This window comes from Archocentrus centrarchus, chromosome 16 (assembly GCF_007364275.1).
Source record: "Archocentrus centrarchus isolate MPI-CPG fArcCen1 chromosome 16, fArcCen1, whole genome shotgun sequence".
NCBI classification, from domain to species: domain Eukaryota; kingdom Metazoa; phylum Chordata; class Actinopteri; order Cichliformes; family Cichlidae; genus Archocentrus; species Archocentrus centrarchus.
This window is the reverse complement of record NC_044361.1, coordinates 30,101,436-30,172,486: the sequence shown is the minus strand read 5'-3', so window position 1 is coordinate 30,172,486 and position 71,051 is coordinate 30,101,436. Positions and strand designations below refer to the sequence as shown.

Genomic DNA, 71,051 nt, shown 5'->3' with positions numbered 1-71,051 from the left:
TTACAGTAAAGCACTGTTGGACTGGTACACAGTGGCTATGGTGTTTATGGTCAGAGGTAGGTTACATCAAGTGTAGCAGAGACTAAACTGAATTTAAACTAATGATGCTTATAATTCCATTTTTACGTATACTGTCTGGTTTGTTAGTGTATTTACTAACAAGCCTGTTTATCCTGCACTAAACTGCAGTATTTTCATACAATTGAATTACACAAAGTTAGTATATCTCAGTTTGTTTTGCAGTCCTTGCCTTTAAATCTAGCCTCTCTTCTTCCTCTCTTGTCCTCTTTCCTCTCTCTCATTCTTATCTCTCCCTGGAAATACAGCAGCTGGACCTTTAGCTAGCAGACACACTGTGTGATAAACTGCACACACTTTGTGTGTTTGCTGATATTTGTTGAGCATTTAGAAACTTTCCATTTACCAGCAACACGTACTCCCTTTGTTTTCGCTCCTCTTCAGTAGCTCTAGCTAAATGCTGAAGTACTACGACCACAACTTACAGACATCAGCACTCAGTCTGGCCAACTGTAACCCCTGATTATAGCACTAAATGACACATAAATTAAATGTTTTTTCCTCTTTGTATTGGATAAGCCCCGGTGATGGAGGATACACCAGTTCCTCCATTTAGGCTCAGATCGGTTTGATGTTTGAAGGCGCGGTGACTGGAAATGAAACCTTTCTTCAAATATCTGAAACCTAAAGTAATTAGTCTGTTTTGAAAATGTAAGGAGTAGAAAGTACAGATATTTGTGTAAAAATGTAGGGAGTAAAAGTAAAAAGTACTCAAGTAAAGTATAGATACATGAAATTAAGTACAGCAACAAAGTATTTTTACTTTGCTACTTCTCACTTCTGGATTCTATTCCCCACACTGAGCCATTATAGCCCATCTGAGCATTCCCCTACTTGTCCACTTGCCCACCTTAACTCCTGACTGTACAAATTTTTCTGTTTAGGTATGGAGGCAAAATCAAGAGTATTTTTTTTTTTTCAACACAAGCATCTGCACTTCTACTTAAGTGAAGAATACCTGTACTTTTGCCACCTCTACTTAGACTTGCATTACTGAATACCCTATTAGAAACCAGATGTTATTTTTTTAATTCCTAAGTGTGACAATAAATGCATTTTCTTTTCAAAAAATGGGCCTGCTTAGCCAGATATCTTCTGACTATCTTGAGTGTATGCACAATGGACACAGCTTAGAGACAGTCGTAGTATCTTTGTATGTTTTAGACTTTTTGTCTTGTTGAAATTTGGTCTTCACTGTGTAATCGGGCTTGCCAGAAAGTGTACTTTATGAGAGTACCTTTGCCAGTGCTGGAGTGAAAACACGCCCTACAAGCTGTTTTTTGCCAGGCCTACAGCACTGTTTCAGATTCTTCATTCCTTATTTATTGGTGACTTGAACAAAATTACACAGCAGATACAGATTTTGGTGACTGTTAAATTACTATGGTGAATACAAAAATCAAAAGAAATGCAAGTTATACTAAATGGTTTTTAACTTATAGATGTTAATTATCAGTGTTTATGTGATGATGTTTGTACAAAGTTTTGTTGAGATTGGCCCACCCATTAAGTAGGGGACAGGGTACATACAGACACTATGATTATAGTAAGATTAACATCAGACTACACTTATAAATACTTATTTAACTAATATATTTAACTAGAAGAATATTCATTCTAACCATTTTGATCTGTTTAAAAGACTGAAAAGTTATCTTTTAAAAAGACTTGCATGATGTCCTATCATTTAAAGATAGCAATTATTTTTCACTGTATTTTCATCCACATTTACAGAAGAAGGAAAATTAATTACATTTGCCACATACATAAAGTATTTTTGAAAACAACAAAATGGGATTAAATAGCTAAATACTTTTTGATTATTTACAATAACCTTTGTAGTGACAGAGCAAAGTGGAGACTGATTACTGCATTTCACAGAGCAAATACAGTGATAAAAATATCCTGCTCTATCTACATAATAAAATTAAGGCAACTATTTGCATAATTTATTTATGTTGATCAAGCAAGACTGTTTTGTGTTTAAAGTACTTACTTAGTTCTTTACATGAAATATAAAATCCAAGTAAAGTGAACTTAATTTTGTCAAGTAGATTAAGCAAAACTAAACTTTGTATAAATCCCTCAACTTTTTCAATATAGTAAATAAAATTAGCAAGTCAAAGCAACTTCATTTCATTATGTAGATCAAACAAAAAACCTTTGTATAAATTACTTAATTTTGTTAAATGTATTTAATGATTTTTCTTAAGTAGAATTAACTTGATTTTTGCAGGTACATGTAAAGCATAACTATTTGGTAAATGGACTGGTTCTTATATACTGCTTTTCTACTCTGTCTGAGCACTCATACAACACATTTACCCATTCACACAAGCATTTCCATGAGTAACTAAGCTAAGTGCTTTTATTGTCTAACATTCACACACATTCATACTCCAATGCTTGCGTCAGAGAGCAACTTGGGGTTCAGCATCCAGGAATTGAACTACTGACCTTCCGATCAGTAGATGACCTGCTCTACCTCCTGAGCTACAGCCACCCCATTTGTATTCATATATTTTTTTAGACATTTACAATTATTTCCGAAAGTGAAATTTATTGAATTTATAACAGACTGAGCACAAATACACATTCTATTCACTATTTTACTATTCCTGACATAAAATGAGAGTTGTTATTTTAAAGTAGCATTTCATATTGAACATTATTCAGTCTTATCTGAATTGCATGCCTGATAATGACAAAAACTTCATAAGCAAAGGAGTGATATTGGGGTAAAAAAGCATTTCACATGTCAGAAATTATCACTTTTTTGTGCCACTTGTTTTATTTTGAATATGCAAATATGTGAACAACACACCAAAAAAAACAGAAATTTTGTCTCCCCTAGAAGTGCCAGACCGATTGACAAAGATGATTTAGTATGAAAGCAAAAAGAGGAAAGGCTTCCAAGCCATCAGGATCTTTTTTCCGTATCAGATTAGAAATACATACTACAGCAAATCAAAACAGCACGTATAAAAAAAATGCTTTTTCCCCAAACTTTCTCCTATCAAAGGAGAATGAATCATTTGAATGTTCTAGAAACATTTGACAAGTAAAACAGACAACAGAGTAAAGAACTGTTGACTCAGTTCTGCTCCCTGGCTTCAACATGTGCTCCATGAATCAAATAGCTAGCTCAAGCTATTATGCAAAATACGAGCTAAATACAAGCACTGAGATTCAAGTGGTCTCCACGGGTAGAACAAAGGAAACATAAAATATAACCCATCAGGCTCAAAAACAACTGTGAGCAGAAACAAGGTCTGTGGCAGTTTCTTGCAAACATTTAATAAATCTATTAAACACTGTACATGGAGCAACGATTGTTAAAAAAAAAAAAAAGAAAAATATAGATGTGTGTGTGTGTGTGTGTGTGTGTGTGTGTGTGTGTGTGTGTGTGTGTGTGTGTGTGTGTGTGTGAGAAGTACATACACAGATTAAGTCCATTTTGCATTGGCAGAGAAAATGTATTTACGAAAGGCATATCAATTGCATTTCAACATCAAACTAAATTCCTCAGGGTTTTCAACTTAAGAAGACATCCATGTAGATGTCATGATAGAAATGATCGAGCCTCTGTCTCACAGAGGATAAGCTCCTCATCCCCTTCAAGTCCATGCAGCAACTTGCATATCCCTGGTTGTAGACGTGTGTCTTTCAGTTTCTCCCTGCTGGCCATGATGTGAGGATATGAAAGAGGACCTGCAAAGTGAGATATGTCAATTTTAACATAGACTTCATTATGTCATGTGACCTTTCAAACTATGACAGTCACACTAATCACCTCCCTGTACATGTTTGTAATGCAAAATAACTCATTTAATAGTTAGTTTAAGCTGCTGCAAAGTTTAATAGAAAATTTGATTATAAATTGACAAAGATAATATCATAGAGAGCATATATGAAAAGCAATACATACTATTCACTGTTAGGTTTATCTTAGAAATCCATTATCATCTTTAAATAGCTGAGGGCTCATATATATATATATATATATATATATATATATATATATATATATATATATAGATAGATAGATAGATAGATAGATAGATAGATAGATAGATAGATAGATAGATAGTTTTTTGAGAATATTTATTTATTTACTGTAAATGTATTAGTATAACTTGTTCTTCAAATAGTCATTTAGATGACTGAGGGATGAAGAAATGTGACTGATGCCTGGGTCTTCTAGGTTCTTATTTGTCTGCAGTGTTTGTCTCCTGACATCAGACGGCTCACTTGTGCGCCTTTCATCCTCGCTGAAGCTGTTCAGCCTTTTCAGATGAGCGTCTTCCTACTCACGTCTGTACCTTTGCAAGAGTTTAACTTCTTAGGACGCGGTGCAGTAACGGGTGAACAGTAACAAAGGCGCCGGTGTGTGGTGTCTGTCTGTAGGCAACTGAAATTGCAGGACGCTCAGGCAGCACCGGGAAACCACATTTAACTGCCAAATAACAAACGATCGCGTATTTATCGTGACAGGTTGCAACCCTGGTCTATACTATAAGGACCTGACCGAGATTAGAGCCTACAGACGTTCTATTTGCAAAACAGAAAGGTCACGTAATGTTAGCTAGCTAACAAATTGACTAATGCTATCCTAGCATTAATTATCAGCTAGAAAAGACAAAAACACGTACCTCCATAATGTTCAATGAGGAATTTGTAGCCTTTGTCCAGTTTTAAACGTGTTGTCAGTGAAAACTTGTCTACATGTCATAGTATATCCTAGTGATGGGTCGTTGCGAACGAGCCGGCTCTTTGAAGTGAACGACGGGAGCCGGCTCCCGACAGTGAGCCGTTTCTTGTTTCCTTTTTTTTTTTTTTTTTTTTTGTGGAAGCCGCAGGTGATTGGTAACATATGATCGTCTACACTGAGCGGGAGGGGGAGGGTCCATGGACACACTGCGCAATGAGTAAACAAACACCAGAGAGGGAGGGGCTCCTGCAAAATGCACTTGGAGACAGGAAAGAGCCAGAGGAAGTTGCACGCGGGAACGGTGAGGAAAATTAGGGACGGAAAGCGTAGCAAAGACTGGAAACATTTTAACCTTATACCTCCAAACATGTCGAACGAGATACAGCGTACTTCAAAAGAGCCGGTGTTTGCGGACTTCCGGTCACAAATACCATACCACTACATGACTGTGAAGTGTAATTTCTGAGCTTTCAGGAACCGTTTGAATTTTTTTCGATAGCACGAATGGTCGCGGAGTTAAGGTGAAAAGCCAGCTGATCTAGTTCCTTTGACCAGCTGACTCTGCGGTGAGACGCTATGTCTTAATCAGCTGTTCGCGCCTTGTAAGGTCAGGAAACCCGCGATTCATGATGGCCTGGCGTTAAAGGATAGACAGACAGAGAGTAGACTGCAAATTTAAAATTTAATATCGCGCAGGCTGCAGAAACAACCTACATAGGTATACTATGAATTGTTCATCCCTCAGTGTAATTAGAAGAACAAAACAGGGCAGGTCATCAGGCAGGAGAAACAGGATCAACTCCTCAAAGGCCCTTGTTTTTTCTGATTTCCAATCTTTTGTTTTATAATTTGTATTTGGAGCACTCTTATATGTTGAATATATCGAGAAATGTTTGATATAGGCCCAATGTATGCTTTTACATTAGTAATTCATTTTACACTTTTTTTTTTAATTAAAATCTAAGGAGCCATTTGGGAGCCGAAAGAGCCGGCTCTTCTTTGAGAGCCGAGACTACAGAGCCGGCTCTCTGAAAAGAGCCGGATTTACCATCACTAGTATATCCTAAAACCGTATTAGACTGCGTAAACTCCATCCACCGGAAGTAAAGATCCCCAGCATCGAGGCCGAACGGAAGTTGTGTGACGTCATGTGAAAAGGGCCTACCAAATGAACAACGCAGATAAAACGCAGTAAAGATAACAAGACTATTTTTTGTTGTGTGGATGAACTTAAAAAGATTGGATCTTAGTACTTAAACAATTTATTTTCTGAAAAAAATTACAATGTCTTGTATCTTGAACAAATGTTTTTGACCTCAATACTATGTATATTTGTGTAAAGATACTAACTTGACTTTTTATTATTGATTTCACAGATTCAGTTATGTTAGATTTACTTCACCGCAGAATCATTTTTATCAGTGTATCAGATATCTGTAAAATATCAAAATTATAAATTAGTTTTAAAGCATTTCATTTTCACCACAGAGATAAAACATTTAGCACATTTCTCTCTTAACTCTGAAAATAAACAGACATCCAACCTGTTAGAAGACCTTTGGGATATACTCACCAAGTACTCCTACACAGATCACTCAAAGCAAAGCTAAGTCTTTGAATATCATTCATAATTACACCATTTCTCTTAAAATTATACTTTCTAGAAATTTCAGTGAAACAGATAAAATAATTGAAAAAGAGCTTTACACACCGAGCAAGTTGTGAAAAAAGCAACTCTTTGTGTAACGTATTCACACACCGAACACGTTGCATTTTTGCGAATAATTCTTTCTCAAAAAATGCACTGTGAAAAAATGAAGTTGACATCAAGCAATAATGAGCTGGTCCTGATGTTTCTAAACAAGAAAAGGAAGAGATAGAGATCCTGGGTTCATCCATTCAGTGCAGCAGATTTTATGCATCTGGTGTGTAAAGGCCCTAATATCATCAGGACCAACACCAAATCTATATAGCAAAAAAATAAAATATTAAATCTTTTTGTATATGAAAGTGTAAAACAACAAGGTAAAAATGAGTCATACTAAATAAATAAATAGTAACTATAAGTACTATACTATAAGTATAATCACTAGCAGTAATTTTTTTTTTTCTTTTCTTAAAGCCTGTCTTGTCTGGCAGTTATCGTAATCAGAATCATGATCTGAATGCACTGTTCTGCCAAACAAATTTGCTTTTGCAAGAAGAGCTCTATAAATTCTCCATAGGTTCCTCTTGTTAATGTTTTTCTTTTTCTTTTTTTTTTTTAATTCATTCATTTCTCTTACTATCCACACAATATGACACTGCCAGGTCTGGCAGGCAGGAAGAAAAGAGTGGAGCAGCCCACCCCGCCAGAGGCCAGCCCCCCCTCGCCCCCAGCGCAAGCCAAGAACATGGTTCCGAGGCCCCAGGCGCCTGAGAACCGCCTGACACCCAGCAGATTGATTCCCAATTCATGAGGATAGTTTTCTTAGCATAAGGCGGTAAGAACTATGCGTGATGTATTTGGAACAGTAATCTATTACATTTATTAACTTGCGTGTCTTATTGGCTGAGTATAGACACTTGATAAAACCTGTTTGGTCAGGATGGCTAATGGATAGATGGATTTTTTTTTTTTTTTTCTCTAATCTTCTGGCAAGGACTTTGCCAATTATTTTAAGGTCTACATTAGTGAGAGAGACTGGGTGATAGCTGAATGGGAGTGTAGGGTCTTTGCCTTGTTTAAGAAGCAGGCTAATGTTAGCAGAGTTCATATTTGGAGATAGTGTGTGATCGTTCTGAATTTGATTCACCATTCTGAAAAAAGTGGGAAATTCTTTATAAAACTCTGCTGGAATACCATCTGGACCATTTGGAAGATGTAGGGCAGGGAACATCAACTGGCTAACATGACTAATTTAAATTAGTCACGTTAGATATATACATTAGAGTCCATATATGCAAATTCAGCAACTGTTGGATACATATTCTTTATCCCCGATTTTCCTCTTTGTGCTTTTATTCAACTGGTTTGTAAAGAGTTTGTGCCATTTAGAGCCACCCTACAGTTAAGCACCAAATGTGTCCTGCTGGATACATGCGTATATTTGTCATGGGAAAAAAAGCGGGGTAATGTGTCCGCCAAACCACACTACTGGCCCATAGATAGGAATTTAGGAGCTAATTGTTCCAGCATTGTACTTACTCCTGTTACATCCTTCTGTGATTTTCCATATTTCTGCTTTTTCACAGAATTCAACAAACCTTAGGGAAATTGCTATAACAATTATGAAACCAAGAAACATTTGTAATGTTTGTTTTTTGTTTTTTTTTTAATATATGTAACAAGTATGAAATTATTGCTGCATAACATACCAAATAAAACAAAACAAAAAACAAACAAAACAAAACGGAATGAGCATTAGGGAAGTATCTTCTCTGAATTTCTAGTGCCCTTTCCGTGCCAGGTTCTAACAGTTTCATTCAGCTATCATAAAGAAGGAAGACCTACCAGGATGCCAGGGCCAAAGAGACCAATTGTTTAACTGTGGAGAATCACCCGATTTATTACTGGTCTACTTAGGTTGTGCAAGAGTAATGCAGTGAATTTGTGAGGCCAGGTTTTCCAAGCTGAGTTCTCTAATTTATCTTTGAATTGAGGCCTCTTTTCCCCAATCACTCATCTTCATAGATGTAAATGTGACACTGAAAGCTTAGAGAAAACAAACTTGAAGTAAGGGACGATCCGTACTCAAAGAGCCACTGTTCTCACGAAGATCAGGATGGGAATGAGAGGCACAGCGCTTCTGCTCCTTTTCCCAGAGCGTCTCCTTCCCCTACAAACCAAGTCTACTGCCAAGAGAAGTTCAAGGTGGTCTGCAGGCCGCCTTTGATATTCACCATCCAGCGTCCCTTGGACAGATCAGTCAGCGTAATCACTTGTGTTTCAAAGTGCTTAGGGGAAACAGTAGCGCTCCATTTTCCTTTCATAGCATGACCTCAGCAGTGGCAGCCATATCCATGTGGCAACACAGACCTCTGTCCAAATAGGCTTCTCTGTTGTCCCTATCTAACTGAAAAGGCAGCAGATAAATGCAAGAGACAAGCAGCTTGGTAAACCACACAAAAACAATCAGTGAAAAGAGAGTGGGGTGGTGGTGCCCACCTCCAGTGAACACTATTTCAATTCAAGTGGGGAAGACTGTTGGCAAGTAAGATTATGCCACAGGACCTGTGCGAACCTTGCCAAGCAACATGTATTTTAAACTGACCCTTCAAGTTTACATCATAGCAAATCCATGATTCCAATACTGAAACTGTGTAGTAAAGGTAAAAACTGTGTTTACATGAATGGTAAAGTTGTTTCTGCTAATCAGATGTACAGTCAGTGATCCACAACAGCTCATCATTGCTCTTTGGAGTGAGAAATTCATGTTTGACTTGGATAAACTAGTGATTGAACTACAGCTGCTATGAGCAAATTCTGAAGCAACAGCCAGAGGGGTTTGGTTCATCAAGATTGCAGGACAGGAAGCATTCTTGCCTTTCACGTAAGAATAGTATTGTTTCTGAGAAACTCTTGACACACAACTTTTTCTTATCAGAAGGTAATTCTTTTATTTTTCCATTAAAAAGCATGAGATAATGTGCATTTTTACCTTTCTTGGTGCATGTTATATGACAGGCAAGACTGGAAGAAAAAGTCAAAATTGTTGTAGCCACCAGGAAGATAGACAAGGTTTGTCTTTAAAGAACTCTTCTTTAATGCTCGCAAGCCTGTCTCTGTTAGATCAGTCATGTGATTTAACCTTAGTTTTGTTCCATTAAAATCCTTTCAAATTGTGGCTATTTAGACCTCTTAGGCCTATTTCCCTGTAATTGTTGCCACATGTTTTTCAAGCGATATCAATCTCATCAGGCAAAATACTAACCAAAAGTGATTAAGAAGCAGTTTTAGGTAACAAAATGACTTCTTGTAAAACCTCATTTTTCCATAAACTACATTCAGTTACTACCTTCACCTGGAGGCCTGGCAGTAGAGTAGCAAAGGTATTTTTTTTTTTCTTTTCTTAACATCAGAAATGATTCAGGGCTGCGTGTCAGTGATGAGATGATTATGTATGAACTGCCAGTTAAACCCTGTAAATGTTCTCTAATTACATGGATAAAAAAAAATCAAAATCGAAAAATTAAAAAAAAAAATTACATTTTTTTTTTTTTAAACATTTATACTGTAACTCAAACTGAAGGTCAGACTGACAGTGTACAGCCTGCACGGAACACACTGAAAACATGTTTTCACCTTATTGTGGCTTATCTCTAGCAAAAATGGTAGTTTACATGCCACAGATTAACACTCATAAACACTATTCATTAGAGGGCTCCGCACGATACTCCCAAAGATCTTTGCCAACAGATTATGCTATGATTTATTTGGTGTGAAACAACTGTGAAAATGTGGCCATGACAAGCTGTTAACAAAATAAGTGGAAGATTTAGGTTTGGTGAAAATAAACTGAGAGAAATTATCATGCATTAGTGAAACATATTCTTTTATAAAAGAGCATAATATTCCATCGCATCATCTCCAGCTGGGTTTTTCCAACATTAGCCTTTCTTTTGTTTAATCTTTAGTAATGGGTTGTTGGTATTATCTGAAAACAAAACTAATTTGTTCACAACAGTCAAAAATGGTCATCTCAATCTTAAAATTTCAAAATAGGTGATTAATATTTGAGAAAAAATTTGGGCATGCTACAACATCAACTAAATAGTCTTGTATTCAATAGCCAGCACTTCAATGGCACACTTTAGTAATAGAAATGTCAGCTTTCTATGCCAAACACTCAACAGTTAAAAGGAGGAGTGCCCCTCAGGCCTTCCTTTTATACTTTTTGTTTAGTTGGGCCCACTAGGGTCTGTGCTCCATCATCTAACTGCTGTTCCAAATTTTGACTCATAGCAGGAACTCAGAAAGTGAGCCAGACTGAAATATTATCCACAAATGTACACATTCACATGAACAGTTATGGAGCGATTCAGTGCACTGCTGCTGAGTTGTGAAACAGCATCTGTCACACTAACACTATTTTACTGATTCCTGTCTTACTGCATAAATTTTTAGATTAAGAAAAATGAGTAACCTGAGTAACTATCGCCACTAAGAATCTTGTAAAGCTGGTATTTCTCAGCAAGTTTTGTGGGGATGCAAAGGGTTTAAAAGCAAATTACAGTACATTACAGCCTCAGTGGGAAACGGGGGAAATAATAGCTTAATTGTGCTGTTTATGATAAAACAGTGTATTTTCTTGTGTGGCACGGTTTTACAAGTACCTGTAAATTTGTTAGTGTTGTAAGCGTGTTAGTTTTTCACAATTTTCCATCAAAAACATCCCTTTGAAAACAGTTTTTTGTTTTTTATTCTTGGCTCTTAAGTCTCACAGATTTTTTTTTTCTTTCTTTTTTTTTTTTTTTTTAACAAATGGTTTTATTTCAACTGCATGTGATCAAAGCAACAGATATTTTGGAAGGAAAATTATTTAATAAATCAAAAAGGTTCAGGCAGTTCTTACTCAGGTCTATTCTCTGTTTCAGAGTCAAATCATCTCTTCTTCTTTTGATATTTTTTACACAATTAATCACTTTGAAAGAATATAATTTTTTTTAGTGAACATCTCATCAATGTGGAATGAACTTTTTTAGCTGAAAACATCAAATCTGTAAGACACATGCTGGGACTGAGATATCTTTCTGTGCAAGGTTCGATCCCAGCCTTATTAAACACAGGTGTTCTAGTGCTAACTCCTGATGCCCCACTCCCCACAACTCTGGAGTTCACAGTTATAAACTGTGGAGATGGATGGGCTGAGTGAGTATCTGCCTTAAAGATGGATGCCGTGACTTGTCTCTGCCATGAACCATGGCAAGAGGATCAAGAAGTGGAGTCAAATAGGAGAAATTTTCACATCATATGTCAATCCAGATACTCACTCCATTATTTCAACATTTCTTCTCTTTTTTTTATGAGTCTATAAAACTTTGTGTGCGCTGTAATAAAACCTCTCCTTGAATCAGAGTCCTTTAAATAAGTTATTTAGAGCTACTTTTATGTATTTTGTGCCTGTATGAGAACAGAACAAAGAAACTAACTGCTAATGCAATAAACCTGGATGGTACAGAAGTAATAAATGGCTGATATAATGTTGATAAAATTACTGGATGGTCTACTTTCTGGCAAGGAAATTAGATATTTTTTTTTGTTCTTGTTTCAGAACCACATGCACACTGTCAGGGGGGTTTATTGGTTTAAAAATGCTTGTAAGTCTTCCAGGCCTGTGGATTTTCCTGCTGCTCATAAATTGTGGTCCATCTATCATAAATGTAAATGGATGGTCAGTGATTTTTCTGGTTGAATGCAAATTCTGAATAATGTTTTTCCAATCAATTCTTTGTGCTGGTTGTCTTTTAACTATAACTTTTCACACAAATCACACAAAGAAGTCGACAAGTTCAGTCAACTTAGCAGTAAAATGCTCAACCGCTGTAGGCAGATGTGAGGACAGACGGAATATAGCCTAAAATCATTCTGATGACAGATGACCGAGTGTATATAACTGTGTTTTAAGTGATTCCTTTTATTAAATAAGTTTCTTTAGGTTAACAAAACTCACTCTCATCATTTCAGCCTTTTGCAATAAACGTGATTTGTGAGAATAAAAGATTCAGACAGGTTTAATTATTTATTATGCTGGATTTCAAGGGTAGCTTCCTTACATTAACTTGCACAGTGGGTTTACATTTTTACATCGGTGCTGTTTGAGGCACAACAAATGATCATACCACTCAGGTGCTGTGAAAGGCTTGCAGAATTAAAAGGCTATATTTAACCAAAAGGCTGAAATGCTTATGAATAAAATTAAAGATGGTAAGAATTTTATAAGGGCCACAATATCTGTTTGTAATTGCAACAGCTGGGATTTAAATTAATGTGTTCTTCTCTGTACTAAAATGTTCTGTAAAAAGATTATGTTGTAAAATGGAAGGCATTTTTTCATCTTTCTCATTTTTTTTTTTTTTTAGCTTGGATTTTAAATGTAAAGAAGAAAGAAAATTCTGATTTAAAAAAAATCATTTATAGCAGATGCAGTCGGTTCCAATTTCATGTGTATGAAAATGAACAGAGAACATTCCTCAGTCTCCCTGTTGTATAAACTGAATACTGAATGGCGCCTCTCCAGACCAAAGTCTCTATGAACTTGCCTACCTTGGAACTGTGCCACCCTTGAGTAATGTACCATAAACACTATGAAGGCAGCATCATCACAACCACGTAAAACTTGCCCTTATACGTGCTAGTATCAAATAGGTCTTGAGAGGGTTGGCATCAGTTTTGCTTTAATAAAAATCACTGCTGCAGGTGAAAAAAGTTCAATATTCTTCTGGTATTTTTTTTTTTTTTCCTTTTGCATATTGGTTTCACTCTGCATTTTAATATCGATATAGGAAATGATTAAACTTTGTGTCGTGTGTGTATTTGGTCTGACTATACTTGCACTTACATGACTACATGACATGGCTATAGACCTACATGAGTAGGTCTATAGCCACCACTAAGCTCAGCTTCTCTGGACAAAAAAATGGATGAAAGCTATATGGCTTACCAGAATTTAATTTCAAGTGTAAAGAAGGCTTTGAATCAACATTTTGACCATCATGTAAAAAGGTAAAAAGAGAAATACAGAAATATATATGATTACACAATTAAATGAACAAAGAAAATATAAATGAAATTTTAAAAAATTATAAAAAATTCTGTAAAGTTGGACCTTAGTATTTCTAAAGGTCTGTTTATGAATTCTGATGCATCCTTTGATCCTTATTAATAATTTTAAATTTTAGACAGGCCAAGTCACCATGGCAGAACCGGCAGGGTATGTTGGCATGTGCCCATAGATATGGCATGTGGCAAGGTCCTAAGACAAATTGCATTGCACCCTCTTCTGGAATAAATGGGGCACAGCAATGTAGTGTTAATATGAGGAATTATGAGGCCTGTAGTTTTCAGCCTGTCTGAAATTTCACTGTGTCAGCTTCTAGATTTGATGTTTTTATTACACATAAAGCAGCATAAAGCTGTTTATAATGTAAAAATTCATATGAATAATTTTAAAACAATTTTTTTATTATAATAACTTTAGCACATTCACGCCCAAAAAGTTACTAATGAAATGTTTACACCTCAGTGATTATTACCGCATTGGTCACAGATTTATGCCAGTGCTCAGGGCGCAAGTGCTTGTCGGCCGCCACCCGTGTGAGGTTATGGGCCTATTATACCCGCTGTTCCTGCCCTCGCAAACGGTACCACAGGCCAAAAGTGATGTCAATTTCCCTGGCACAAGTCATGCTTTGGTGTTGTTTTGGCCAGGCATCCACTTCTCAATTTTTGTAAACTTTGGTGAGGTTGATGACACAACTGTGTTGGATTTTACTGCCAATTTAATGCTATATCAGTACAGATTCTCAGAGATTTACAGATTACACAGAAGGAGATGTTGCAACAATCTGATAAAATGAGGTTCTCTGGAAAAAAAAAAAAAAATGAAAAAAACTTTTGCTTCCAGTTTTGACTTTTTTCTGCTCCTATACCAGCGCTGATGTGGAGGCTTTGCCTGAGTAGCAACACCTATTGTTCGGGAGAATACTGCAACGAGCACTCATGTCCTCAGTGCCAAGACTGAAACTGTAGAGAAATATGGACTGCCCTATCTGCAGAAAGCATCTCCTGCCAGATGGAGGCAGTGTCAAAAGTACGTGGTACAACTGGTCTGTGGGCTAGTGTTGCCTGTGCTGTTGCTGGTCCATCAACCAAATCCAGAGAAGAGTGAAGTTAACATACAAAGAGCTGAAGTGAAACTGAAACAATGAACTGCTGCCAAGTTTCATACTCTATTTTTTGATCTTTGATATTTTTTTTGCACTTCTCCTGTTCCTGGTGACTTGTAGAACAGGAGAAGCATGTCACTCCCTTAACCTGTTCTGGTCGACTTATCAACCCATCAGTACTGAACCTATAAACACAAGTCACAGTTGGGATTTTGGAGGACTGCTCATGAGCATGGGAGCATGTTTCTGTAGGCTCTCTGTATGATAACACCTATGCAAACAGACACAACCATGGTACTGTAAAACAAGCACAAAATGAGCCCATTACAAAAACTGAGAGGTGCAGAACTGGCCAAAGGGACACCAATGCACAGTTTGCGCCACCAGATTTGACTTTTGGCATGCAGTACTGTTCACAAGGGTGAGAATGACGAGTATAATGGGCCCATTATACTTCTTTGAAGTCGGTGGCCTGGGGTGCATGCCTAGTTGGTGCACTGTAATGCAAATTCTCCATGGAAAAGTCTGCACAGTTGCAAAAAAAAAAACAGAAAGGCACACGGATGTCTGCACAGACCCTCCTGCTCACCATCTGATGGCAAAATCTATGTCATCAGGATCTGAGTAGATCCTAGCTGACTCGCAGATGTGGAAATACTTACTTTATGGTACCAGTATTACACCCATTTGTGTATGTGCTTTACTACAGCAAGTGAGGGATTTTCAACCAATTCATATATGCTCCCATGCAGTTCTCCAAAATCCAAACTGTGGATAACACTGTACATCAGTCAAATGCTGACTGACAAGTGGGTTGGAAAAGGGAAAGCAGCCACAGGGGAGCTCACCAGGAATGGGAGAAGCACAAAAAACACCTCAAAGATGTAAAAAAAATACAGTATGAAAAGCACAGACAGCATTGTTTCTAACGCTTGGTTTCACTTCAGCTCTTTGTATGTTATAATTTGTTCTTCTCAGCAACTGGCTGACTGACCAACAACAGCACAAGCAAGAGTAGCCCACAAATCGGTCATACCACATACACTATATTGCCAAAAAATATTTGCGCATCTGCGTTCACACGCATATGAACTTGAGTGACATCCTATTCTTAATCCATAGGGTTTAATAGGATGTTGGCCCACCCTTTGAAGCTATAACAGCTTCAACTCTTCTGGGAAAGCTTTCCACAAGGTTTAGGAGTGTTTATGGGAATTTTTGACCATTCTTCCAGAAGCACATTTGTGAGGTCAGATGCTGATGTTGGACGAGAAGTTCTAGCCGGCAGTCTCCCCTCTAATTCATTCCAAAGGTGTTCTGTCGGGGTTTAGGTCATGACTCTGTGCAGGCCAGTCAAGTTTTTCCACACCAAACTCACTCATCCATGTCTTTATGGACCTGCTTTGTGCACTGGCCAGTGCACAAAGCAGGTCCATGTGCAGTCATGCTGGAACAGGAAGGGGCCATCCACAAACTGTTCCCACAAAGTTGGGAGCATGAAATTGTCCAAAATGTCTTGGTATGCTGAAGCATTAAGACTTCCTTTCACTGGAACAGCGGGGTTGAGACCAACCCCTGAAAAACAACCCCGCACCATAATCCCCCCCTCCACCAAACTTTACACTTGACACAGCGCAGTCAGACAAGTACTGTTCTCCTGGGAACCGCCAAACCCAGGCTCCTCCGTCAGATTGCCAGCTGGAGAAGCGTGATTCATCATTCCAGAGAACACATCTCCACTATTCCAGAGAACAAGAGTGGCGTGAACACTTTCTGCAATACAGTTTATTTTTTGATCGTGCCCCATCTAACAACAGACGTCCTCTGCAGGTAGACAGGCAGTCCGTAGCTGCCCACGGACTGCCGATGCACTACCACCGCAGAACCATAACTTCCCCTACAGCATAATTGAGGTTTTACCGACTACAACCGAAGTACGCACACAGGAGCTTTCTGATTGGTTCGTGTCGCCGTCGCTCTTTTGATGATGTCCTTCCTGTTCACCCTAAGAACACGTGTAGGGTGTACATTTCCGAGCTGAGGGGAATAACAGCATCAAAACATCATCGTTCAGACACCTTCGTGTGGTCTCCGAGTATTTTTTTTTGTCCGTGAAAGGCTTTACCGGCTGGGTGTCAAACATGGTGAAGCCACGATACAAGGGGAAAAGTTCGGTGAACCCCTCGACGTCCAGCAGCAACCCCGGTGAGCTAACTGTCCCATTAGCCAAACCGGTTGTTTACACCTAATGCTATTTGTTGCTAGCCATTGTGAGAAAGGCTTTTGTGTCATTTTAAATAAGTAATTAGCGTTAAGTGCAGATTATTAAAACAAGACCCTCGGGTTGATAAAACAAAAAAAGTTAATTTAAACTGTTGCTACATTACGCAGTGTAGAAAGACACAATCTTAACAGTTCTAATCGTTTAGGGTAAATTCTGGCAAGACCTGCTGCTATTAACTGGTAGTACGATGTGTTTGGAGGAAATTGGTGCTTCGTTAATTAAAAATGTGTAAAAATATACTGTGTTGCTAGTCTGCTAGACATACCTAGATAATGTGTCGCAAAACACTAGCTCTACAATGCGTGAAGATTAAGTTAAATGTTTGTATAAATTGTTAAAGACAAAAAAAAAAAGACTTCACAGCACTGTACACTATAGACTTACAAATTCAGTCTTTTTAATCAACACCTTTAAAACAGTTTGAAGTAATTAAAGCAGATATAATTTTCTGCAAGGTTGTCATTGTGTTAGAAGCATGGGGCTTCCCTGATAAACTGACTAAACAGTAAGTGTATTGTAATAGCCTGTGTGTTTAGTTGATGAGTCTTTAAAATAAACATACATTTATTTCACAGATCGAGCCAAAGGTGCTGGTGGAAACAACATGAGGGACCGAGCAACTATCAAGCGCCTGAATATGTACAGGCAAAAACAAAGATGGTAATTAAAGATCTTTATTATTCTTGGGAGTCTTCAATTTCAACTTTTTAAAAAGAAATTATATTGCTTACTGCTGCAGGGAAATGTAAGTGATGTCTTTCCTCCCCAGTGATAAGCGTGGAAAAGTCGTCAAACCTTTACAGTACCAGTCCACAGTAACTCCAGGAACTGTAGCCAGAGTTGAACCTAACATCAAATGGTTTGGTGAGAAAATGTCCTTACTGTTTTGTATGTTATAGTTTATGATGCAAAAGTAATTAAATTTGTCTGTCTGTGGAGGAAATATCATTTGCTCACATGTTGTTCTTTGAAAAAATGGTGCTGCCCCCTGGGTCAGGATATTGTCAGTTGAATTTCAACACACACATTTGCTTACTACAATAATTCAAATGTTTTTTTGCACCTACATATGCTTATCCTATGCATGTCCTATATTTTTATACTCTATATTTCAGCAAATACCCGTGTCATCAAGCAGTCTTCCCTCCAGAAGTTCCAAGAGGAGATGGAAGCAGTGAAAAAAGATCCATATCGTGTGGTGATGAGACAAAGCAAATTACCCATGTCCCTTTTGCATGATAAAGTCAAAGCCCACGTGAGTATAAAGGCTTTAAAGCTTTTTTGCTTTAAAAGAAAAATTTTTTTTTTTTTTTTTTGGACAGTAAGACATATTTTGCAATTTTACATCTCTGCACCTTCACAGTGGATTTTAAATTTTGTTTAGGAGTTACAGCCATTTTCATACATAGTAATTAACATAATTTTACATATAATAATTGAATGGAAATCCTTTGCAGTCTGGTACTTATAGACCTAACTGTATGATTAAAAATACAAAAGAACCAAAGCTTGAGATCTAAAGATGATAACAAACAAAATAATACAAAAACAACAAACTGCATCATTAAGAAAAAAACAGAAATTTTAAAGTGAAAATGGAGTGTGCCTGCCTGAGATCTCTAGGCATGAAGTTGCATAGCTGAGGGACCCAGACAGCATTGGTCTGACTACCGTTGGTGCCAATAAGGAACCGTAGGTAATTGTTCCATGATCTCAAACAGCAGCTCCCAGATAGTAGCACATTGCAAATATAGACAGGAGACAGACCAAAAAAGCTTTAGTCTTTATTAAACCTCTGAGGTAGTCGATAAAGTTCAGCAAAGATTGGTGTAATAAATAATGTGCACTGCATAAGTTAAAGGTATGATCTTCGTGTTTGTTTGTTTTTAAGCTCTCTTTAAGAGTTTTACAGGCGTCTGTGGATGCCAGGGAGTGTACTTGTTTTTCTGATACTGCTTTCTAGTTCACTTGAAGGATGGAGTGTACATGAAGGCACAGTGCCTTGTGTAGACTCTGTGACGAAATTGATGTAATGTGGATCTCAGCATGAATATGGAAAGACTGCAGAAGAAAGGAATAAAAGTATATTAGCCAGCTGTCTCTGGGGGCAAAGCACTGTTGAGTCAGCTGAGAATCCAAGGAGAGAAAAAATAGCAAAGGAAGTTGCATTATTTCAAACATTAATAAGTAACGCACGGTCAATGCAGGTGAAATAAATACTATGGTTTATGTTGAGGCTAAAGGGTAAGTTCTAAGTACTATAAAGAGAAGTAATTCAGGGTATTTGGGGATGTATTGTTATTTCAGCAAAGCAGGCAAATATCACAGCTCAGAGCTCACATGCTCTTTGTGGATTACAGCTCAGCTATCTATACAATCATCCCAGACATTCTTGCTACCAAACTGCACACCCTAGACCCCCCCTGTCTAGGCTCAGAAGCAACTTCACTTCCTGAGGGTCCTCAGGAAGAACAACTTGAACTCAAACCTGCTGCTGACCTTCTACCGTTCATCCATTGAGAGCCTGCTGACGTACTGTATCACAGTATGGTACAGCAGCTGCACTGAGGCGGACAGGGTGAGGCTTCAGATGGTAGTCAAGACAGCTCACAGAATCGCTGGCTGCCCTCTCTCCTCCCTGATTGACATCTACACCCCCTGCTGCATCAGCAGAGCCAAAAACATCACCAAGGACAGCTCCCACCCTGGCTTTGAACTGTTTGACCTGCTGCCCTCTGGCAGGCGCTACAGGAGCATCAAAGCCAGAACAAATAGACTCAAGAACAGTTTCTTCACCAGAGCAATCACCACCCTGAACTCACACACTCACCCACTGTAACTGTGCAAAACCCACATCTCTGTGCAATATTATATTATTCATACTAAACAATAGCCATCACCTCTATAATGTGCAATACCCAATATTCAGTCACTAGTGCAATACTCACCATCTTCATTAATATATGTATATACTTATTTTATTTTTTACAATGTATATATTTTCTTTTTTATATTTTAGAAAGTGTTACTTTCTACAGCATGACACTGAACAGGAGTGGCCCTCCAATCTCATTGTACATTCTGTATAATGACAAAGGCATTCTATTCTATTCTATTCTAAAACTGGGCACAGGCCTGTATTGGCTGCAAGTAATGTATCATTGGGGCAGTCTTAGTGATGTATAGTAAAAACTGGATTGAACATTTTCAAAAATATTCAAAGATTAGGTTATTTCCAAAATAAAGTAGCTGGTTTAGATTGTTTTCTTTTCTCCTATAATCTTTAATAGAAATAACTCTTTACACATTGGCCTAAATTAACTTTTAACAGTGGGATTAAGAGAGTGATTCTTAAAGGGGGGTAAACGAGTGGCACATTTAAAATTTGAGTGGGAAATAAGCAGTAGATGGAATGCAGTTAATAATGGTTAAAATAAGTAATGCAGATAAGGATCGTAGCTCTTTCCCTCTGTCCCGAGTAAACTCCTTCTCGAGGTTTCATGAGGTGAAACGAAATTGAGGACTCACTTTAATCCTCATTCAATTTTTCTGCCCTGCTGTGAACCTGAATACACTGGCTTATGCTTGGCATGAGAGACTCTCCTTGTTCCAGACTTCAATTTTTTCACTCCATAACCAGCATAATACCAAATAAAATCCTGTTCTTATTCTTGTGCCATGTACAAGAACACAAAGTTGAAGCATTTCTTAGACTGTGAAGCAGCGAACGATGTATTTTTATGAAGTTTCCAGTAGATTTGATGTTCATATTCTTTTTTTTATTAACATCACAATTATGTGACTAATTCATATAAAAGTGCTAGTTACGTTCTCTTTAAAAAGTGCTCTGTAATCTTAATGTCTGATCACTGAGTGACCAGAGGAATAATCGTGCTCCAAAAGGCAAACAAATTAAGCAAGAGCCAGTGGTGCAGTCGGAAAAATGTGTTTTCAAACAACCCGAGTGCTTTGTAAGAGCTCTTGGCAGATAGTTGAGGCAACCTGAAGCTGTAAACAGTGTTGTTTCTGACTAACCTGCCCCCACCCCCACCCCCACCCTTTATGGCAGTGTTGCAATAGAGGTATGGCTTGTGTTTTAAGATCACTGGAACACTTAATCAGCACTGGCACAGTCTTTGCTGTTTCACTGGCTTTGTCGTTGCATATTTGGGTGTTCTGGTTAATGCATTCATTTGTTGTGTGTTTGACTGAAACTCTTGCTGTATATTTGTGACTATCAGAACTGGTTTGTGACACTGGGGGAACCATATGTTTCTGCAATGTTATATTTAAATGGATATTGCTTTTGCAATCCAGCTGTAACGTATAGTCCTGCTTGTTGTTCGTGCTGGAAAGAATGAAGTTCAAGCTCCCCAGTCACAATAAATCCACAGTGATAATTCTTTCTAATGATATAAACAAATAACGTATAAGGAAACTTGTCCTACTGGCAGAGCTGTTCACTGTTAATATAAAAACAGTTAAAGTCACAAAAGTTTCTGTCTTCTATAACTGCAGAACTCAAAGGTGCACATTCTAGACACAGAGGGTTTCGAGATCACTTTTGGACCGAAGGCTCAAAGAAAGAAACCCAGTCTCCTTGTGGAGGATGTCAAGGATCTTGTAGAGCAAGCTGAGGCCTCAGCCCTGAGTTACAATGCAGAAAATGACAGAGACCTGGTTACTGAGGACACGGGGGTCCGGTAAGATTCCTCTAAACATAAACCTTTTTTTTTTTGCTATTTTTTTGTTTTGTTTTCCCATTTAATGGTACCATTAAATGTCTTCTCCTTTATGATTATGCTAAAGGGAGGAAGCTCGTGAGGAGATTTTCAAAAAGGGTCAGTCCAAGAGAATCTGGGGAGAACTTTACAAGGTATCATCTCCATCCTGTGCAGTATGTTACTGCAGTGAAGTGTTGTGGTGTCATTCTGAAGTCCTGATTTATTTTAACAGGTGATTGACTCATCTGATGTCATCATCCAAGTACTGGATGCTCGAGATCCTATGGGCACACGCTCCAAGAGCATAGAGGCATATCTAAAGAAAGAGAAACCCTGGAAACATCTGATCTTTGTTCTAAACAAGTGTGACCTTGTCCCAACCTGGGTCACGGTAAGATATTTACAGCACACCCCTCTGGTTTGACTGGTTGTGGTTATTGTTTCTTATTATTCAGTTTTGGTCTCTGCTCATTGTTGAACCAGAAACGTTGGGTAGCTGTTTTGTCCCAAGAATATCCCACTTTGGCTTTCCATGCCAGCCTCACCAACTCGTTTGGGAAGGGCTCCCTCATCCAGCTGCTCAGGCAGTTTGGCAAGGTAAGCAGATGTTTTGTACTCCAAATACAAAAATTTTGCCAAAAATGTGGAGCTTACATGTGCTTACCGTGTTTGCATGGGTGTTTTCCGGGTACTCCAGTTTCCTCCCGCAATCTAAAGACATGTAGTTAGTGGGGTTAGGTTAAACCAGGGCTCTTCAACTCCAGGCCTCGAGAGCCCCTGTCCTGCAGGTTTTAGATGTGTCTTGGCTTAAACACACCTGAGTCAAATATAGAAGTCATTAGCAGGACTCTGGAAAACTTGACTGCATACTGAGGAGGTAATTCAGCCATTTGATTCAGGCGTGTTGGATCAGGGACACATCTAAAACCTGCAGGAGAGGGGCTCTCGAGGCCTGGAGCTGAAGAGCCCTGCGTTAAACGGTAATTCTCAATTGGTCAGACGTGCGAGTGTGAATGTCTCTCTGGGTTAGCCCTGTGACAGACTGGCGACCTGTCCAGGTGTACCTTCCCTCTCGCTCTGACTTTGACTTTCTTTTTTCCCCTCCCACAGCTCCACACAGACAAGAAACAAATAAGCGTGGGTTTCATTGGCTATCCAAATGTTGGAAAAAGCTCAGTCATCAACACTCTGCGGTCAAAGAAGGTTTGCAACGTTGCACCTCTCGCTGGAGAAACAAAGGTAAAGTCAAAGTGTCATTTCAGCTACAGTGTTTAAGTTCCCAGGGTCATATTTTTAGGTAATAGTCAAAGTCTAAAGGTTTGCCTTTTTAAATTTAGACTGTGGTTTATATTTTTTTATGAAAAGGTGAATCTTTTTTTTTTTTTGATTTGATCAGGAGGTGACATAAGGTGAAAACATGCATGCCACTTGCTGCATACACAATTGTACACCTCACTTTCTGTAATTATATATTGTACTGTAATATTCATTTTCTGACAGCTCCTACCTTAAAGGATTATGTAGGCAGAACATGAATGTTCCTGTATTGTGACAAAAGGGCTTAACTGAGTAATTGTTGATGGCTACAACAACAGAAGCAGCCAATTCTTTTCTGCGTTTTTAAAAATATTGCTGAAAATCTAAGTAGAGACATTTGTGAGTAAAAACAACCACTTTTTATCCTTCATTTCCTCTCTCTTCTGTTTATCCTTTTTGGAAACAAATGGAGGTTTGAAAGCCCAGTGTACAAACACCGATCAAGGGGAAAGTAAGGGAAAAATAGCTTTACCTTTAGAGCCAAAACTGTGAACTTGGACAACAACCGAGCATTTTTCTGCACACCTATCCAGTGACTCTCAGGGGCCTGCGTTTCCCAACTCATTTGATTCTCAGCACATACTCAACAATTGTGAAAGCCAAGCAAACTTATGATCCGTAGCTCTTTCATGGGTCACATATATTTTGTTTTCTCACTCATCATTTCTTCATCTTTTCTTGTATTTTAAGATCAGATCGTACCAACACGATAAAATGAATTTGTCATCTACTGTGAAACTGAATTACTTTGACCAAACACACTGCTTTAATCTCTTTCTCTTTTTTCAGGTGTGGCAGTACATCACTTTGATGAGGCGCATCTTCCTCATTGACTGCCCTGGTGTTGTCTACCCTTCAGAAGACAGTGAATCTGATATTGTTTTGAAAGGAGTAGTAAGTAGTATTTTTTTTCTTCGCGTATCTGGGTTTTGTGATATCTGCCACTGCAGTACAATAAGGAATGTGAATTTATTTGCACTTCCCATAACATCGGAAAACCTGTAGCATCTGAAAAGCTAAGCACAGGTCTCAGAAGTATTGTCCCGTAACTAATCCATCAACTGTTAATGTGGTGTTTTTGACAGTCCAAAGGGTTTGGAGAGTAATGAACTGAGACTTTAAAGTGGTTTGGGCTTCATAATGCTCATACCTAAATGTCTTTATCAGCTCTGTTTCTGATCCTAAGAGTCCTTTTCGGGCATCAGCGGTTCGGCCGTACAATCCCCGTAACTGAAAGGTTGCAGGTTCGAGTCTTAAATTACTCATCTTACTCCGTCCCTTTTTTCTGTAAAGGTTCAAGTGGAAAAGATCAAGAACCCAGAGGAGCACATTGGTGCGGTGCTGGAACGGGCCAAACCAGAATACGTTCAGAAGACCTACCGCATCCCTACCTGGAACTCTACTGAGGACTTTCTCGAGAAACTGGCGTTCCGCACTGGGAAACTTTTAAAGGTTCCTTTTCTTATTTAAGGCTGTCCTTGAAACTGTATTTTCTTTGTAAGGTCAAGTTTATTTATATGACACATTTAAAACAACAAAGTGCTGCAGATGAAAGTATATCGCCCCAAGAACTACAGTCTAATGATGTGACAAAAAAAAAAAAGGTGACTCTTAAAATTAAGGGTTTTCCTTTAATTTGTCACCCATGTAATTTCAAATAATTTATTTGTTTGCAATTTTAGAACCACACCAGAGTATTTTAACTGTCCACTTTCATGTGCAACATTTTCAGCTTGTGTATATAATGTACTGTCTCAAAGTCCTTGTAGAAGCAAGTCTTTTAATGCCTCTGTGCAGTTTGGGGGGCAGTTATTTTGAGTCCTGGTCTAAATGAACTTAAATTTCAATGGTCAGCAGCAGATATAGAATCATCGGTCATAACTGATTAAAAAAACAACTGCTGCCTTTGCCCCATAAGCAAGTTTTGCAAACTTTTTTTCCCTTTGAAGTTATGCTTCTATGAACTTTGATGCTGCACGTTTCTCTCATGGATTTTTATTTAGGAATCTCTGAGTGCCTCGTTTCTCTCTCAAACTACCTCTGGCTGTATTGACATGACATTTTGCCCTGCCATATGCACTGGGCAGAAAGCCAGAACTGAAGCATAAACAGCCCTTTCCTTATGGGTCTCCCCTTTATTCTGAGCCCACCACCAGATGAGCTTGGGTGCACGTATGTGCTATATATGCATTAAAAAATGTTAAGAGGTCATTCTGCACGCAGGACATGATGAACTCCTGTTGACCACATGGAAACCCTCTGCTTAACTGATTGTGCCGCCAAAATTTTCTTTCTACTTGGACTCTTTCTCCTTCCACTAAATGCTGAAAGTTTCAAAGCCTGAAAATAGACTCCAAAGAAGTGCAAGATTACAGCTGCCTCTAAAACACTGGATTTCTGTTTGTGTTAAAACATACTGCCTACTTCAGCTTTAAATAGCAAAGTGCACCTAAACCACTAAGTCTTGAGATGTCTTAGCAGTCTATTCTTGTTATTGTACAGGGGGGTGAGCCAGATCTCGCCACAGTCTCTAAAATGGTGTTGAATGACTGGCAGAGAGGACGCATCCCCTTCTTTGTGAAACCTCCTGGGCCCGAGGGAGATCAAGAGGTAGGAGTTCACTAAATTTCTCACCAGGGCTTCTTTTTTTTAACTGTGTCCTCTGTGTAAACCTGTTTCTGTTGCTGTATTTTCCCTAGGATGAGAAGCCATTGCCAGTTGCAGGACCGTCAGAGGTAGCAGAGCATGTGCAGAAGGAACAGCCAGACAATCCAGACGCCATCTCGGAGGAACATGAGGAACAACAGCAGAGACAGAAGGAGCAGGTCCAGAAGATTCTGGCTAATGTTCGACAAAACTTTGGCAAAATCAGTGTGGTTCCTGAGTTCAGCGAGGAAGACTTAGTTCCCGTAGACATGCCTGATTTGGGCATGTCTGACTTTTCCGGATCTGATAGTGAGGAAGACGAGGACAAAGAGGAAGATGAAGGCAAAGAGGAAGATGGGACCAGTGTTGAACCGGCTGATGGAGAGACTGACATCTCTGAACCCACAGCCTCTCAAACTGAAAAGGCAAATGGCAACAAGAGTTCACGTGAGGTCATACGTGAGCTGGATGCGAAAATCGCCAAGTACAAGCAGTTTCTGGACCGAGCCAAATCCAGTCGCTTCTCTGCAATCCGGTCAGTCTGTTAAAGCCCAAACCTCACTCGCATATTTTCTGTCTTGTGTATTGCCACCATTGTGTTTTGCCCAGTAATGTAATATGAAGTTGTCAGACAGAGAGATGCCATGCATTTTAGGTGGTCCGTGCTAAACAGCCTTTAAGCCACTGATGACTAGCAGTCATGATTTTGACTGTCTCTTCGGTGGCCTTCTGGCATAGCTTTTGTGTTCTTTTAATCCTTGTGTTGAATTTCAGAACACACTGAAGAACAAAGTCAAGTAACCACTGCATGGTTAATCTGAGCCTAATTTAATTACTGTACATTTCAGCTGACCCCAACATGCATAAACTGTTTGCCTTGTTTTGTAATGATTAGCTTTTTTCCATCTCTTTGGACAGGATACCTAAGGCGCTTTCTGACAAAGTGTTCACAGACACCAAGACTAAACAATCAGCAGCGGCTAAGCAACCACAGAAGAAAGGTAGTCAGTCAGCTTGTTTGTTATGACTTTGTATAGTTCTGGATGTAAAAATTTTGGGAAAGTCTTTATCAGATGTGGTTAAGGTCCAATAAAACTTCTACAGTTCCAACATAATAATCAATTACCGATTCCACGATATTTATCAACATGATATGTCCTATTCTGCACAAACTTTATATTTGTATGGGTACATGAAGTTGACATTCAGGCAGTGACATCTGATCTGTTTGAATTCAGCTCCAAACCAGAGGGGTAAGAAGAGGAAAGCTGAGGAGAAAGAGGAGCCAGCCCGGCCGATCCGACTCACATCTAAACAGGTATGCAGTGTTTGTTCTCTCTGATGTCAAACAGGCCAGATTTCTGTGGATACGCACATTAGGTGGATGTTTGTTCTTCTTACTTGATGGAATAGAATTGGAAATGAAAAGCTCTGGTCTTTTTTTAGAAGAAGACTTCACTTTTTTTTTTTTTCTCCTCTCTCTCTCTTTAATCTTTCTCTACAGAGAAGAGCATTGGACCGTACTCAGAAGACGAAGAAAGTTGGCGTACGTTATTATGAAACTCACAATGTGAAAAACAAGAATAAGAACAAAAAAGTCCCAGGATCAGCCACAAAAAGTCAAAATGCCAAGAGATCAAAGCACTAGACTGAAGTTTAATTTAAAAACACACACACACAAAACATGTAATAAATCTGTATTTAAAATGACAATTTTTATGGGAAAAAAGTTTGGCAGAAGGTGGAAAGCTAACTGGGGATTCTGTGGTTTTTATCAAGTTGTCGCTCACCCTTCAGTGCAGAACTGTATTTGAATGACATTTCATTCATCATTTACAAGTGTACTGCGCTCTTGACGTTCAAGAGACATACAGTAGTTGTTTGAAGTATACTTGTTATACCAGAGCAATAAAGCATTTGTAAATTACACTGTGTTTACTGTAATTTGTCAATCAATAAGATGGATTACAAATTAATAGCTGCCATTTCTCAGTAAAGGATGTTAAGTTCTTGTTTTGTTTGCTTTTTCACTTCTTTGGTGCAATTATCCTTTCCAGTTGGGCCTGAAAAGACAAAAAGGTGGTTACAAAAGTCTTTATAGAGGACACAGATATAATAATGATTCTCTGATGTGTAACTGTAAGAAGTCACCTTAAGCTGTTTGTTGGTTCTCTTCAGGTACTCAATCTCCTCGTTGTCCCTCTTTTCCTCCGCCTTTTGTCTTTCAGCTTCTCTCTTCTCAACAGCATCACGTTTATTTTTCTCTTCGTCCAGCTGCTTCTTCAATTCTCGATTCTCATTTTCTAGTTCCAAAATCTGAGTATACAACACACACACACACACACACACACACACACACACACACACACAGGGAAACAGCAAGCAAGCTCACTTTTAAGTTTGTTTTTTTGATGCAGAATCTGTAAAGAGCACTGCAGCCCCACCATTGTACAGTAACTAAAATAGAGAAATGGTGCTCTCTGTTGGACTGCCACCTAAATGACAGTTAAACTACATGAGTGGCAAAGTAATTTTCTCATTATTTATAAAGTGCCCAGTGTTTAAAAAAAAAAAAAAAAATATTTTATACCCCTGTGTTTCACTGATTTTTTGTAAGCCATGAGGAACTCAATGTCCTTACTCTTTTTTCCATGTCAGCCTTGCCCTCCTCAGCCTGCAGTGCTTTCCTGATGCCAAAGGCTGTGCTGCTTTCATACAGCGTCTGGTAGGTAGTGATAGTCATTTGAATCTCATCTCTAACCCGCAACAGCAGGATACCCCTCTCAGCACAGCTGATGGTTGCCTGTCTGATTAATTCATCTCAAAAGAGAAAAAATAACAAGGAAAACAAAACTTATGTGAGTAACTGTATTGATGTGCATTAATTCTAACCTCAGTAATCAGCAGCATCTCAGCCTCTTCCTTACCAAAACACTGGGAATAGAGCTCCCTGCGGATAGGGCAGATACCCGTTTCTCTGGCCTGTCTTTGCTGCAGTTTTTTATCTAGGCGTTCCTCTAAGTGCAACACATCTGTTCTTGTACAAGGTGCGCTGGACACTGGCTGCACCCACACTTGGTTTCCCTCTGTCCATTCTCTGTAATTGCAGAAGTTGAGAAATTTTGAACTTGCTAAACAATATGTTATTGGATAGGAAGATCTCTACCTGGGCGGGAGGATGATGTCGAGGATTTCTTTATTCTCCTGGTTGGCAGCCTCAGTAGAAGCCGAGTATAGTTTAGGAGGTGGTGGGACAGGTGTAGCGTCAAGAGGCTGCTGAGAGCTTAGTTTCAAAGGGCGTCCCTGTAGTGAAAGATATTTTTACACGCTATTTTCCAAACACAATACTATCCTGATTTTTTTATTTTTCAAATTGCTACCTCTTCAGATACGCTTTATAATCCACACCTCATGAAGCCACCTTGCAACTCATTAATACACTTTCAAACAAAATGGTAGCATTATATAGTGACTAGCTGTAGATGTGACTTTTCGGCCCTTAATCAGGAATTTGCGTAACATAACTTTTACATTCATTTGTGTATCCCTGCGCGGGACGAGTACAACCAACAATCTTAAGTTACTTATGCCAAGTGTCCTAAACGCGACTGACTCGATAAACTCACCTTTGGTGATTTTCTGTCTGTGTTTTTAGTGAGCAAAACTGGACTGTCGTATTTCAGCAACGAGTCAGCTGGAGGAATCATGGTGGTTTACAATGGAGGGGGAAAATAAAGCTATACAACTTCTGGAAACTTCTTGGTCTGGCCTTCAGTTACAGAAAGATTCTGCTCATTGTTTGGGTTGTCCTGGCAACAGCGTCCAGGGGTTCTAACCAACGGTTAGGTTCAACATTGGGTTCAGCCAGTACAGGATTTATTTTTTAATTTTCTTTGAGGTAAACACATTTTTATCAGCATTAATATATATATATTATATTTACTAAAAAAAAAAAAAAAAAACTAAAAAATAAACCGCAACTGCTGGTATTTAACTGTTTTGCTACCTGTGCTTGGTGTGTTTACAGGCTGGAATGTGCGTTAAACAAAAATTCAAATAAGGAAACACGCTCCCCAGCTTTTTGCTACGGTAAACAATTTAGACTTTGTTCACTGTACAGGAAATAAAATAACAGGCTTGTCATGTCGGAACAAACGAAACGTGGACAGCGGCCACTAACGGAGCTTAATTCTCGGCGAACCACAGGAAACGGAAGTGCGTGATCTCGGCATAACAGGCGAAGTTTGTTACATACCGAAGCTTTTGTTTTTTTGTACATACAGCGGTGTAGGTGAAAATGGATGTTTTTTAAGTTACACAGCAGTCATATTGGGATAATTATTTTTAAGCATGGCCAAAGAGAAGCGACACAGGCGAAGAGAAACTCCGGAGCGTGAAGCCGAAGTGAAGATAAAGCAGGAGAAACTGAGCCCTGCTAGGCCACAGAGATCACGCCGCTCCAGGTCGAGATCCCCCGGCAACTCCAGTCCACAGAGAGGAGGAACAAGCAGGTGTGTGCGTTAAAATCACGTTACCACCCTAATTTTTGCCGCATGTGTAATACTGTTCAACTTGACAGCCGTGACAGAGTATATGGCTTCAAATACTTCAGCTAGCACAGCCACCAGTTGCATCTTAACGGCGAGAAAGATCACGTGAACGGTCGATTAAGAGTCTTTTGTGTTCTTCATTTAGGTCACCTGCCAGGACGAGGGACCGTTCACCAGGTAGAAGGGAAACGTCTCCCGCCAGGAGAAGCAGCAGATCTCCGAGAAAAAGGAGAAGTCGCAGTCCTCACCACGGCGATGTTAGAATAAAGCGGGTGATTAGTTTCAGAATTGAGAAACGCTGCAGCTTTGACAATTCCGTAGTACTACCAGGACTGTAAAGTGACCTTTGGTAACCTGCTGTTATCTCAGTGGTATAACCTTATACAGTACTGTACTGGAATTTACCACACAGAAACTAGTGTAACCCCAGTACTCAACTACCACATACTACTGACAGTCTAGGAGGGTTTGTTTTCTGTGTACAGAGCCAACTTTGGGTTACAGCTGTCCATATTAATGTTTATCAGAGGCAACTGGCAGTAGAACAGTAAGGGCATCGTAAGCAATATATGTCAGACAAAATAGACCCCACTTTTCCTTACTAAAGGGTAATACAGTATAGCGTCTGTGGCAGTAATAACTATTCAAAATTGTAAATAAGTAAATTTTCCAAATACATTTCACAGGAACGGGATGAGCATAGAGCTAGTGGCGACGAAAGAAGAAGAAGAAATGACCAACCAGAGGACAGACGGAGCAGGTGGGAATCGGATAGGCCACGAGAGAGGGAGCGTGGCGGGGAGAGACAACGGGAGCGAAATGCTCTTGCATCCCAACAAGCTGAGCGGCAGCAGCATGACGAGCGACGCAGGGAAAATCGTCAGCGACGTGAAGAAAACCAAGAACATGACTTCGGGAGTTCTGAAGGAGGGAGCAATGACACAAGCGCTCCTCCCACTGTGAAAGAGAAGCCAAACTTTGAACTTTCGGGGGCACTCACAGAAGACACCAACACATTTCGGGGAGTGGTGATCAAGTACAACGAGCCACCTGAGGCTCGCATTCCAAAGCGTAGATGGCGACTGTACCCTTTCAAGAATGATGAGGCTCTTCCAGTCATGTACATTCACAGACAGAGTGCCTATTTGTTGGGGCGGCAGAGAAGAATTGCTGACATCCCTATTGATCACCCATCCTGCTCCAAGCAACATGCAGTATTCCAGTATAGGTAGGAATAACTATATATATATATATATATATATATATATATATATATATATATATATATATATATATATATATATTTTTTTTTTTTTTTTTTGTTTTGTTTTTGAAACCTGTGGTGGTTTGCGATTAGTTTTGACCAATGAATGATTGTTTAATTACACTTCTCATTTACAAATAAATCACATCTATCATTCTCTCTTTATTTCTGCAGACTGATGGAGTTTACGCGGGCAGATGGCACCACAGGCCGGAGGGTAAAGCCTTACATTATTGACCTTGGCTCTGGCAATGGCACTTATCTGAACAACCAGCGTATCGACCCCCAGCGGTACTATGAACTCAAAGAAAAAGATGTCCTCAAGTTTGGCTTCAGCAGCCGTGAATACGTCCTCCTGCACGAGTTCTCAGACACGAGCGAGGTGGACGCCAAGCAGGAAGAGGAAGACGAGGGCCTTGATGAGTAAATCGTTCCCACATACTTTATTGCCTAAGTTGATTCAGGTTAGATAACGTCATCAACAACAACAGGACAAATAATTGTTTCTGCAGGGAGTGGAGCAATAATTCAAACCAGTAAATGTGGGAACTGATTGAAATAATGGAACAGGATTTGTTGGTGGTGTATATTCTGTAATTACTGAACTGTTGCTTGAACCTGCCACAGCTGTCTCAAAGAAGACTTCTTTTTCTCAGGTTGTATGTCTGTGTGATACATGACAGATGTCGCATCGCTAATCTATAGTTATATATTCTATATTTTTGGGTCACAGCGCTGAGTGCAAAACATAGCTAATCATCTATGTCCATGCTATATGTGTCAGTGTACATTACATTATTGGAATGTGAACTCTAGACTCGTGTTTAAAAAGCATTTCTTATTGTCAGACTAACCATTACAGATGTATAAGATGTAAGGATATTCTCCCCTTCTTTTTTTTTCTTTTGATTTGTAGTGCAGAAAAAAAAAATCAATTCTGTTGTGTTCCCTTGCACTGCTGGAGTTTGTAGTCCCCATTCTTATTTTTACCCATTCATAAAAGTTCATAGATTTAATTCATTCATACATTTTCATTTTTGTACTGTAAATAAATTTTTGATTGAAGAGTTTTATTGTACCAAACTGGTGTGTATTAATTGTTTCTATCACAGAATATCCTGTTTAAAGAAGAACTATTGGCATCATTCTTAAAACAGGACATTGTGATTCTTGAGACAAAACATATCCTACTCAGAAAAGAAATTCATCATGAGCTACATATTTACAAAATCAAATTCAGAGGAACTATGCATACATCTCACCATCCAGCCCACTGATATTCTACCATCAGGGAGGAGATGCAATTAGAGCACAGACCACAAGACCAGCAAACAGCTTCTATCCCAAGATCACCATACTAATCTCTAATGCCACAAAGTGTTTGGTGTGCACTTTACTTTCTTTAATTACTTATTCTATTTCTTTTATTTATTACTTACTTATTTTTGACTGCTGGAGCAACTGTTTTGAGTAGCACACCCGGATCTTGTGTGTGCTTGCGTATGCAATGACAATAAAGCGAGTGGTCACAATATTGACCTGCCCAAAAAAACCTTTAAAAAAACTAGTGTGCAAATATATACAGCCAAATTTTAAGAATAATTAAAAATATGAAACAATGCATAAAGTGAATTCCAAACAATATTATTGCTAAAAATCAGACACTCAGAACTGCACCTTTTTTTGACAAAAAGGGGAGGGTGCAGGGAAAATTACGAAAATTCGTAATCCTCACAAAATCAGGAAATAGCATGGGAAGTTTTACATATTTTGATATTTTTGACAAAGAATATTAATATTCCTACAGTCCGCTGTAACATGTCAACACTGTCTTCCGCTTTAGTGCATCAGGTTCTATGCCTGATGGAGTTGACATGTAAGCTGACAGAGTAGACAAATCCACCTATAATGCCTCTTAATATGCTAATATATGATATTATTTGTGAACATGGCAAAAGATTAAACTGTTATTTCTGAATTTTATTTACACATAAATTTACATATATAACATGAATTACGTTATTTAATCTTTATGCCACTTAATACCCTAAACGTCTGACTTACTGAACCTGTAGACAGGTCGTGGTCTGATTATTATTGTATAATTTCCTCAGCATTTATATTACACAATTACAGGGGTTGGACAATGAAACTGAAACACCTGTCATTTTAGTGTGGGAAGTTTCATGGCTAAATTGGACCAGCCTGGTGGCCAATCTTCATTAACTGCACATTGCACCAGTAAGAGCAGAGTGTGAAGGTTCAATTAGCAGGGTAAGAGCGCAGTTTTGCTCAAAATATTGCAATGCACAGAACATTATGGGTGACATACCAGAGTTCAAAAGAGGACAAACTGTTGGTGCACATCTTGCTGGCGCATCTGTGACCAAGACAGGAAGTCTTTGTGATGTATCAAGAGCCACGGTATCCAGGGTAATGTCAGCATACCACCAAGAAGGACGAACCACATCTAACAGGATTAACTGTGGACGCAAGAGGAAGCTGTCTGAAAGGGATGTTCGGGTGCTAACCCGGATTGTATTTAAAAAACATAAAACCACGGCTGCCCAAATCACGGCAGAATTAAATGTGCACCTCAACTCTCCTGTTTCCACCAAAACTGTCCGTCGGGAGCTCCACAGGGTCAATATACACGGCCGGGCTGCTATAGCCAAACCTTTGGTCACTCGTGCCAATGCCAAACGTAGGTTTCAATGGTGCAAGGAGCGCAAATCTTGGGCTGTGGACAATGTGAAACATGTATTGTTCTCTGATGAGTCCACCTTTACTGTTTTCCCCACATCCGGGAGAGTTACGGTGTGGAGAAGCCCCAAAGAAGCGTACCACCCAGACTGTTGCATGCCCAGAGTGAAGCATGGGGGTGGATCAGTGATGGTTTGGGCTGCCATATCATGGCATTCCCTTGGCCCAATACTTGTGCTAGATGGGCGCGTCACTGCCAAGGACTACCGAACCATTCTGGAGGACCATGTGCATCCAATGGTTCAAACATTGTATCCTGAAGGCGGTGCCGTGTATCAGGATGACAATGCACCAATACACACAGCAAGACTGGTGAAAGATTGGTTTGATGAACATGAAAGTGAAGTTGAACATCTCCCATGGCCTGCACAGTCACCAGATCTAAATATTATTGAGCCACTTTGGGGTGTTTTGGAGGAGCGAGTCAGGAAACGTTTTCCTCCACCAGCATCACGTTGTGACCTGGCCACTATCCTGCAAGAAGAATGGCTTAAAATCCCTCTGACCACGGTGCAGGACTTGTATATGTCATTCCCAAGACGAATTGACGCTGTATTGGCCACAAAAGGAGGCCCTACACCATACTTAGAGCCTCTGACAGTGGACTCATCTCTGTGCTTGTCCTGTTGGACCTCAGTGCAGCTTTTGATACTGTTGACCATAACATTCTATTACAGAGATTATAGCTTGCTAGAGGTATTAAAGGTACTGCACTGCAGTGGTTTGAATCATATTTATCTCATAGACTCCAATTTGTTCATGTAAATGGGGAGTCTTCTTCACACACTAAGGTTAATTATGGAGTTCCACAGGGTTCTGTGCTAGGACCAATTTTATTTACATTATACATGCTTCCCTTAGGCAGTATTATTAGAAAGCACTGCATCAATTTTCATTGTTATGCAGATGATACTCAGCTTTACCTATCAATGAAGCCAGATGACACACATCAATTAGTTAAACTGCAGGAATGCCTTAAAGATATTAAGGCCTGGATGACCTCTAATTTCCTGCTTCTAAATTCAGATAAAACTGAAATTCTTGTTCTCGGCCCCACAAATCTTAGAAACATGGTGTCTAACCAGATACTTACTCTGGATGGCATTACTTTGGCCTCCAGTAACACTGTGAGAAATCTTGGAGTCATTTTTGACCAGGATATGTTCTTCAATGCACATATTAAACAAATATGTAGGACCGCTTTTTTGCATTTGCGCAATATTTCTAAAATTAGAAACATCCTTTCTCAGAGTGATGCTGAAAAGCTCATTCATGCATTTATTACTTCTAGGCTGGACTATTGTAATTCATTATTATCAGGCTGTCCTAAAAGCTCCCTGAAAAGCCTTCAGCTGATCCAAAATGCTGCAGCTAGAGTACTGACAGGTACTAGAAAGAGAGAGCAGATTTCTCCCATATTGGCTTCTCTTCATTGGCTCCCTGTTAAATCTAGAATAGAATTTAAAATTCTTCTCCTCACATACAAGGTCTTGAATAATCAGGCACCATCTTATCTCAAAGACCTCATAGTACCATATCACCCCAATAGAGCACTTCACTCTCAGACTGCTGGCTTACTTGTGGTTCCTAGGATACTTAAGAGTAGAATGGGAGGCAGAGCCTTCAGCTTTCAGGCGCCTCTTCTGTGGAACCAGTTTCCAGCTTGGATTTGGGAGACAGACACCCTCTCTATTTTTAAGATTAGGCTTAAAACTTTCCTTTATGATAAAGCTTATAGTTAGGGCTGGATCAGGTGACCCTGAACCATCCCTTAGTTATGCTGCTATAGGCCTAGTCTGCTGGGGGGTTCACATAATGCACTGTTTCTCATTCACCTTATTTACTTTGTTTATACTCCACTCTGCATTTAATCATTAATTGATATTAATCTCTTGCTCTCTTCCACAGCATGTCTTTCTCTCCCCTCAGCCCAACCGGTCACGGCAGATGACTGCCCCTCCCTGAGCCTGGTTCTGCTGGAGGTTTCTTCCTGTTAAAAGGGAGTTTTTCCTTTCCACTGTCGCCAAGTGCTGCTCATAGGGGGTCGTTTTTGACTGTTGGGTTTTCTCTGTATTATTGTAGGGTCTTTACCCACAATACAAAGCGCCTTGAGGCGACAGTTTGTTGTGATTTGGCGCTATATAAATAAAATTGAATTGAATTGAATTGAATTGAACTAATAAATTATTGTGATCTAAAACCAGGTGTTTCATTTTCATTGTCCAACCCCTAAATTAAAGCCGCAAGCTGCGATGATCGGGCCCTCGCACCTGGCGCGCGTCGACCGGTGGCGTGCTTGAGCCATGCCGCCCTCTGAGATTTTTTTGATCGTGATAGTGTACAGAATGTCTGTAACCAATTTCATTAATTTACAGGGAACTATATCTTTTGCTCTCCATATATACCAAGTGCAGTATTTGGAGGGTGGTCACGGCTCCAGCGTGCAAAATGGGGCATGGGTCTTATTGACTTTTTTGATCGTAATAGTGTACAGAATGTCTGTATCCAATTTCATACATTTCCAAGAAACTAAATATTTTGCTCTCCATATAAACCCAATGCAGTATTTGGGGTGTGGTCACGGCTGTGGCGTGCAAAATAGAGCATGGGTCTTCAATTGAAAATGGTTGACTTCCTGTAGGGTTTCGGGTATGGGTCCAAGAGACTTTTTTGTACATCTTAGGATGTTACATGAGCCTGCATAATTTCAGAGATGTAGATAAAATGTAGCTCCAGGGCTACACAAAAAACATGGTATTTCATGATATTTACAGGTCCCACTAGGTGGCGCTCTAACGTTTAGGGACTTTATGCATATCATTGTGTTCAGGGTGGGAGGCTTATCAAACCAGTTTGACGCAGATTGGGCAATGTGGCTTTGAGTTACTGCCATTTTTGTCTTCATGGCGAAACATCAAACTTTGCCATCCTGCCAGGGTCACGCCCTTTGGCAAAAACTCACAGTTTTGAAAACAATGTAAGACAAAGTCCTTTTACTACCACAGGGGTCAGGGTCACCGGTGACCCCCGTGGTAGTAGATTACCTTTTACTACCACAGGGATCACCAGTGACCCCTGTGGTAGTAAAAGGCTTAAGGCTTTCCAGGGGAAATTTGAGATGGTTCTGCTCAACCAACCTTGGAGCTGTACCTCAAAGTGTCAAACATGACATTTCCTGTACCCACTAGGTGGCGCTGCAACTGTCAGTAAATATTATCATATGTATGGGTTCAGGGGCGGACAGTCATCCTACTGAAAAAGTTTGATCCAGATTGGATAATGTAGGTTTGAATGAGAGGCGATCAAAATTTCCTGGTGTGTAGTTTATACAAAACAAATATGAAGTTGATAACAGTTATTAGAGAAAGTATGAGGGCAGGAAATCGCTAAAATCATCCATTTAATTCAAAATAGCAGACTTGCTGTTGGGTTTAGAGCATTGGACCCATTTGGTTTGTCTGGACATGTTACATATGTGTACCAAATTTCATACATGTACGTGAAACACAGCAGTGGGAATAGAACTAAAGGTGGCGCTGTAGAGCCATTTTGAAAGGGCCATGCCTGAAACCATTAAAATACTTACATTTTCACCAGACCTGACATGTGTGCAAATTTCCATGAGTTTTTGAGCATGTTTAGGCCCTCAAAAAAGCAATTAATTTGCCTAAATGTCCAAAGCAATTACAATAGGGCCTTTGCACTGGCTGTGCTCGTGCCCTAATTAAAGGGCCAGTATGTAGATTTTGACAACATTTAGTGGTGAAACTATTAGATTGAGTGATGGTGGCCTCTATGGAGTGACACACATCTACACAGGTTTAAAGGACGTCTTCTAATACCAGGAAAATGCAACATTTCTTATTTTCATGGAATTATACACAAACATGCTTATGAATGTTATATTCAGCTTCTGCCAGGTTCATTATTCATTAAGTTACCAAAAACTATACACTGGTACCTTTAAGATTATAGATAGTTTATGTTGTTTATGTAATAAAAGACCATCTGATCTACATCATCTTATGCCTTATTTGTCCAAGTAAACTGTTTCTATAATATTAAAATCCAGACATTTAGAGGTTTAGGGTTTTACGAATAGTGTGAGATCAAAACATGTTTCTATTTTGTATCTTATTAAATATCACAGTATCTAAACACTATTCTAACATACTTCAGAACTTTAGCTTCTTGCTGAACTGAAAATAATTAAAGCTGTATACTTTTTAGAGTGTCTGACAGAGTTGCCAAAAATCAAGTTCTAAAGTGAAATACGTTTATTTTATTAAAAAGTATAAAGTGTGCATAAATGAACAAAAACTGTTTTGTCCCATATTTCAAGAATCACAAATCAAAAAGTCAAACCCCCACAAATGTGGGTATCACTACAAAGCCCGGGCTATCCTCTTCACTCTGCAGTAGAATTCAAATTTAGCTTGACCTGAAATGCTCAGACTCATGTCCCTCACAGAGGACAAGAATGAACTGGTGGGTCTTAGATAATGTTAGTGCAGAAGCCACGAGAGAGCAGAGGAAAGGAAGAATACAGTGAATAGCCTCATAACGCCAGCGGGCGGAGCTGGGACGAGACGAGGGCGGGTCAAATGGAGACGAGTATTTGGAATGTTACTAGATATGTGGTAAGATCGGAGGCGGTCATATACCTGATGTGTTTCTAACATAAGCGGTCCTGACTATGGTCATGCATTGAGTTTTAGCTGCGGAATCGGCCCGAGGTAAATAATGTACACGACAGAGCGCAGGCGAATGAGCCTGCGAGAGTCAAAGAGGAAGGATCCGGTCAGGGTGTCCGCTGGAAGTTTGTGGCAGGACTCTTTGGCCTTAGAGCTGAGCGTCAGCAACGGTTCGGTTAAACAGATCGTTTCTCCGCGGAGTCGGACCAGAGCAGTGTCCGTGGCATACATTGTCAGCGAGGACGCACCAGTGCCGCAGACTGAAGAAAACTTATCATTAAAATGCCTGAAGGAAGCCTGCGCTGACGTCCACGCTGTTTTGAAAACTATTTCATTTGAGAGAATATCCCAAGGCACCACAGACATCCTGGATAGTTTCTACAATGCAGGTAAGTGACGGCATAGTTTGGATGACACATTAGTTCAGTATAATACCAAATTACGCAAGTTCACCTGTTAAAATTCCTCCCACAGATGTTGCAGTGGTGGAAATGAGTGACACTTTCTGTCAGCCATCCCTTTTTTACCATCTTGGAGTGCGAGAAAGTTTCAGCATGACTAATAACATCATTCTCTATTGTTACAAGCAAGATAGCGATCTACAGGCTCACAAGGTAACGCATGTCCGTGTCTGTCGTTATAAATTGAGCTCAGAGTTAAACCAGCGCTGTAGCCACTGACGGATAGATACAAAGTGGGCAACACCTTGAGGCTCAAGTTCCCAAGGGGGGGGCTCCCAACGTGTGACGTATAGTTCACGGCATGTACCACTCAAGTAGAGCGTGTAATCTTGTATTATTAGAACTTCTGTTGGGGTGGGTTTTTTTTTTTTTTTCCCGAAGGGCTAAAATATAGTTGATTCAGCATATAATTTAAAGATGGTCCATATCTCACACTAAAACACAGTTAGGTTTTACTGCAGAGTTTTACTGCTACTTAAAGAAAAAAAAGATATATTAATCTTTTTTTACTTAGTGTGAGTGGAGCCGGATAGTAAGCAGTAACAACTGTGAAGCCCAGCTATGGCTGCCACTAATGAATACTTTAATTACTGAATAATTGTGCACATTATTATGTTAAAATAATTTGTTTATTTATAACTAAGATCTAACTGTACTTGAAATTATTTGTACAACAGTTTAACACCTAAAATGAAAATGCTTGGCCAACTGAAAAATGATGCTGTGGGTCCATTGTGGTGAAGCTGCCCCAGTGTGATATTTGATGCATGTATTGCCTTCCTTGCAGGAGGAGTGTGGAACTTACACCTTCATCCCATATGTAGTGTCACCTCAGGGCAAAGTGTTTGCCTGTGATGCAACAATGATGACTTGCATCAAAGAATTCATGCAGCCCAGTTTCCAGCTGGAGCCCCTGCTGACCCCGCTGGTTGAGAGGCTGGTGCATTTGCTGAACAATGTGCACATTCAGTCCAGGTCAGACTTAAACTGCTGCAGGGCTTTGTTAAACATTATTAATTAAGATTATACATTATGTGCATGCTCTTAAGCTTCCCATATTTGCAGTTTCACCTGGCATGTTTACAAAAGGTTTTGAAATTTTGGAATATAATGCCTCCTCTGGACTTTCTGCTGGCAGTGAGTACTTCCGGGAGTCAATCAGGCATGAGATTCGTATGGCACGGGAGCGGTTCAGCGGCAAAGCCTTGAGTGAGGAGTTAAACCGCATTCAGCAACGCTTGGATAGTGTAGATCTGCTCTCTCCTGATATAGTCATGAACCTTTTGTTGTCCTACAGGGACATTCAGGTATGCATTTATACATCTGTGTATCTAAACCAGTTATTGTTTATTAACACATTATTTTGTAAATAATTTAATTAAATAATATTAGAAGATAAGAAAAACAGCAAATCTTCACTTTTGCTGAAACCAAAAAGGTTTTTGCATTAATATGTAATCATATTAATTGTGATTACATATTCATAGTTAGCCATGTTTCATTCTGAAATTGGTACTGTTTTGCTTTTAAATAGCCATATTTGGGAGCAAGATCAGATCACATTAACAAACATAGCTATGGGGAGGTTAAAATGATTAGTATTAATAATATACAGTATATTATATACTCTGATATAAAGTATTAATGGTTGTCAGATGTGTAATGATTATATTTAACTCTGTACCCCTTTTTCTCAGGACTATGATGCCATGATAAGACTGGTGGAAACTCTGAACAACCTGCCCATGTGCCAGGTGGCGAAACATCAGAATATTAAGTTTCACTATATATTTGCTCTAAACAGGTACTAACATGACTGCAGTTGTACCTTGAGTTAGTCGATATAGTTCTTTTAACATCATTTAAAAACATGCAATCTCCTTCTCTCTGTTTCAAGCTCAGTGCTTTTGCAATATTCTCAACCTGTAGCTTTTATTTGCTTTGTATTTATACAAGATGCAAAGTGTGTTTGTCATCACAGTGGTTTGGCTATGACATTTTCCCACACTAGGAGGAATCACCCTGGAGATCGTGCAAAGGCTTTGGAAGAAATTCTGCCAATTGTGGGGTCAGGGAACAAAGTGGCCTCAGACGTCTACTGCCTGTGTGGACGCATCTACAAGGACATGTTCATGAGCTCAGCGTTCACTGATGAGCTCAGCAGAGACCAGGCCTGCTATTGGTACGACCAGTGTGAATAAGTGTGTAGCCATACAAAGTTTTCCTCATTTGAGAAAGGTGATATTTATGTGTCTTATGTTCTTCAGACTGTTTGTGTGATTGTAGCTGCTAACGTTTTTGCAGTGTATGCTTTTTTGTATTTTTATCAAGCCACCTGTATACTCTGTATCTGAGTTTTTGTTTTTGTTTTGTTTTTTGTACAACCTGCCAGGTATGGTAAAGCCTTTGAGACGGAGCCTACTCTTCACTCAGGCATCAACAACGTGGTCCTCCTGATAGCAGCTGGCCATGAATTTGAGACTTCTATAGAGCTGCGCAAACTAGGTACTTTTTACTCCTCCACCAGAGTGAAAAACTGCTAAAATTTAATGTCTGGATTTATTGTGTCATAAATGTTGTAGTACCTATGCATTTCAATTTATCCTTTATCCCACAGTTTTGATTTTTTTTTTTTTTTGATGTTTCAAATGCCTTTAAGATGACTTCCAATGCCCCAAAAATATATTATTACAATTTATCATAAGCCCAGTCGAAATGAGACTAACACTAAACATTTATTCACTGGTTTAGAGCACATTGACGCTTATTTCATGTTATACAAACTTTGAAAAGTATACCATGTCCATATGAGTGACAAATTAAAAGAAAAAACATAAGGCATTAGACCACATATTACCAAAACAGCTTCAGTGCACTTCACACTGATACTGTAAGTCTCTGAAATGCTACAGGAGCAATGGAACACCATTGTTCTCCAAAGATATTTTTTCATTTGGTGTTTTCATGATGGTGGTGTAGGGAGCTATCCAACATGTTGGTCCAGAATCATCCCATAAATGTTCAATTGGGCTCACAGTGTTCACTCAGTGAACACTGTGCCTTATGAATGGAGAGCTTGTCATCCTAAAAGAAATATTTGCTTTTATTCTTCCCGCTAACGGGACAAATAGACCCAAACCAGTAAAATGCCCCATACAGCATTACAGAGACACCAGATCCCATTACTGTAGGGGTAAAGTTTTTTTTTCTTAATTTGTTACCCTTCTATACGAAAGTGTGTTTTGTTACACGCTGCACATCATATCATGTTCTTGGCAGTTAAACTCTTCCTCAGAATGGATTTATCAATTAGATGAACATACTCTGTGTTGGCTGATCTTGTGTTGACAGTGCACAGTATCAAAAAGCACATTGTGTTACATTATTCATTTTTTTTTTCTGTTCTCTGAATGGGCTTGTGACTATCCTCTATTGATGACTTTGTTAGTAACCTCTTTTTTTCCCCCTGTTTTATGATGTCAATGTCTAGGTGTGACTTTAAGCACCCTGTTGGGTAGAAAGGGTAGTTTGGAGAAGATGAAGGACTATTGGGATGTAGGTTTCTACCTTGGAGCAAACATTCTTGCTGGTGAACACAGGAAAGTCATCGAGGCCTCTGAGAAGCTCTACAAACTCAAGGCCCCTATTTGGTGAGACCTAAGCATCAATTGTTGATGAGTAGCAATCAAGTAGATCAAGGTGTTTAATCAGTTACTAGGCTAAAATTGCAATTAGAAAGTATTTTGATGCAATACAGACATATTTATGTATTTCTGTTAGGTATGTGGCATCTATTATGGAGACATACATCCTGTACCGGCAGTTTGCCAAGCTGCCTGAAGTTCGAGCTCCAAAACAAGATACAGTGAACTTCTGGATGGAGCTGCTTTTACAGACCTGTAAACCCACAGTCTCAACAAACTGTTGTCCAGTAAGACCAAACACCTTACATTACAGCAAACAATAAACAGGAGACTCCTCTTCTCATGAAGTATCTATTAAACAGAATCCAGCTCTGCTTATTTGGATCTTAAAGTTAACACACAACTAAGCAGCAACAAACTTATTACAAATTAATTAAAAACCCATGTAGATGTTTAAAAAATATTACTGGAATTGGTGGGTTTTTTTTAGGCGCTCATTCTGGAACCCAGCAAAGTCTTCCAACCAGCTATTGTTTCTGTGAGTGAGGAGGACGAAAGCCGTACTGTCCAGCTGAAACACGTCACGCCCTTAAAGGTATGCAAACTATCTGTCCCCCCACTTCCTGAGCCACTCCCTGATCGGAATACATTTGACTCTATGCATTAGCCATAAATAGTGTGTTATTTTAGAGTCACTGTGCATTTAAAACATGAAAATTCTAAAAAAATTCTTATGCAGGTTAAGTTGGTTTACCATGTGTAACACACTCTGTATTAGCTGTAAACACACTTTAACCTGTGTCTAAATTTGAATTTAATTCTGCAGAAGGGCTTAAACCAGTGGACTTTCCCTGCATCTGCAATTCGGGGAGTGAGGTAAAATGGAGCAGAGCATGTGAGCTTTTTTGGTTGATGCCTGTGTCTGCAGATCAGTGTTACTGTGTACTTAAGTCTTGTCGTGTCTACCGACAAATATTCAAAACAGTCAGCTGCTGGGTGGCTTAAAAACAAATAGTTTTATCAATTTGTGGTATCAGGTTGTGGTATCATAGGGGATGAATGAAAATACTGAATTAATTAATTAATTAACACCCCCACCCCCATTTACCTATAGCTCACGCTGATTGAGAGCTTTAAAGTTATCCAGCATGCCTCCCTGGGAACCCCAATACTACCTATATAAACATGATACAGGAACTTCTTAACCCGAGCCCTCATAGGAGCCTGTGGCAAGGCTACATTCACCTCTGAGACTAAAGTAGCATGAATACACAGACCAGTACATTTAACAGGAAGAATCTGACATTACAGACAAAGGATTCTTACACAGAACTACTCTATCAGATCAGTAGCTGCGCTACTTTAGGCATGACGGACCCCTTCATGAGCGCAATTTCAACATGCTATGAGTCAAGTTGGAAGTGACATCACTCCACACAGTCAGTGAGTGGATTATCCTCATCAAGACCTGTACAAAACCTGACCGGAAAATGTGAAAGACAGTGCAAGAGAAATGATTGACAAGCAAGTTGTATAGTTAAAACCAGGCATTATCCTTTAGCCACATCTGAGCAACGCAGTCCCCAATAATGATGTCAAAACAACGAGTCAGACTTCTACCAGCCCTAAAAATGACAACAGTAACAAAACACATCAACGTAAAACACAGTGATCCGATGTTAAGTAAGCGTGTTGTTGAGGACGACGTCAGCATTCCCTCGGTGATCCAGCATCGGTCACACCACTACTAGGTGGATGTGGCTCATGTAAGTGTATCCTCAGGAATGTGTATGTGTGATATGTCAGTGTGTAAGCACCGTCAGCATACACTCAGCACACTGTGTAGCAAAAGGCCATTATTGTGGACATGTCAAGACCTGAGGTGTTGTTGTTCAGGAGGGTAAAAAGTTGGTGTGCAGTTCTGGGATTTAACTGCAGTGACTGGCACCAGTCAAGTACCAGTCAAAGGATCATTCTTCTGCTCTAATTACTATCTGTATCAGTGTAGGTGTATCAAGGTTAGTAGCAAGCAGTTCTTCGTTGCAAGAGCATGTCTGTGTGTGTGTCTGTGTGTGTGTGTGTGTGTGTGTGTGTGGGTGCAGGACCTTTGCTCTATTCAGCTGCTGCTTCCTCCTCTGGAACCTGTCAGCTCTCCGTGAGTGGCAGTGAGACAGAATTTAACATGTCAGTTGGGCCACTGGCACCTCCATGTCAGCCCCTCATCAGGGGGCAGTCATGAACCTAGTGTCCTTTTTGTTTGCAGTAAAAAACTAATCAAAAAAATTTCTCACCAAATAAAATGCACTTGGGATTCACAGGATCCAAACAGGAAGGCACAGGTCAGTCCTCCCTTCTCCCAAAATCTTTTAGCGAGGTTGGAGCCCAGAGTCAGACTCTGGGATGGTCATCGTCCTGATTAGCTGATGGATCTGACCACTGCCACCAATTTGTTGTGGAAATTTGAATAAAAAAAAAAAAAGAGTCTACTGCCAGAGTTGCCTTTAGAAAATGTATTCTTGCAAGAAGGAATTCGGTCAATACAGAGCACGTGGCAATGGAATGAGGAATTTAAAGAAACAATGGACACAGATATTACTTGTACAAAATCTTAGAGTATCACATTACATTGTTCAGCCCTTTCCAGTCATCCTATACAGGTCACACACAGTTCAGAAAGATATATATAGCAGTTTGGGCAAACAGGTCTCATTGGTGTTGGAGACGGAGGTACCAAGACAGAAACCAGGACCCCCTCTGTTAGGGAGGTCCCGCATGTCTGCACCTATACTATGTGAAGGGTCAAGAGGTCAAACACAACATAAAGCATGAGAGAGAAAACGTTGAGTCCTTGGGTGTTAAAAAAATAATCCTCAACAATTATTGCTTCAGTAAGGGTTTGGCAGACACAGAATGACACAGACACAGAATTCTGATCTGTGTCAGATTTATGTTCAGCAGAATTCCACTTGCATACATATTATTTAAATAAAAAAAATGAAGATTTGCCTGTTTGAATGATTAAAACCTGTATTTGCTTCTTTCTCTGTGAAGTGCTTCAAAGATTGATGAGCGTAGCTGCTTCCTGTATGTCCACTACAACTCAGATGATTTCCAGCTCTGCTTCCCCTCTGAGATTCATTGTAAAGGGTGAGTGATTAATGTTACATTTGTATGTGAATGACTTCCTCACAGACCAACTGATTTCTAGATAAAGTCAAGCAATCTGTGAGCACGGTGCAGAGAGATAATTGACAGGCAAATTGGCAAAGCAGCTTACATGACTTATTACTTGGTATGAGTCATATTTCCTTTACTGCCCTCACTCTTCAGAAACCTCTTGATGTAATTTAGAAAAAAAATTTCCATCCCATCTGAAGAATCATCTACCATTGTTACAAGATTCGGTTTGCAGTTGCTGCCATCTTTGTACAGTTGTGGTCAGAAGTTTTCATAAATTCCTCATAGGCACAAATGTCATGTCGTTTGGGGCTTTTAATGATTTCTCTGAACTGTTCTTTTCCAGGGTGGAATGACTGTACAGCATACACATTTAAAGACTTAAAAAAAAAAAAAACAAGAGCTGGGTGTACAAGTTTCAATTTATTTAGGATTTTCTCTAATTCACACAGGCTTGAAGGTGTACATGCAGGCTCAAATATATGCATACACTCACGTAAATCCTTTAATAAATGGTGCAGGAAATTGGTTAGGATGTTTAGGAACAACCCAGGAACCACCAAGGCTCAAGCCTGCCATGAAGCAGAACCTGCTGGAACACCAGTTCCACCAGTCCATGGTCAAACCAGTTTTACATCAGAACTGAGAGGGTGTCGACCAAGAAAGAAGCTCCTGCTCTAAAATCGACAACTTCAAGCTCATCTGAAATTTCAGCCGCCCACATGGATGAGCCAAATGCCTTCTGGAGAAAAGTTTTATGGTTAGACGAGACAGAGGTTGAACTGTTTGGCCATAGTGTCAAAGAGGTATGTTTAGACGAGTAAAGGTGAGTCTTTCAAACCTAAGAACACTGTACCAACTATCAGCATAGTGGGGCTAGCATGATGCTCTGGGGCTGTTTTGCAGCCAGTGATACTGGTACATTGCACAAAGCGGATACTCAAATCAACAGCTAGACAGCTGAACCTTACCTAGGTGTTCCAACGGGACAATGATCCCAAACACACACCAAAGCTGGTTTTGGAATGATATAGCAGACTAGCATTAAGCTTTTGGAACAGCCTTCCCAAAGCCCCGACCTCAACCCTATTGAAAACTTGTGGACTACACTTAAAAACCAAGTTCAGGAAACCAACTAATTTAAAAGAACTCTACCAATTCTGCCAAGAAGTGTGGTCAAATAAACAGCCAGAATTATGCCAGAAACACTTTGATGACTACCAACAGTGTCTGGTTGAGGTGCAACTTGCTAAGGGACATTTAACCAAATATTAGGGGGGGTGCATGTACGTATAATTTTGGCTTTAATTGGCTTGATTAGAGAAAATCCAAAATAAATTCAAACTTGTGCACCCAATTCTTGTTTTTTAAAGCCATTAAAGATGTATACTGTACAATCATTCCATCCTGGAAAAAGAAAAGTTCGAAGAAATCATTAAAAGCCCAAAATTACTGGGACATTCATGCCTATGATGAATTTATGTAAACTTCTGACCACAAGTGTATATAATGTGAGTAAACTCAGTTTATTTGTTTTTTCTTGTCAAAGTACTGCCAAACATGGCATCCTGCTTTTCAGGAATGTTTTATTTGAAGTTCTTTTTTCCCCCCAAACAAATCAAGTAAAAGTGAAATAAACTATTGTAAGTAGGACTACTAAGTCATTACTAACAAGAGAAAAAACGGGAAACACTGGTGGAAAAAAATGCTGATTCATTTAAGGTTTTCTCTGGGGTGGTCTTCATTTAAACCAGTGTAAGCTATGTAGCTATGTATACAACATTCTTTGTTTCACATGAGTACTAATTATGTGTAGAACTGGCTGTATAGTTGGAGATACAGTTGTAAACCACTTGATGTATGCTGACAACTTAGTGGTTTTTAGTCCAAGTTCAGCTGATCTTCAGAAGCTGCTTAATGTGTGTTCGGTATACGGTGAACTACATGATGTTAAATTCAGTCCATCAAAAAGTGTAATCCTGATATGTCGCACTAAAGAAGACAAATATAGGGTTTTCCCTAATTTTAAGTTGTCTGGGATTTTACTGAGCGTCTCAAATGAAGCTCTGATGAAGTTAAACTGAACTTGTTTAGATCATATTGCGCCTCACTGTAAACGGCACACTTATGGTGCAGTTATAAGAAAGCCAGCCTTCAGAGATTAAAGGTGGCTTATAATAATGCATTAAGACTTTTATTAAAGAAGCCAGTGCCAGTGAACTGTTTGTGTCTGCTAATGTCAGCTCTTTGATGGCTGTTTTAAGGAATCTTATGTATAAATTTATTTGCCAACTAAATGAGTTCAATAATAGAATTATCATACTGTTGACTAACATTAAATATAGTGCAGTAAGATATATATCTGTATATTGGAAACATTGGTATGACTGCCTCCTAAAAGATTTTCTTAGTCTTTTTATGTATTTTTTTTTATGTGATGTGGACTACGAGTCTATCTATCTATCTATCTATCTATCTATCTATCTATCTATCTATCTATCTATCTATCTATCTATCTATCTATCTATCTATCCATCCATCCATCCATCCATCCATCCATCCATCCATCCATCCATCCATCCATCCTTCCTTCCTTCCTTCCTTCCTTCCTTCCTTCCTTCCTTCCTTCCTTGAGGACAAATGTGTTGAGTGAGTGGCTTGTTTCCACTTGTTACCCAAGTCTTTTGAACAGGACTCCTTGTAAGCAAAATTCCCTGATCTTCTAATGTGAAGCTCACATCAACCTTTGTGTCATTCCTCATTGTTTTTTTTTATTACCAAAGACCAATATTGGAACTAGGCGTGTACTAATATCAGGCTTCTCATTCACATATTATATCAGCCATAGCAAATAAATACACTGCTCAAAAAACACTTTAAAAACACATTAGATCTCACTGGGAAAAGATAAATCATGCTGGATATCTATACTGATATGGACTGGATAATGTGTTAGGAATGAAAGGATGCCACATCGTTTGATGGAAATGAAACTTATTAGCAGTGTATTAATTCTGCTATAGCTACATGCAGTTGTGTATCTTGGTGTGTGTGCACCACTGTGGCTAATAGCCAAAAACTCCAGTAGGGTCACACAGTTAACTGAACTCTGAATCTGTTTATAAGTACATTCCTCAGCAGAAATCTACAGGGACATCTGCGCTTGGGGAACTATTCACTTGAGCTGATAGTCACTGAAATTATATTTAACATCATGATCCACTAGGAGATATTTTCACGTGTGTGTCTTCTCTCACTAGTTTCTGTGAGCTGGTAAACTCCCTTCTTCAGCAGGCCGACGCCCATGTTCAAGACATAGAACGTACACCTGGGGGAATCCTAGAGGTCAGTGACAGATCCTTTAATACTGGAATGCAGTGTGTGCTCCATTTTAGGTCTGTGTTGCTCAACAAGTAGAAAAACATTTGCAGCTGATTGGAAAATCCCTTTTTTTTTTAGCACTGAAAAATTCTGGCAGGCCTGGTTTTACAGGAGTGCATATATTCCACTCTCAGTTTAACACTTTTCACCTTAAGTTTTATATAAAATCAATCGCTGGATAATGTTAATTACGTTGTGGTTTCTAAATGTAGGTGTCTTGTACAAGTCTAGTCAACAAGCCAAACATTTACTCTCACTGCCCACTTTATTCAGCTTTCTAGTACTTAGTTGGATGAATGTTTGCCTTCAGAACTGCCCTAATTTTTCATGGCCGTTCTTCGTAAACCCCAGAGATGGTTGTTTGGGAAAATCCCAGTAGATCGGCAGTTTATGAAATACTCATACCAGCTTGTCTGACTCTTCTGAGCATGAATCATGCCATCTTCAAAGTTGCTTAAATCACTTTTCTTCTCTGTTCTAATGCAAGTTTTGCCATTCTCCTCTGACCTCTAGGATCAGCAAGACATTATTTGCCCAGAGAACAGCCACTCACTGGATATTTTCTCTTTCAAATCTCAGCAGTTTATGAAGTACTCAGACCAGGCTGTCTGGCACCAACAAACATGCTATGTTCAAAATGACTTAAATGACTTTTCCTTCCCATTCTGATGCTTGGTTTGAACTTCAGCAGCATTTGTGATCAGCACTACTGCACCTCTGCCTTTAGCAGATGCAACTAAACTTTCCCATAACATAATGCTCAGGGTGGCTGTAGCTCAGGAGGTAGAGCAGGTCACCTACTGGTCGGCGGTTCGATTCCTGGCTGCTCCAGGCTGCATGCCAAAGCATCCTTGGGCAAGATACTGAACCCCAAGTTGCTCTCCCACACAGGCATTGGAGTTTTAATGTGTGTGTAAGCGCTTAGCTTAGTTAATCATGGAAGCGCTTGTATGAATGGGTGTGAATGGGGTAAATAAGCACTGTATAAGCGTTTTGAGTGCTCAGACAGAGTAGAAAAGCGCTATATAAGAACTAGTCCATTTACCATAATGTCACAGTTCCACCTTATTTGTATTATATTTGTTTATGTAAAAAGATGAATATAAAACTCGTGTTTTCATGTCAGAAATCTCTGAATGAATTTGCAAACATTTGCCTTTCCTGCCTGCTTTGAAATTCCTTAAAATCCTGTAGAAACTCCTGTTTCCATTCACTACATATTTTTTCATACTGATTCTCATTCTACAGTACATCTATGAGACAAATGAGAATGGTGACAAGGTAGTACTTGGTAAAGGGACTTATGGCGTGGTGTACGCTGGAAGGGACCTGAGCAACCAAGTACGCATCGCCATCAAAGAGATCCCTGAGAAGGACAGCACGTAAGAGAATCACATTTTCTTATTTGCTGTCATCTTTCACTGGGGCTGGATTAAGCTGGATCATTCCTTAGATTCATTTTCTTTTCTTCCCATACCCTGAATGGAAAGGGATTTAGCAGAGATCAAGACTAGCCAGGCCAGAAATCCCAGTGTTTTTTAGGGATCTTAGGGGAAATAAATTAATGTTTAGACTTGCCATTGTTTGTTTATTATGGCGTAATCTGCACAAATGCTTGGCTCTGTGCTCTGTTGTGGTATGAAAATTAACGATTCAGTGAAAGTAAGTTGATTTTATAAATAGTCATAGATAATAATAATAGTAGGTAATAAATTTACTTTATAAATAGCTGCCAGACTTCTGCCGTAGACACAGCATAGTCTTTATCTTACATCACTCTTCTGATGTTATCATTTTCAGCTGGACTCTAATCAGCAGTGAGCGCTCAGCTAGAGTAATATAACGGTAGTGTGTGGTTAGTGATAACCACATAAAAAAATACACTGTTAAAAAACCTTCATTATGTCACTGCATATATAATGCTTTTGCATAATGGCTCAAGACTCAAATTTTATTCCTGATACGCCGTCAAAAAAATGTAGTTCTCATATATTTTATGTGTCTCAGTTTTGTTTGTTTATGTTTTCCCACCACAGTGTCTGCTCATAACCCTATGGTATCAAAATATGTGTGTTTTTTTTTTTTTTTAAATATGTTCTTCAGTGTTTTGGCAATCAGGAACAAAAATAATTAAACATTCCAATTGACAAAATTTTAAAAAGTGTTTGAATATTTGACAAAAACAAATTATTTTTCACCAAAACATATGGTTGGACTTTAGGAATCAAATGGAATAAAATCTAGATAATCTCACAGTGGTACCTTTATTTCTTTGTGTTACTTAGGTACTCTCAGCCCCTCCACGAGGAGATTGCTCTGCACAAGAGGCTTAAACACAGAAATATTGTCCAGTACCTCGGCTCTGTCAGTCAGGATGGTTTCATCAAGATCTTCATGGAGGAAGTACCAGGGGGTAAAAAGCTGACACTTAATCTTCCACTGCTTTAAGCAATAAAGGGGAAATTTCATCACTAAATCTTTAACTATAACATATATCAAAGCTTCAAAAAAAATTGCTTTGTTTTTCTTTTATGTCTTTGAGTGTAATTTCATTTTTGTGTAATCGCATCTGTTTATGGAGTAACTGATGCATTGTTTACTTCTATATGATACAAAGAGCTCACCTATCATCACAAATGTAAAATGCCTAATGAATCAGTCCGCTGCCATGTAATCTGCAAGCAAATAATTATCTGCTGACATAGCAAAACGACGTCACTGGGTGGAGTGATGTGGTTTTGGACTTCGGAGACTTGGTAAGAAGTCGAGCGTTGGTTCCTGGGTAAAACAAACACAAGTCTTAATGCTGCCAATAAGTCAGTGTTTCCTTGCTTTCTGTGTGCTGTTTGTAATGGGGTCATTGAGCTTCAGGGAAGTCATGTGACCAGCTCTGTAAATGCATTGTGTAAGATCTAGTGGAAGCCAGTTTTAAAGAAGTGGGTGGATCTGCACACATCCTGTTCAGTGGAGAAAAATCTTTTCAGACAATGACGTGATTGTTAGAAAAACATCTTGAAGGTCTCATTAGAAATGTGGACAGTTATAATTCATTGCTTTGTTTGATTTTACCAAATGTATAAAAAAAAACCCCACTTTTACAGCAAAAACAGAAAATTGTTTATGTTGTGTCTATTTTTGGTTTCTGTCACTTTAAGTCAAAGTCAATCACATCTGCCTTTATGAGTATGTGATATCATTATTACAATGATTTTTTAAATTAATCAGCTTGTGAAATTTCACATTTTTTCTTGCAGGTAGTTTGTCTTCTCTTTTGCGCTCCAAATGGGGTCCTCTGAAAGACAATGAGCCCACCATCATTTTCTACACCAAACAGATACTTGAGGGACTGAAGTACCTTCATGAGCATCAGATAGTCCACAGGGACATTAAGGTAAGCAGATCACCTTTGAACTCTTAGAATTTTATGTTCTACTGCATCTTCCAGTTTAGCTCTGTGGTATGTAGCACTGGTTTTGTCTCTGGTGCAGGGTGACAATGTATTGATCAACACCTATAGTGGAATTTTGAAGATCTCGGATTTTGGAACCTCTAAACGCTTAGCAGGGATTAACCCCTGTACTGAGACATTTACTGGTAAGCTGAAATTTATGACTTTTAATGAATACATTATAAGAAGATATTTGATTTTTACATATGAACGAAGCACAACAGTTGGATTTTCACCTTTATGATGAATTTTCAATAGGAACTCTTCAGTACATGGCCCCTGAGATTATAGACCAAGGGCCTCGGGGTTATGGGAAGCCGGCAGATATCTGGTCCCTGGGGTGCACTATCATAGAAATGGCAACAGGCAAAACACCCTTTCACGAGCTGGGAAGTCCCCAGGCAGCCATGTTCAAGGTAAAGAAATAAAAGTCGTGTTTTGCATGGATGTTAAAACATGCTCACAGTAGAATTTACGTATAAGGAAATTTAGCAGTTTGCAGCAGACATTAGTGGAGCTGTAATATGAAAATAAGTTCATTTCACTCAAATCGTGGCTCTGAGTGGACTGTCTTGACAACGTGGACAAACTGGATGGATCTGCATATTTATCCCATTAAATTTGGTACAAATATTCATGATTCTCAGTAGGTGACATTTTTAAAATGTTATTGCTTTATTTGGTTTCATTAATTACTACGTTGGATATTAAAGCTTTAATAAAAATAATTTTATTGTTAGAAAGTTGTAAATTCTAAATACAGTTAATGTACTGTATGTCCATAAGTATTTGGACAACAATACAGCCTCTGTACACCACTGCAGTAGTGAACAATAGCATAATTTGAATGTAAGTATTGTTTTTAATACTTGGATAAAAACCCTTTGCACTCAAAGACTGCCTGAAATCTGCACCTCATGCACATCACTAAATGCTGTTTCTCCTCCCTCGAGGTGCTCTGCTAGGCCTTTACTGCTACCACCTTTAGCTGCTGCTTGTTTGTGGGTCTCTCTGCATTCAGTTTTGAATTTAATAACTGAAAAGTATACTCTGTTGGGTTAAGATCAGGTGACTAACGGGGCCGTTAAAGAGTATCTCATTTCTTTACCTTGAGAAATTCTTTGGGTCAGTGTAGCGTATAGCCCTGCAGACCTCAGAGTTCATCAGTAAACACTAGTGACTCGGTTCCACTTGCAGCCATACATGCCAATGCCATAACATTGCCTCCACCATGTTTGGTGTGGTTTGTTTGCTATCTTTCAGATCATGAGCTGTTTTTCTCTTTCTCAATACTTCTGTTCTCTCTTCTTATCATTTAGGTACAAGTTCATCTTGGTTTCATCTGTTCAGGTTGTTTTGTTTGATTTGGGTTTTTTTTTTTTTTAAACTCTGCAGGCTCTTTAAGATGTTTTCTGGTGAAGTCTAATCTGTCCTTTCTGTTCCTGAGTGTAACCTGTGGTTTGCACCTTGTCATAAACCTCTGTATTTACTTTCATGAAGGTGACTCTTGATTGTAGACTTTGACAATGATACGCTTACTTCCTTTAGAGTTTTTTTTTTTTTTTTTCACTTCATTGGAATTCTTAACCTAATCCTGCACTCATCCACTTTAATTGTCTTCTGTGGTATTTCAGGCCAGTGCATTCCTTCTTTTTAAGAATGTCCCTGATTGTTGAATTAGCCACTTCTAAAGTTTCTGATATCTCTGTGATTGTTTTTTTTTTTTGTTTGTTTTGTTTTTGTTTTTTTGGGGGGGGGGGGGGGGGGGGGGGGGCAGCCTAATGATGGCCTCCTTCATTTGCACTGACATCTCTTTGGATTTCATATGAAAGTTTTAGTAAACAGCCACCAAATGCAAGTTCAACATTTGCAATCAGCTTCTGTGTCTTAAAATGGCTGTAATTAAACAGTTAATGCAATAGTTTTGTTAAAGTCACTTCAACCACATCTTGATTTATAATAAAATCCACTGCGGTGGTGTCCAGAAGTAAAATGGCAAAAATTGTGTAATTGCCCATATACTTAGAGACTTAACTGTAATATTATATGAACTCAGGCAAAGAGAGCTATCAGCGTGCATATCATATCATGAGAATCTCAAAGTAAAATGTTTCAGTGAACCTTTTGAAAATCCCATCTAGGTTGGCATGTTTAAGATCCACCCCAAGGTTCCAGAGTGCATGTCAGATGAGGCCAAAGGCTTTATCATGAGCTGCTTTGTGCCAGATCCAGATGAAAGAGCCACAGCTCCAGACCTGCTTAAGAACTCTTTCCTGAAGTCTACCAGGAAAAAGGCTAAAGCTCCTCAGGAATCACTTTCTAATAGTGAGAAATGCACGTAAAATGCACATATTTCTCTTCGTACCTGTTTTTGCTTTCTAGAACAATGATGCACATTGACACTTTTTTTTTTTTTTCTGCAGCTGACTATCAGCGCAGTATGTCTGTGCCTATCTCCATCCTTGTGGAGGATGCCGATTCTTACTCTGACTCAGTTGACCTGTCTTGTTCTCTGAACCTGAGGAGGCCCCAGTCCTCTCTCAGGTCAGCAGAAGAAATCTCAGAGAGCCCACCAAGCACCAACAGCGTCCTGCTGTAAGTAAGATTTTTGCTAAAACATGCATGAACCATGACTCTACCAGCCCTTTCTTCACTGGTAAACCATACTAAGGTTTCAAATTGTCAGTCTGGTAACTTGCCTAAGTGAAAAACATTGTAATGCTGCACGCCACATGCCCTAATTAAATAATGGATCTAATGAGTCAGTGATATCCACACCTGCATTTTTATCATGTAATGGGTATTTCAGCATATTCATGGCTTGGGTTTGTTGGTGTTCAATTTTTCCAGAATACCAGATGACTCCACATCAGACATGAGCAGTCCATCCTCAACAGAGGAGAGTACTGGCCTTTTTATGCTGAGAAAGGACAGTGAGAGGAGAGCCACACTGCACCGAGTTCTCACTGACCACATAAGTCATGTTGTCTCTAGCATACAGCAGTCTGTACCTCAGGTGGGTAAAGAAAAGTCACAACAGGACATCAAAACAATGAATTAAATTCCGTTAAATGCATTGCATCCTGCATGTGGAATTTTCCTTCAGTTCTGAAACTGAGATCGATGATTTGTTCACTAATAATTAATGACTATTTGTGACACAGTATCTGAAAGTTTATCAATATCTACAAGTTTAAAATATTAGTAATACATACCCACCAGCCACTTTATTAGGTACACCTTGCTAGTGCTGGGTTGGGCCCCCTTTTGCCTTCAGAACAGCTTTAATTCTTCGTGGCACAGATTCAGCAAGGTGCTGGAAATATTCCTCTAGGATTTTGGTCCATGTTGACATGATAGCATCAAACAGTTGCTGAAGACTTGTCGCCTCCACGTCAACGATGCTAATCTCCTGTTTCACCACATCCCAAAGGCGCTCTATTGGATTGAGATCTGGTGACTGTGGATGCCATTTGAGTAGGACTGAACTCATTGTTATGTTTAAGAAAGCTGTTAGAGATGATTTGAGCTTTTTGTGCTTCATGCTGTTGCAAGAAGGCATCGGAAGATGGGTGCACTGTGGTTAAAGGGATGGACACGGTCAGCAGCAATACTCGGGTGTACTGTGGCATTTAAATTACACTCAATTAGTGACCCAAAGTGTTCCAAGACCACCACCAGCTTGAGCCGTTGATGCAGGTCACGATGGATCCGTGTTTTCATTTTCTAATTCTGATCCTCACCCAAATGTCACAGCAAAAATCGCAGGCAATGTGTTTCCTGTGGCACCCTGCTGTAGCCCTTTTGCTTCAAGGTTCAATGGTTTGTGTATTCAGAGGTGCTTTTTTGCATACCTGGGTTGCAACAAGAAGTGACCTGTTACTGTTGTCTTTTGAACTGACCTCTGACCTCAACAAGGCCCAGAGAATTGTTGCTCACTCTATATCTGATATTAAGTGTATTTTCTCTTTTTCAGCCCATTCTCTGTAAGCCCTAGAGATGGTTGCGGGGGAAAATCCCAGTAGATCAGCAGTGTCTGAAATATTTAGACTAGCCCGTTTGGCACCAACATTTTTGCAGCATTCCAAGTCACTTAAATCACCTTTCATCTCCATTCTGAGTTTGAACTTCAGCAGGTTGTCTTGACAGGGTCTGTATGCCTTAATTCACTGAGTCGCTGCCATGTGATTGGCTGATTAGATAGTTGCATTAATGAGCAGTTTAGCAGGAATATCTAATAACTGGCTGGTAAGTATATAGATCATACCAAATAAACCCAGAATGTCTCTTTGTAGTTTGATATTACCGATATTGTGTCACACATATTGCGCCAGTGACATTACAAATCAAAGAAATATGAATGTATGTACAGCGTCAGCAAGCAAAGGTTTTTTCAAGTAATTACTTATTATCTAGAACCTGAGGGACTTTTTCCACTGGGGGTTTTCCCCTGAAAAGTGGCTGTGTATGATAACACATTTCCTGAGGATAAGTGCACTATGTTTCATTTCTTTTGTCTCCTCTTTATTTTTATCTACTTATATTCAGTTATGTACCCTTGTTCTATAAAAAAAAATCAGATTTTTCAGTTCTTTGCATCATAATTTTTAACAGACTTTATTTGTGTAGGACAAGAATGAATAAAAATGTTTTTGTATCTGTTTTTTATGGATTTAGGATAGATTTTTTTTTGAGCAGAGTATATTTTTTCATAAAATCCTGAAACTAAGAAGTTTTGACATTAACAAAGGAGGACTGAACATCAGTAGTGACACTGTTACCAGTAACACATAAAAATCGTAAGTGTCCATTAACCGTTAATCTCCAGCTGAAGAGCACTATTGAGAGATGAAGGCAGCTTTAAGTACTGAGAGTGAGAACAACAGAAATAATGTATCCTCATTTCCAAGTCTTCCTTTCTCTCTTAAAAGTATGGTGCGGGATCGTCACTCACTGCAGACCACATCACCAAACTCATCACCTGTTTGGGAGACAACATCTGCTCCCCAGATAGGAGGCAGCTTACCAGGGGCTTGCTGGAGCTGCGAGCGACGCTGCTTGTTGCCTCAGTACCTCTGAACAGCCTGCAGGTGGTGCTGTTTAACTTCCAGGATGCAGTAAGTTACTTCTGAGCCGAAGGCCAGATTTTGCTGGTGTTTACGCTTCACTTCAAGATTCTTTATTATGTAATTCTTGACATTCATACAAAACTGTCTAACCATAGGTGAAGAAAGTGTTGAAGCAACAGCAGGTGAAACCTCATTGGATGTTTGCTCTAGACAATCTGCTGAGGCAGGCAGTACAGGATGCCATTACTGTATTACTGCCAGGTAAAGCATTCATGCGTTTCATCAATTTTAACATTTTGTGATGAATAGAAAGAAACAACATGACATGGTGACAAGAGTGTTTGCCAGAGAAACATCCTCAAGCTCTTCATTTTACAGTTTTCCTTACTGTGTTTCCATTTTGTATCATTTTAAATATAGTTAATTTCATGTTTGCTGTTTTTTTTTAATTAATTAATTAATATTTCTTACCTGTCTGTTCTTCTACTACTAATTTCCGTGCCGCCTTATTTTTGCCTTTCAGAACTCAAACTCCATCTGCAGTCCTCATTCGAGAGCGAGGAAAACACTCCTGAGGAGGAGTTTCCTGATCCAGACGCTCCTGCAGCTCTTGTTCCTGACCAGCTGGTGGCACCAGCACACACATGGCAGCCAGCGCCAGTAAATGAGATGCTGCCTGCAGCCAGCTCTAAACCCCCTGCAGACTTTGTCCTTAACACCAATTGCCCCCTCAACAAGAAACTGAGAGATCTGCGAATAGAGACCAGGAGGTAGCGTTCAGCCATTATCTGTCATGTTTATCAGATACTCTCATGAACAAACACATTTTTTACTTTTATTCTAGGTTTTCTCAGTGGTCTCATCTGACATTTGGAATTCAAATGTAACATATTCCCTGTAAAAACGGATAATCGTGACTGACAGTCCTATGAGGAGTACACAATGATTCATTTAGTTTTGGGTTGCACGACTTTCTGCTGAGTGGTGATGGCTGTTTGTGTTGTGTTTCAGACTGCTGAGTCAGCTGAGCGAGAAGGAGAGAGAGTATCAGGAGCTCCTGAGGAACTCTGTCCAGAGGAAACAAGAGCAAATAGATGAACTGAGGAAAGAATCAGTCAGTGAGGGTAATGCTGTTTTTCATGACATATCTTGTTGCACACTACAAGATACTAGCACTGTAACTATTATTTGTGCCTGTGAGTGAGTGTCTGTGTGTCTTTTTTGTGAGTTGAATATTGAATTGTGGCAAATAAAGGGAGCCAGCTTTGGCTATATACAGGTTTGGAATATATATATTTGTGCTACAAAAAATACAGTTGGAAGTACACTCACCCAATCTATCTATCTATCTATCTATCTATCTATCTATCTATCTATCTATCTATCTATCTATCTATCTATCTATCTATCATCTTTATTTTGAACATGTAAATAACATGTTAATATACATAAAAATCAAGTTCAACTGCAATCAGTGACATTTTTTTTATTGTTCGAAAGGAGTAGGAGGAAGCAACTGCTTATAATTACTACCCCTAACTTGCTCATCCTTTATATCTGTGCTGATTATACAGTCAGAAATATACATATGAGCATAATATGTACATAATGTACATAATACACATTCCCTTGTTATATTATCTTTACAAATTAATTTATAATTAACTATACCTAGCCAGAAGTATTTCTTTTGATAGTATGTCTTAATAATCATATATATATATATATATATATATATATATATATATATATTTTTTTTTTTTTTTTTTTTTTTTTTTTTTTTTTAAACTGATTAAAAAAAATCTGAACCATTCCTTTAAGTGATGACGATTTCATAGATATTTGTATATTTTGTTTGATCTTTGTCACACATCATAATCAAACCTCTTAATCCAAGAATTTAGTTTTTGTTAATTCTTTCTGCTTATTATATTTAAAAGCAGTTTTAGATACTGTATAGTAATAAATATTACTGTTTAATACAACTAAAGAGGCTCCCTTGCAACTTGAGGAGCAAGGCATTCTCTCGCCTGTACTCCAACAAATAACAACACAAGTTGCAACATGACCAGTATCATATGAAGGGACCAAGCCCTCTTTGGGTTATCAATGCACTTAGTGATTCTAATTACTGTTTCTTAACACTTGTGCCAGTCTACCACGCCTTAGCTTCAGGCCGATGGCAGATTTCTGCCTGACTGGTTGCTGTCAGAGGCGTTGGCTGCCAGATCAGCTGCTAATGTGCTCAAACTTGACTTGTCAGTTTGTATAATGATTAGACAGGCTGGCAGCTGAAGGCACTTTTGTTATGTGTAACATTAACACCATTAAGTACATCGTGTGTTTTTGAGTGTCAGACAAAATCTAATGGTTGTAAGTTGTGTGCGTTATAGCTGGGGAGCTGGCTTCACATAAAAGCTCCGGTCCAGAGAAGAAAGCTTTAGTACGCTGGCTCAAGACTGTCCCCGTAGATCAAGACACTATCAATAAGGTAAACTCAGCTAAAGCTCAACCTTTGTTTTGTTTTTTACCTATAAGGCTGCTTGGTATTACTCATCTGTTAATCTACACCTATGTGATCCTGTTTTCCAGTTGCTCTCTCATGAGTTCACCTTGGACTGTCTCCTCCAGATGGCCTCCAGGGAGGACTTGATGTACTGTGGAATAAGGTGAGCTGCCTCCACACATCACCTTCTCACTCTCCGTCCATGCAGAAACATATGAAGGGATTGCTCTGCGGTAGAGACGAAAACATGAAGTCTGCATCATTATTTTAAGTTAAATCAAAACATTTCAGTGGTGCGACATTGTACGTGACTGACTCGGCTGTTGTTGTTTCAGAGGTGGCATGGTATGTCGAATCTGGGCCGCTATCAGAGCTTGCCGGGAAACCCAGCTCAAAATACTCAATGAAGACAGCGAGGACACTCTTCTTTAATGGCTGCTAATATTATACATCAAAGGTTCACAGACAGGCTGGCCCTGAGTGTGATCTGGAGGAATAGAGGCAGAGGTGAACTTAATGGACATTTCAGGTTGCTAATATAAAGAAGGAATGATATTGGTTACTTTTGTGAACCGTGAATGTATTTTTTTTTTTTTAAAGAAACTTACTTCCCACTTCTGTTGTCTTCAGAATTTCATTTTATTGTATCTTTACAATTTTTTTTCAGGGTATTGGCAAGTAGAACTTTAATTGTATCTTTAGAAAATGTTTCTCAGAGGAATATTAGTTGCTGTTAAATGTTGACGCTGCTTTGCTGTGTTTCACAGAAAGCTAAGCAGGATTTTAAGTTATTAGAGACTTACTGTATTTAAGATGAATTCTTATTCATTCTGAAGTAAACAAATATCATTTGTACTATACCCATTCAGGTAATAAACAGGAAGTGTTTCTTTTAGTAGTCATACAGGCTGGCTTGTGATCTCCATGCAGCCGTTTGTTTCTAACAGGGAGAGAGTTTTTTGAGGGTGTGATGTAGCATGGAAGAAGTGATGTAGTGGTGAATAGTCTTTAAATTTCACATTTCATCATCTGTTTTCACTGTGTTGACATCTCCTTAGAAACAGTGAGATGAACTTTGTGTGTGTGTGTGTGTGTGTGTGTGTGTGTGTGTGTGTGTGTGTGTGTGTGTGTGTGTGTGTGTGTGTGTGTGTGTGTGTGTGTGTGTGTGTGTGTAAGTCATGCTGTCTAGTACTCAGTTCTTCAGTTTATGAGTAATTGCAGGTCTACACATATCAAACTGGGCTTGAGTAAAATTATGATACTCAAAAAAGGAAGACAAAGATCAGAGAATAAGTAGAGTAGGCAAACATTTTGAGGATGTTATTTATTTTTGATAAGAGTCACAGAAAGGCTATTAAATGTCATATGCATGTTAGCTTCATCCTCTTTCATTAAGGATATGACTTCTTGGCCTGGCTCCTGGTAACCATGGTACGCACTATTGTGAGTTCTATTTCAGTTGTATGCAAAAATACGTGTGCCCAAATAACATCTAGTATTTGGTGTTATTTTGAAGTCTCTCCAGAAAACATAAAGGTATTTTCCAGATGGTGATGCACTTTAATATACAATACACAAATATTGTGGCATTTTCCCCAAAACCCTGAATTGGATAAGTGGAAGAGGATGGATGGATGGATGGATGGACTTGTAAAGTCTGAGAACTTTTAAATTTTCTGACCCTAACTTTAACATCATCTAATAACTGACCTTTCACTTGTAACGCTGCTAGAGAACTGTCATTTGAAAGGACATTTTCAGAACTAATAAATTTTTTTCAAATACTTTTCAAATCTTGTGGTGATGCTGACTGCAAATCTGAAAACAAGCTATAAAAATATATCTGAGTGCTGCAAGCTTGTGTTAAGAAATTGCAATTAAGGGAATAAAAATTTAAGACAGTCTGGAATACCAAGAAAACTTTGACATAAAGCTACCTCTGCCAGATCGAAGGGCAAAGCAAAATGTAAGTAAGCAGAACATCTCAACCAGCAGGGTTCATTGCTGAAATTGTGCTTGAGACAAAGTAAGAAGAAACCTTGCGCTGCAAAGAATCAGCAGAGTCAAGTTGGTATGGCAGTTCTCTGACTAGAACATCGCTGAAAATCTGTGGCTAGATCTGAAGGTTTGAGTCTGTGAAAGACACCTCCAAAAATATTTCAGAACTTGAAGTGGCATACAATTAGGTTTAAATTCCTGCATTAAGAACAAAAAGACCAAACAAATCTCTGATTTCTGTCTGTGAGGGGTGCCTCAATTAGTGCTTTTTTTTTTTTTAATCGCTGAAGTCCTTTCATGTTTGAAAGATGCTTTAAAGTTGGATTGCTTTAGCATATTTTTTTTTTAACTGCTAATCTAATAAAATTGGACAAAACATCTAAAATGACATTTTTCTATGGTATAATATTAAACACTGCTGAGCTTAGTAATTAAAATCCATTGTAGCCCATATATAACTCCCACTATAATTCAAAACTGGCATTTCCCTTCCTGTGTCAACAGACATGCTTTATTTGTTCAATGTCATAAGCTCTGAAAAACAACTCTCACCAGACTTGGCCAAAATATTGATTATGTTTGTCTGGCAGTAAAGATCACGAGCTCTGATTTACCTTTGCAATAATTTGGAGTGCTCAACAAATCAGAAGGTGGATCAGTAAATCCAGGAAGGCATCTTCCTCTTGTGTCCTTGGATGTTGTTGTAAAGAAAATTAATAAGCTTACTCAAGTGTTATCAACCAAATTTAACTTGCCATCCTCTGTCTGCTACTAAGGCCAGTCCATTATTTCTTTGTCAAAGTATGCTTGATACATAAAGAAGTATCGTCCTTATATTTTGAGTAAATATATTTATATATTCACCCCGGCTTATAAACAAATCTGTTTTTGGCATTTGAGTATTCGACACTATTTTCTTTGAGGTAAAATGACAAAAAAGTAGTTGCTGTCATGTCTGACACGCTAATGCTAACATGCTTAAAGACACAGCACAGCAGCTGTCACATTAAATTTCTTTCCTGATGCAGATAATTGAATATAATGTTAATGCACCCCCCACCCCCCGAGTCTCACTTGTTCTAATAACTTTTAAAGCACAGTAGCATTAGGATTGTCCAGTTAATAGCATACAAACTGTCGGCTTTGATCAGCCAGTACAGACTATCAGCTTCCTAATGCAGAGAGAGTGAAAAATCAAGACTACATTATTTTGTCATTCACGTTGAAAGTCCAGTGCCCTAAAGCTTGTATTCATCTTCTTTTTGCACATCTAAATCTGAAAATATGCGATACATGTTGTTATTGTCTGTACTGTCTTGTTTATTCTGTTAAAGCCCAGTGTGTGCACATACTAGGCCAATAAAGCTGATTCTGATTCTGGTTTTCACAATCTCAAATGAGACTTACAGATTCAGATTGCTGCAAATCCTTTAGTAGATGCGTTCTGCATTTATAAAAGAATCATGTTTGTATTGCCTTATCACTGTTCATTCTTCTCTTTCCTAAATCCCTTCATGTCTGTTCTGTCTAGAGGTGGAGCTAAGCCACTGATATGCAAATAATGGGGACTGCTGTCAGGGGGATTTTAGCAGGGTCTTGGGGGGGATTGAGGACGACACACTGGGATGCCCAAATCCTCCAGGGATTACTGAGCTCACCCTGTGTTCCAGCTCCCATAGGAAAGGTAACCCCCGCTGTCCTGGACTGCAGTATGCGTGGGGGAGAGTTAAATTTGAACATTTCTTGTAAGATATGATCAAAAATGGAGCAATGAGGTTGCGGCATGAGTCAGACCTTTGCTCTTGCACTGAAGAATAAATAATGTTTCTAAATGTAGCACCACTTCAAGGGAAAGGTTAGTTAAAAATTCATCACTTTTTTTTTGATGTATCATTAACAACAGCTCGCTAACAAGCTGACTGCTGTTCTTCTTCACTGAGGTCTGTATAAAGTGTGCACTGCTTACATGCCTGCAGGCACTCACACACTCATGTATACATTACTAGGTGCATGCACAGATCAGATACCTTCACCACACGTTCACTTTAAAGCACAGTATTGCGCAATGTGATCACATGGAGGCAGGTTATGAGCGCATTCTTTGCATTGCTGTCACACCCATGACTGTTGATGACACTTGGGTATTGTGTATTATTCTACTGTGTATTTCTTTTTACCTGAATATAAATAGTTAGTTAGGTCTGAGATTTGTCAGCAATTTATTTGTTTATATGAAGTAAATGTCATTCACAGATATTTTTGCCATATAAACATACAACTGTTAAGTGGTATTTGCATTCCTCAGGAGTTTTTTTTTATCTTTATGAATCTCAGGAAGAGAAAAAAATATCTTGTAAGCAATTTGCTGGAAGCCAAAGTGTTATCTTTTCAGGGAGCAGTCTGCACAGCTATTGTGGTAGTCACAGGACAGACACAACTTGGACACAAAGATTGGACAGCTGTGATAGTTACAGCTGGAAAGAAATATTCTCTCATTATTGCAGATTAATCCTGTCTGTAATCTAGAGACTTGAATTTTTAAAAAAACGAATCCTGTGTGAATTAGCATGTAATAGAACATGTGTAAATATATGTGTCACACACAGCTCAGATGGGGCTTGATCTGAAGAGTGTTTCACCCATTTTTGTTGTGTCTGTTTTGTATTTTGTCACTGTGATGGGCAACCATTCATGTGACTCTAAATCAATTGATCTGGTGTAATTAATTTATTATTTAATCTTTTAAATACCCTCTCCATGCATGTAAGGGTACAGTCAGGGTGCGCGGGGAATGCCTGGCAGAGGCCCCAATCTGTGGGATCTTCAATTCCCACCTCCAGCAGAACTTTGGCAGCATTCCAAGGGAGGCTGAAGACAGTGTAAAGTGGTAACTATAAGAATTAGCTCCGCCAAGTCTGAGGCCATGGTTCTCAGCCGGAAAAGGGAGGAATGACCACTCCAGGTCAGAGATAAGATGCTGCTCTAAGCGGAGGAGTTTAAGTATCTCGGGGTCTTGTTCATGAGTGAGGGAAGAGGGGACGGATGCTGGGCCTTTGTGTTGATGAGAGAGCTGAGCATAAAAGTGAAGCAGTTGATCTACGTCTATGGTCACGAGCTTTGGGTAGTAACTGATTTAGTGAGGCGCACAGAGAATTTTGTCCATATTGACATTATAGTATCATGGAATTGCTGCAGATTTGTCAGCTGCACAACCATAATGTGGATCTGTTCCATCACATCCCAAAGGTGCTCTATTGGATTTAGATCTTCTGATTGTAGAGGTTGAGTACAGTGAACACATTTGCCATGTTCAAAAAACCAGATTAAGATGATTTGAATGTGATGTGGCATGTTGTTCTGCTGAAAGCAACCATCAGAAGATGGGTACACTGTGGTCATTAAGGAATGAACATAGTCAGCAACAATACTCAGGCCGGATGTGGTATTCTCAGTGTCCCAGAGTGTCCCAAGAAAATATTGCCCACACAATTATACCTCCACCAGCAGCCTGAACCATCAGTTCAAGGCAGGATGGATACACGCTTTCATGTTGCTTACGGCAAAATCTGACCCTACTGTAACAGTATTTACATTTAAGTTTTCGTTGAGCTGTATATTTGAACTTGCTCTTTTGCACCACCTAGTGGTGGACTATAGAAAGTACAATTGTTTGTAGCTTGTGTTTCCACCCGAGCCCACTGTACCGATGCACATGCTATGCGGGCTGCGGCGGCTGGTTAGCTCCACACAGAGAGAAAGAAACGTGGAAAGTTGATAAGTGAAGAAAGAAGGGAGAAAGAAGGTGGAGAAGAAAAAACTAAGATCATTAAGGATTGTTTAGCCCCTCCTGGATGTCAGTTCACGAGTTCTCACGGGTTGTGAAGACAAGAATAAACCCTGTTTTATGATTCTACGTCGTGCGCTCGTTAATCCGTGAGGGTGCTACAGTGAGAACTCTTCTGCTCCGCGCGGGTAGATGAAAGGACGGTGCCGACAACAAGTAGCAGAGGCGCCACGGTCAGTCACGGCTATGCACAACAAGGACACAGCCATCGCAGGAAGGTTCAGGTGCCCCCAAAATAAATGTCGCCCCAGTTAAAGGACTTACTTGAGTTACTTACAAAAAATGGACTGTTAAAGGAATTAAAACCAGCTTCTCAGTATTGAGGAGCAAAGCAAAGGACTTGAATATTTTCTCATTGTTACATTTCTACCGCTTGAGTGACTGAAATTTATACAGTATTAATTTGATGTTGTGATAAGTAATCTGTGCAATGTGCATTCACTGTGTTTAAGTAAGTGCCAGAAGATACAATATTAATGGCTTGGTAAAGACGTGATTTAAAGAGTTGCAATAATTACTGTGTTTTAAGATCACAACAGTCAGTTCAAATAAGACCAATATTCATTTACTCCTCCTTACCAAATCAAATTCAGGCTGCTGCAGTCAATCCTGCACTTAAGGTTAATTTAAGAGTAAATAATAAAATAAACTCCAACAATGGCAGAGTTCGAGGCTAATCCAGAAGTTAATGAAGATGGTGACGTGGAACAACTTCCTGCAGATGAAGAATTACAAGCAGCAAAAGGCACAGCTGATGATGTCTCTACTACCTCACAAAGGGCACAAAGGAGCCAAAGAGTCCGTACGCTGACGGAAAAGGGCCAAGAACTGCACGATGAGCACAAAAGGAAGGCTGCATATCGTTTCAGTGTGAGCTATGAGAAGTGGAAAGCTGTTGTTAAGGATGCCAAAGGAGCCATAGATGGTCAATGCTCAAAGGGTCTGCTACAGGAACATGTCTCCAAGGTTTCAAGTGCTTCTAAAGATGTGAATGCTGCCTATGTAGAGTTGAGACACATTGAATCTCCAGATAATGATACAAGACGGAGAATGGACGCGTGTGAAGCCATAACAAAGACAATTATCGGAGCACTAGCAAGGTGCCCAAGTAGAGCTGAAGTTCAAGGAGATGAATGCTTGAGGGAGACTGAGTCTATATCTAAGTTAGTAGCCTCAGACAGGATAAGTGTAAGGTCAGACAACACTAAGCTCTCCTCTCGTTCAAGAGTTTCCACTAGACACTCCAGCAGGTTCTCGGATAAAAGACAAGATGCAGCTGCTGAAGTTGCAGCAAATGAAGCTGCGCTGCAAGTTCTGCTTGAACAAGAAACTCATATGAAGGAAATTGAAAGACAAGAAACAGAAATAGCACAAAGACAGAGAGCTCTAGAAGCTAAGCGCAGAGAAGTGGAGCGACTTGAGACAGTAAAAAGGCTAAATGCAGCAAGGGCTCGACAACAGGTGTATGAACAAGGTGAATGCTCAAATGAAGAAATATACAGCCTACTTCATCACAGCTCTGACAAGAAACATGAAGTCAAGTCTGGAAACAATGACTCACATTTTAACCGGTGTCCTTCCCCACAAAATGTGACACTCCAACAAGAAGTGAATACAACAGACCTGGTCAAGGCATTTGCAGAGTCTCTCAGTGTAAGTCGTCTTCCAGCACCAGAGCCAACAATATTCAGCGGTGATCCTATTAGATATAATGATTGGAAGATTTCCTTTCAGACTCTAATCGGCAGAAAAAATATACCAGTTGAAGAGAAGACTTATTACCTGAGAAAGTATGTAAGTGGACCTGCAAGGAAGGCAATAGAAGGATACTTTCCGCTTGGCACAGAGTCAGCATATTATGCAGCATGGACAGTTCTCGAAGAGAGGTATGGCAATCCCTTCCTTGTAGCCAAGGCCTATAGAGATAAACTTGATGCATGGCCCAAGATAAGCTCTAAGAGCAGTATGGAACTTCAAGCGTTTGCTGACTTCCTCTGCTGCTGCAAGACTGCCATGTCACAAATGAAGGGCCTTGAAGTGCTCAATGACTGCAATGAAAACCAAAGGATGCTTGCAAAACTCCCAGATTGGCTCATTTCACGGTGGAACAGAAAGGTTATGGAAGTGCAAGAGGAGAGCCACACCTTTCCAACCTTCAGCCAATTTGTGGATTTCATCTCACGAGAAGCCAAAATTGCCTGTAATCCCATAACATCTCTTTTCACTCTGAAATCAAGTGAAATTGAAGGAGCAAAAACACCAAAGAACAGAAGCCATGGAGCGAAGGTACTGGCAACTAACTCAAATGAAAGATCTGTCAGTACTAGTTGTATGTACTGTGAGAAGTCAGGTCACAGCCTGCTTAAGTGTAGGAAGTTCATGAGTGAAAGCATTGATGAGAGGTTAAACTTTGCTCGAGACAAGCAGTTATGTTTTGGCTGCCTGAAGTCTGGTCACCATTCTAAGGATTGTGAGAGCAGAGCAACATGTGATACATGTGATAAAAAACATCCAACATGTCTTCATGACAATCGTACCAGGAAAGAAAGAACAATGAGAAATCAAACCAACAGTGACAGCACAAGACAAAGAAACCCAGAAGCTTCACAAGACAACAGTTTCACACCAACAACAAGTGAAGCAACATCTAACAGAGTCGCACAGAATGTTGATGACACTCACACCTCCTCCATTGTTCCAGTATGGGTGTCAGCTGAAGGTGAGCCAGAGCGCGAAGTTCTCGTGTACGCGCTTCTTGATACGCAGAGCGACACGACCTTTATTCTTGAAGAAACGGCACGAGCTCTGCATATAAAAGGCGAATCGGCTCAGCTAAGGCTTACCACCATGTCTTCAAGAAACACAGTTGTGTCCTGTTTCAAGCTCTCAGGTCTACAAGTAAGAGGGTTTTACTCAAATAAGACAATTTCCCTACCTGTAACGTATGCAAGAGACTTCATACCTGCAAATCGAGATCACATTCCAACCCCTCAAACAGCCAAGGCATGGCCTCATCTTGAATGCATTGCAGATGAGCTTGCTCCAATACAAAGCTGTGATATTGGCCTGCTGATTGGCTACAACTGCCCCCAAGCACTTGTTCCTCGTGAAGTTGTGTCAGGAAATGAAACCCAGCCATTCGCACAAAGGACTGATCTGGGGTGGAGTATTGTGGGTTATGGCAATCCATGTCTCGATTATGGAGATGGCTTTGGAGTGAGTCATCAAGTCGTTGTGAAGCAAGTGGTGCCTGATGTTCAACCCTATTCAAACATCACCAACAAGGTCCACTATGTTTACAGAACTCAGATAAGGGAAACGGTCTCTTCTACAGAGGTCCTAAAAATGTTGGAATCTGACTTTGTTGAGAAGGCTTCAGAAAATGTAAAGGTCTCTCAAGAAGATCTCAGATTTCTAACAAAGATAAAGAAGGGCATTAGGCACAAGGAGGATGGTCATTTTGAGATGCCACTCCCATTCAAGAGCGAAAGGCCTAACCTGCCAGATAACAAGGCATGTGCTATTCATCGTCTCAAATGTTTAGAAAGGAGGCTGAAGAGGAACAAGCAGTACTACATGGATTACAAGAATTTCATGGATGAGATAATAGCCCATGGGGATGCTGAAAAGGTTCCAGACCAAGACACTGACAAAAGACCAGTTTGGTACATCCCACACCATGGGGTGTATCATCCACAAAAACCTGGAAGGATTCGCGTCGTCTTTGATGCCTCTGCTAAGTTCCAAGGCACTTCACTAAATGACCATCTTCTGACTGGTCCAGAACTAACAAACACCCTGCTCGGAGTCTTGTGTCGCTTCCGTAAAGGCCCAGTGGCCTTTATGTGTGATATTGAACGCATGTTCCACCAGTTTCACGTGCGTGCTTGCGACCAAGATTACCTACGGTTCTTGTGGTGGGAGAACGGCGACCTTGAAACTCCATTCACAGTCTACCGAATGAAGGTACACCTATTCGGTGCAGCATCGTCTCCAGGTTGCGCCAACTATGGTCTCAAGCACCTTGCAGCTGAAGGAGAAGGAAGTTTTAATGAAGAAACCATCAAGTTCATCAAAACCAACTTCTATGTTGATGATGGACTAGCAAGTGTCGACACTGAAGATCAAGCAATACAGCTTGTCAACGAAGCACGCAAATTGTGCAGCACGGGCAACCTTCGGCTGCACAAGTTTGTCTCAAACAGCACCCGAGTTTTAGCTTCGCTTCCAAAGGAAGAATGTGCTGCGGTTGCCAAGGACCTTGATATAGCATTTGAGGCAGTGCATATGGAAAGAGCACTTGGCGTACAATGGTGCGTGGAATCAGATCAATTCCAGTTCCGAGTGGTTGTCAAGGAAAATCCACTCACCCGAAGAGGAGTATTATCTACAGTTGCCTCTGTGTTCGATCCATTTGGGTTCGTGTCACCTTTCATTTTGCTAGGAAAACAAATTTTGCAACAAATGTGCCGAGACAAGCTCAGTTGGGATGAAGCCTTACCTGATAGCCTTCGTCCCCAGTGGGAGTCCTGGCTGCGTGAACTGGGAAACCTTGCAGAGGTAAAGATTCGCAGATGCTACATCCCTCCGAACTTCAAGCCACAACACTATGAGCTTCATCATTT

The 71,051-nt window shown here is 39.5% G+C and overlaps 4 protein-coding genes across 5 annotated transcripts; 3 read left to right on the top strand and 1 right to left on the bottom strand.

The window, feature by feature from the left end:
* The first annotated feature begins 16,640 nt into the window (after window positions 1-16,640).
* gnl2 (G protein nucleolar 2) lies at window positions 16,641-27,554 on the top strand. The gene is made up of 16 exons (XM_030749544.1): window positions 16,641-16,861; window positions 17,516-17,600; window positions 17,710-17,804; window positions 18,056-18,195; window positions 21,459-21,643; window positions 21,750-21,816; window positions 21,897-22,055; window positions 22,148-22,261; window positions 22,775-22,903; window positions 23,771-23,875; window positions 24,275-24,433; window positions 25,484-25,591; window positions 25,681-26,162; window positions 26,546-26,628; window positions 26,866-26,945; window positions 27,132-27,554. The coding sequence occupies exons 1-16, from the start codon at window positions 16,798-16,800 to the stop codon at window positions 27,273-27,275; spliced, it is 2,199 nt and encodes a 732-aa protein (XP_030605404.1). The 5' UTR covers window positions 16,641-16,797; the 3' UTR covers window positions 27,276-27,554.
* Window positions 27,555-27,649: 95 nt separating this feature from the next.
* Window positions 27,650-29,450, bottom strand: dnali1 (dynein, axonemal, light intermediate chain 1). Its single transcript, XM_030749547.1, has 6 exons — window positions 29,254-29,450; window positions 28,794-28,930; window positions 28,555-28,724; window positions 28,269-28,447; window positions 27,779-27,943; window positions 27,650-27,690 (listed from the first exon to the last, which is right to left on the bottom strand). Exons 1-6 carry the CDS (start codon window positions 29,332-29,334, stop codon window positions 27,655-27,657), a joined length of 768 nt encoding a protein of 255 aa, XP_030605407.1. The 5' UTR covers window positions 29,335-29,450; the 3' UTR covers window positions 27,650-27,654.
* A 24-nt stretch (window positions 29,451-29,474) lies between these two features.
* Window positions 29,475-32,511, top strand: snip1 (Smad nuclear interacting protein). 2 transcript variants are annotated; one of them, XM_030749546.1, is made up of 6 exons: window positions 29,475-29,525; window positions 29,655-29,716; window positions 29,977-30,138; window positions 30,323-30,449; window positions 30,864-31,405; window positions 31,616-32,511. In XM_030749546.1, exons 3-6 carry the CDS (start codon window positions 29,978-29,980, stop codon window positions 31,866-31,868), a joined length of 1,083 nt encoding a protein of 360 aa, XP_030605406.1. In that variant the 5' UTR covers window positions 29,475-29,525; window positions 29,655-29,716; window position 29,977; the 3' UTR covers window positions 31,869-32,511. The 2 variants fall into 2 exon arrangements, with proteins under 2 accessions (XP_030605406.1, XP_030605405.1); XM_030749545.1 differs by lacking the exon at window positions 29,655-29,716 and adding an exon at window positions 29,748-29,842 and having other exon boundaries at window positions 29,510-29,525.
* Window positions 32,512-38,810: 6,299 nt separating this feature from the next.
* On the top strand, window positions 38,811-62,419 carry LOC115794292 (mitogen-activated protein kinase kinase kinase 5). Its single transcript, XM_030749708.1, has 28 exons — window positions 38,811-39,287; window positions 39,373-39,512; window positions 40,147-40,334; window positions 40,498-40,666; window positions 41,057-41,163; window positions 41,371-41,541; window positions 41,752-41,864; window positions 42,850-43,009; window positions 43,140-43,290; window positions 43,494-43,598; window positions 43,830-43,879; window positions 46,055-46,150; window positions 49,441-49,525; window positions 50,810-50,943; window positions 51,847-51,974; window positions 52,816-52,952; window positions 53,050-53,155; window positions 53,268-53,425; window positions 55,151-55,334; window positions 55,433-55,604; window positions 55,860-56,025; window positions 57,941-58,126; window positions 58,234-58,339; window positions 58,602-58,848; window positions 59,090-59,202; window positions 60,472-60,569; window positions 60,671-60,747; window positions 60,920-62,419. The coding sequence occupies exons 1-28, from the start codon at window positions 38,948-38,950 to the stop codon at window positions 61,014-61,016; spliced, it is 3,984 nt and encodes a 1,327-aa protein (XP_030605568.1). The 5' UTR covers window positions 38,811-38,947; the 3' UTR covers window positions 61,017-62,419.
* Window positions 62,420-71,051: the final 8,632 nt, after the last annotated feature.

Coding starts and splice junctions, on each gene's coding strand:
- gnl2 (XM_030749544.1), top strand. CDS start 16,798: ATGGTGAAGCCACGATACAAGGGGAAAAGTTCGGTGAACCCCTCGACG. Junction 25,592..25,680: donor GGCCCGAGGGAGATCAAGAG/GTAGGAGTTCAC, acceptor TATTTTCCCTAG/GATGAGAAGCCATTGCCAGT. Junction 26,163..26,545: donor AGTCGCTTCTCTGCAATCCG/GTCAGTCTGTTA, acceptor CTCTTTGGACAG/GATACCTAAGGCGCTTTCTG.
- snip1 (XM_030749546.1), top strand. CDS start 29,978: ATGGCCAAAGAGAAGCGACACAGGCGAAGAGAAACTCCGGAGCGTGAA. Junction 30,450..30,863: donor GCGATGTTAGAATAAAGCGG/GTGATTAGTTTC, acceptor TACATTTCACAG/GAACGGGATGAGCATAGAGC. Junction 31,406..31,615: donor CATGCAGTATTCCAGTATAG/GTAGGAATAACT, acceptor TTATTTCTGCAG/ACTGATGGAGTTTACGCGGG.
- dnali1 (XM_030749547.1), bottom strand. CDS start 29,334: ATGATTCCTCCAGCTGACTCGTTGCTGAAATACGACAGTCCAGTTTTG. Junction 28,931..29,253: donor CAGACAGAAAATCACCAAAG/GTGAGTTTATCG, acceptor CTTTCACTACAG/GGACGCCCTTTGAAACTAAG. Junction 27,944..28,268: donor AGGCTGACATGGAAAAAAGA/GTAAGGACATTG, acceptor TTGTATACTCAG/ATTTTGGAACTAGAAAATGA.
- LOC115794292 (XM_030749708.1), top strand. CDS start 38,948: ATGTACACGACAGAGCGCAGGCGAATGAGCCTGCGAGAGTCAAAGAGG. Junction 58,849..59,089: donor CTGCGAATAGAGACCAGGAG/GTAGCGTTCAGC, acceptor GTTGTGTTTCAG/ACTGCTGAGTCAGCTGAGCG. Junction 60,570..60,670: donor ATCAAGACACTATCAATAAG/GTAAACTCAGCT, acceptor CCTGTTTTCCAG/TTGCTCTCTCATGAGTTCAC.